This window comes from Gossypium raimondii, chromosome 3 (genome assembly GCF_025698545.1).
Source record: "Gossypium raimondii isolate GPD5lz chromosome 3, ASM2569854v1, whole genome shotgun sequence".
NCBI classification, from domain to species: domain Eukaryota; kingdom Viridiplantae; phylum Streptophyta; class Magnoliopsida; order Malvales; family Malvaceae; genus Gossypium; species Gossypium raimondii.
This window is the reverse complement of record NC_068567.1, coordinates 24,413,791-24,485,879: the sequence shown is the minus strand read 5'-3', so window position 1 is coordinate 24,485,879 and position 72,089 is coordinate 24,413,791. Positions and strand designations below refer to the sequence as shown.

The 72,089-nt window shown below is 31.9% G+C and overlaps 3 protein-coding genes across 6 annotated transcripts in view; all 3 read right to left on the bottom strand.

The window, feature by feature from the left end:
- The window catches only part of LOC105793912 (uncharacterized), a 17,056-nt gene extending 8,507 nt beyond the window's left edge, over positions 1–8,549 (bottom strand). For all 3 annotated transcript variants that reach the window (XR_001133638.2, XR_001133637.2, XM_012622818.2), the window contains exons 1-6: positions 8,147–8,549; positions 7,584–7,728; positions 6,991–7,251; positions 3,487–3,568; positions 2,930–3,126; positions 2,033–2,291 (exon numbers count right to left, since the gene is read on the bottom strand). Coding sequence is in view for 1 of the 3 variants with exons in the window: in XM_012622818.2 (XP_012478272.1) it covers positions 2,034–2,291; positions 2,930–3,126; positions 3,487–3,568; positions 6,991–7,251; positions 7,584–7,728; positions 8,147–8,394 (1,191 nt within the window). In the remaining 2 variants the exon portion in view is untranslated. The remainder of the gene's footprint in view (positions 1–2,032; positions 2,292–2,929; positions 3,127–3,486; positions 3,569–6,990; positions 7,252–7,583; positions 7,729–8,146) is intronic.
- Positions 8,550–35,427: 26,878 nt separating this feature from the next.
- LOC105793911 (uncharacterized) lies at positions 35,428–40,158 on the bottom strand. The gene is made up of 6 exons (XM_012622816.2): positions 39,858–40,158; positions 38,774–38,926; positions 38,401–38,494; positions 38,137–38,219; positions 36,212–36,365; positions 35,428–35,779 (listed from the first exon to the last, which is right to left on the bottom strand). Exons 1-6 carry the CDS (start codon positions 39,990–39,992, stop codon positions 35,544–35,546), a joined length of 855 nt encoding a protein of 284 aa, XP_012478270.1. The 5' UTR covers positions 39,993–40,158; the 3' UTR covers positions 35,428–35,543.
- A 20,493-nt stretch (positions 40,159–60,651) lies between these two features.
- On the bottom strand, positions 60,652–68,124 carry LOC105793910 (uncharacterized). 2 transcript variants are annotated; one of them, XM_052628218.1, is made up of 14 exons: positions 67,956–68,124; positions 67,387–67,658; positions 66,906–67,080; positions 66,546–66,629; positions 65,516–65,757; positions 64,952–65,189; positions 64,494–64,573; positions 64,336–64,420; positions 63,473–63,604; positions 63,275–63,388; positions 63,047–63,094; positions 61,815–61,899; positions 61,285–61,341; positions 60,652–61,185 (listed from the first exon to the last, which is right to left on the bottom strand). In XM_052628218.1, exons 2-14 carry the CDS (start codon positions 67,614–67,616, stop codon positions 61,043–61,045), a joined length of 1,713 nt encoding a protein of 570 aa, XP_052484178.1. In that variant the 5' UTR covers positions 67,617–67,658; positions 67,956–68,124; the 3' UTR covers positions 60,652–61,042. The 2 variants fall into 2 exon arrangements, with proteins under 2 accessions (XP_052484178.1, XP_052484179.1); XM_052628219.1 differs by having other exon boundaries at positions 67,387–67,646; positions 67,956–68,113.
- Between the last annotated feature and the right edge of the window lie 3,965 nt (positions 68,125–72,089).

Here is a 72,089-nt window from a genome sequence, read left to right as displayed (position 1 = left end):
TATTTATATATTCCAATTACTAAAGGAAAAGGTGTTAGAAATGTTGTCAAATATCCCATGTCTAACTTTGTGTCCTATAAAGCCTTGTCTTTGACATTCTCAACCTTTGTTCCGTGTCTTGATACTGTGAAACATCCAAAAATGTGAAAGATGTTTTACAAGTTCCTAAGTGGAATGAGGCTATTTTAGAGGACATGCGTGCTCTTGAAAAAATAGGTACATGGGAAACAGTAAAATTACCTGTAGGGAAGAAAGCTGTGGGCTGTAAATGGGTGTTCACAACCAAATTCAAACCAGATGGATCTTTAGATAGATACAAAGCTAGACTGGTGGCTAAAGGGTACACTCAAACATACGGGATAGATTATCTTGAAACATTTGCTCCAGTAGCCAAATTAAATTATGTTAGAGTTCTTTTATCAATTGCTGCTAATCTTGATTGGTCCTTACAGCAGCTAGATGTGAAGAATGCTTTCCTAAATGGGAAACTTGAAGAAGAAGTTTGCATGGATCCTCCTTCAGGTTTTGAAGAAAAATTTAGAACTCGAGTATGTAAGCTCAGGAAATCTTTGTATGGTCTAAAGTAGTCTCCTCGAGCTTGGTTTGAATGGTTACTCACAAGGTTACTCACAAGTTGTTAAAAAACAAGGTTACTCACAAGGGCAAGTTGATCACACAATGTTCTATCGACACTCACAAAGAGGTAGAATAACAATTATTATAGTTTATGTCGATGATACCACTCTTACAGGAGTTGATGTAGATGAAATAAGGCATCTCAAAGAGCATCTAGCATTGGAGTTTGAGATCAAAGACTTGGGTCCTTTGAAATACTTTCTTGGAATGGAAGTTGCTCGATCAAATAAGGGTCTTGTGGTCTCTTAGAAAAAATATGTAATTGATCTTTTAAAAGAGACTGGGATGAGTGGTTGTCACCCAGCTGACACACCAATTGATCCAAATGTAAAATTGCACTCCCTAATGGAGGAACATGAAGAAGCAGTGTTTCGGATTCTGAGATACTTGAAGAGTTTACCTAAAAAAGGCTTATTCTTCAAGAAATCCGAACAAAGAGGAATTGAAGCTTATACGGATGCAGACTGGGCATGCTTAATAATAGATAGAAGATCTACATCAGGATACTGTACATTTGTTTGGGGAAACCTTGTGACCTGGCAAAGTAAAAAATAAAATGTTGTAACAAGAGGTAGTACAGAAGTTGAGTTTAGATCACTGGCTCAAGGAATTTGTGAAATGATATGGTTAAAAAGAATTATGAAAGAGCTGAGAAAACCAATAACTTCACCAATAAAGTTGTACTGTGATAGGAAAGCTGCCATTAGTATTGCTCACAACCCAGTCCAGCATGACAGAACTAAACATGTTGAGATTGATAGACACTTTATCAAGGAGAAGATTGAAGAAGGCCAAGTGTGCATGCCGTTTGTTCCTTCAAAACAACAGATTGCTGACATACTCATCAAAGGGCTCTCTAAGGCAAGCTTTGATTTTCTTGTAAGCAAGTTGGGCATGATTCATATATATGCACCAACTTGATGGAGAGTGTTAAAATATGTGAAACTCATATATTTTGGGATATATTTTAAAGTTATTTAGGTAGATAAATCTTATAATAAATCATTTGAGATATTCTAAGAATATTTTATTTTATCTTTTAGTAGTTTATTAGAATAAGGGAATTATTTTCCCAATTAGGTTATGACTCTTTTCTCTATTTAAATTTAGTTGCTTAGTTAATAAAATATAGAACAGTTTTATTAAATGCTCTCTTGAAAACTTTCAATTACGACACCTACTCGAATCCAGTGATTAGCCTTGGCTTGCAACGGCACCTCCATTGGATTGACTATATTTAGACCATTTCCAAAACTAATTACAGAACAAAAAGTTCCCTTCAACAGGCTATTTCTCTCTCCCTAGTTAAATTTCAAGCTTAAATTCGATAATCTATGAAGTCTTATTAAAACCATCAAAATAAAACTAGTTGCAAGGATGAAACAAGGGCAGGTACCTCAACTATGGCTACTCTGTCTCGACGAACCATCGCGTTTTCTCAATTTTGTTAAAATGCATGCCATTGTAACTTTGGTACCTAGGGCAGAGTGCGCACGACATAGGTAGATCACACCCCCAAGAAGAAGCAATGCTTTTGCCAAAAACTTCTTTGATGGTCTTCTTAATAACTTTTTCTTTCTGGATTCGTCATTATAGGCTACTGATGTAGGGACTGCTGAAGTAATGTCAGTTCTATAATCTAAATCAGGTGGAACCTATATATGTACACAACAAAGTCATCATAAGTTCTTGAGTTGACCATTTGATTTTTAATTAAAAATATCATGAATTCAATTAAATAAATTATTTTAGTAATAAAAGAAATACATCTATATCATTCGCGTGTGAGTGCCAAACAAGGGTATATTCAAATGTTTTCATGTTTTTTATATATTCAAAAAGTCTTTAGAAGATCATATTCTATATCCATGTCCGGATATATGTTAAAGATTGATGTCACACGCGAATACTTTAAAATAAAAATAAAATTCTAAGCAAGAAAAAACTAGATATAGTCTGAGTCTAGAGGACAAGTCTGTTTGTGTAGACTAATAGAGACTACATTGCTCAAAAATTCAATGGTAGACTCCGATGTGACCAAAAATCAAAATCATCCCCGATATATACATTTTTATCCAACTTCTAAAAGTAAAGCTATGGAGTATGGTCCAGATTAGAAAACCTGTCTCATTTGTTTCCTAGAAACACTAATCTTCAACTCACTTGAAGGAAGCCAAGCTAAAAAGGTTTATGCTTCTAGAGGGCAATAAATCGGTTCCATCTTTAATGAAGTTGAATAAATCCATCTAAATTTCATAAACAGGACTGTTTTGTTTAATATAAAAACGCAGACCTTCTGAATCAGAGTGGCTGCCGAAACAGATGGTGTAGACGGAGGATGGTTGATCGAAGAATAATTGCGTAGTGCATTATCCATCTTACACAAAAAACTCCATGCGCCCTTCGCAAATGCTAGTTTTGCCATTTCCACATTCAGACCAGCATCTTCTTGGTGAAACATTCTGATCTCAGAAGCATCTCTACCAGGTACTGTACACGATAATAACATTAAAGTTTAGTTGTAAATATTCAACAAGAATAAAGATAAATATTTTCAATGCCTTGAGCTCTAGTTTAACGAAGTGGCAGGACTCATTCATGACTCGAAAAAGAGTCCAAAAACAGGAACAGGAACCAACAATTAGTCCTCCTTTGTTTTCTTAGTTTTGAATTAGAGGGACAGAGCCTGGCAGCTCGCAAGAACATATTATTCAACTTCTGAATGCAGTTATGAGAAAAACAGCTTTCTAAGCAATGTCACAGCCGCAATTGAAAACCGCCAACTCTTGTTGTCCCTTTCTAAGGGTTCAGAAAATGGAGATTAATAAAACTAACATACAAGAAACTTGCCTTTCCTGATCTGCCAACCGGATCTAAAATATTCCACGCGAACATACTTCTTCTGTCGTGGTGCTGATGGATGTTCACAGTCCTAGTCAATCATGAGAACAATTAAAAACAACCATGAAGAGATAGCATAGAAATGGACCAATACTAAAAACGGCACAAGTATTTGGGGAGAAAATTCCTCTTCTTTTTTCTTCAACAGGATAAAAACCAGGAACCAGTTTTAGAACCCCAGCTATGCCAGAACTCTACCTTTTAAGGTGGGTGGGTGGGTGGGTGGACCATGCTTCAGGTTCCCATTTGAAGACCAAAACAGCCTTCTCATTTTCTACTATGATTCTTTCTCTTGGAGAAATGATTGCAAAGGATTTGAGAATCTCATAGTAAACCTTCACATTTTCTACTATAATTTTTCAACTTAATACAGGCCTTTCCTGAAAAGATTGCGTAATGAGATAAAAATATTCCATGTACTTGGTGATTCTATAACCATTAGCCACAGGACAACGTTTACCCGAATTCAAGGTGAGTATCCAACACATGTTCAATTATTTTTCTACAATATGTGCAAGAGGCGGATGCTTTAAGAAAATTAGGCAGTGCAAGAAACAGAACAGTGGAGCGTTAGCATGTAGTAATTGAGGATGGACACCGTTATTATTATTATTTGCTCATCCGAACTTCTCATATCAAATAAGTACACCTCTTTCATATTAAAGATACTTCCAATTTTTTCCTTAATCCCTAATATCAGCTTTACAGTTTCCATTTTCACTTTCAAACGTGTAGGAACCGTCACCTACACCGCATATTGGAACTTGGAAGCAGGAAATATGCATATATTAAAATACGCTTAATTTACGATTTATTCCCTTTGAGTATATCTACTTTTGGTACATTTTATAATTACTGTTAAAAAAATCTGTTAGGCCACATGTCTTTTTTATTACCGGTGAAAAAGACGTCACGTGACAATTAGATTTATTTAAAATAAAAAAATTAAATATTAAAAAACACTGTTGACTTTGATCGGTTGTTGATCGACCATTGATCAATATTGACTGTTGTTGACCAAGCGTTGATCGAATATTGACCAATAGTGGTCAGGCATTGACCTGCCACATGGCGTTGTTAGAAAATATCACGTATTTTTTAATATTATATATATTATATTAATTAAAATGAGAAAAATCATATATAATATATTAAAAAGTTAAATTTAGAAAATTGTAAATATATATAATTATAAATTTTAAAACTCAAAATAACAATTAAACAATGAAAAATGTTATAAAATTTAAAAAGTATTTAAATTTCAAGTAATTGCAAAATAACCTTGAAATTTAAATACCATTATAGACTTTATAAAAAGAATTCATTTTAAATTTTTAAAATATTTTTTACAACTTTTATAATTTTAAATTTTTTACATTTTTAATAATATTATAAATTTCAACAAATTTCTTTTTAATTATGGTATTTTTGTAAATTTTGTTTTATAAAGTTTTTATAATTTATATATTTTCTAGATAATATATATTTTCTGATTTTTATATATTTATTTTCATTTTCATATTTTTGTAATGTGTATATACATTGAATAAAAGAAAATATTTTTTTTTAAATAAAGCTCCCACATGGCACTTTGTGATTAACTATCGGATTTTTTTTAACATCTGTCAAAAAATGGACTCAAGAATATAACGGAGGCATATTTTAGGTACCAAATTGAGAAGTGATTTTTACTTTAGGTATCGAATTGAAACAAAAAAAAATAGTATCAAAATGAGAAAATGAGTATACTTTAAGGACCAAATCTTAAACTAAGCCATTAAAATATGAAATCAAAATTCATTTATTGAGTTGTATTCTATTTAGTACATACGAGGCAGGATTCACTTACACGCTCTTTCATATCTTTTCAACAGTTAAATTGACATGAGAAATCTAGTGCTTTCAGTAGATGCAATATAGATGTCGAATTGTCTTGCGACTACACGAGCATGACAAGTATTGATACAAGTTTAAGTAGGACGGGAAATGTTTAGCTTAGTTTAAGGTCTTTATTATTTAAGAGTTTTATATTTAATTATTATAAATATATTGTAAATAAAAATTTTAATTCAAGAGTTTAATTTTCATTTCGAGTTTAAAAGCTAAATTTTAATTGGTTCATTAGGTAGCTTATTCTTTAGTTTATGTATACTCAATCTCGTCAAGACCGGAGATTTGAGTTTAGTAAATTTGATCATGAGTTATTCTTTCAAGGTTAAGTGATTTCTCTTGTTTATTTCTCTCATTATCTATGAATATAGTTACAAGTTAAGGCGTAATAGGGAGATATCGATTATCATTATTGCTAGTAATAAGTTAAATTAAAGGTTTAGAAAAATAAAATCATTAAATTATCATTATTGCTAATTACAAGTTGATTAGATGTGATGAAGGTAACATATCTGTTTTGTTTTTAAATTAATAACATATTTTCTTGTTTCACTTGAATATTTGGGATTTTCTTAAATCCTAGATTCATTTTATTTTCTTTAATAATTTTTGAAGAAAAAATGAAAAAATAGATTTTTTTTTTAGTCCATGTTTATTACTTTTGAAAATATGCATTCATGAAAACATCACCAAGAGACTTAAAAGTTGCAGTCAAAAAGTAGTTAAGACTCATATGTTGCAATCAAACAATAATCAAGATTCAATGATGAATCCTTTTGGTAGAGAATGATACGAGTTCAAATAGAACACTAGATATCTAGTTTAGTTTACCCTTTTATTATTAAGAAATTTATATATATTAGGAGTTTAAAAGTTTTTATATATATATACAATTTTAAAATTATCCAAACTCCTCCCTCAACCCTTAAATAAGAGAATAAAACATTTGACTAAATTTTTAATTGTTTCATTAGCTAATTAAATTTACTTGGACTAGGTTAAACTTTGGCCTATAAACACTTGGCTATGGTAACCATTATATAAAATGGTGATTTGAGTTTAATAAATCTTTCCAAAGGTGAGTTTCATTTTGTTTATTTCCTCATTATCCATAATTTTAGGTACGAGTTATTTAAGGTTGCGGTAAAAAGTCATCCAATTATCATTGTTGCTAGTCAGAAGTCGACTAGAGAGGGCATAGGATAAAACTGTTTCTTATTGTTATTGCTAGTCACAAGTTTATTAGAAGTAGTGTAGGATGAACTATCTTTTTACTTTTATATAAAAAACATGTTTTCTTAGCCAAGATTTTGTGATTTCTTGTATCTTAGGTTCCACATCAAATATGAGGCAGGTTGTTAGATTCTACTGTTCGGATAGATAGCATAGGAAGTATGAGCAAGCACGGTTATGGATCTTAATTTTTTAGGTCAAGAACCATTCTAGTGACTTCTAACATTTTAACCAAACAATCAAGTCAAATGGTATGAAGCAGCAAGAGAGAGATAAGATAATGCAATAATAAATACCAGAGATGAAAGACTAATTTTAAGTGAGAGTCACCTTGATGAAACAGTACAAAGTTGTATCTTTTCCCTCCCACAATCTCCAAGCCAATACATACTCTCTAGGTGTTAAAAGTGGAAATTTTTTTAATGTGCGACCAATTTCAACTCCACTTGTTGTGTACACCTGCAGTTGCACATGATCAAGAATGGTCTTATCCCACTGCTTTCTATAATCATTATCCATATAGAAGTCCCTCAGAAGCTCCGGGGAGCAACTCTCAAAAACGGCTGTGCTCAGGTATTTCAATGGTCTATCCTGCAAACAACGACGCATTCAGTTTCTAATTTACATCTGAGAAAATTCCAAATATAATATGTTGTTTGGTTTAAAACAAAACTGACAAATAATTCAAGCAATAAGTTAAGTACATAAACATTAGGGAAAAATAAAAATAATTCTACGAAAACTAAAGATCATAAATTAATGAAAGCCAAAGTTGGGAAGTTAAAATATACATGGCCCTAGTTCTACATTAAGGAGAGACTATAAATATGACTATGTTAGATTTGCGTATTCAAGATGTAATGAGCATCATTATTTCACATTATTGTCATTTGAGATTAAGCAAACGAAGCATAGAAACGAACCTTCGATTTGCAGCACTTGGCTTTGTAGGATAGAAAGTTGTTTTTCTTGTTGATTACATTCTCCCAATTTTCGTCCTCATTGCGCTTCTCATCCAAATTATCAATTAAAAACTTCAAATCTGAATCAGACACAACCTCTAGGGTTCTACACGATTTCAAACACAAGCCAAGTTCGAAACATATTAAATTAATATAAAGGGGTAAAAAGAGCAAATTAAATGTATTTTTGTGATAAAAAAATGATTATAGAAACTTCCCAAATTAAAATTGGCTGATAAAAAGCCAAACTGAAAACTTTGAGAATGAGCTAACATAGAACATGGCAAACTGGAAACCCCACAAATATAGAAGCAAAAGAAATCATTAAGTAGTGGAAAACCCAAGTAATAAATAACAAAAAAATAGAAAATTCAGAAAATAAAACAGGAAGAAAATAACGTATGGAGAAACTGAAACAAAATGAAGAAACCAACACCAAGGAAAAGAATGTAATTGAGTGAGGAAGAAAACCAGTTTTCATGAAATTAAATGAAACCCAAATTAGATAAAGCATTAAAAAGTACCTTGATTGAGAATCTTGATTGGAAATGGGTGAAGAAGCAGAAGGAAGATGAAGAGTAGATGATAATAAAGAAGAAGGAGGAGATGTCCATATTGTAAGGAATTTAACATAAAACTTCTTGGAAAAATGAAAAATGGATATAAAAAGAAGAGCAATTAGAGTAGCTCTTATGTTAATCAGCCACCACATCTCCATTGAAGAAACATCGCCCATCTTACCACCCTCACATCCCCATAGGTTGACGCCCATATCTCTCAAATATTCATTTACGCTAACATTGTTTTAACTCACATTCTTTTCTGTTTTCCCCTCTCGAAGAAAAAAATATATGAAATTGAAATGTTTGCGGAGAAATTAAGGGTGACGAATGATTTTTGGGATCCCAAGGCCAAACTTAATCACATCTGGCGTGAAAGTTTTGTTTTTTTTTTTAAATAAAATTCAAACAGTTTATATATATAATAAAAATATTTTTACTAAATTAAAAAGTTTATATTTTCTCAGTATTATTATTTGCAGGTGTTTGGATTGATTTTTTTTTCTATTATTCGTGTTCTTAAACAGTTAGGCTTGACAATTATAATGAGTTATCGTCGGGTAGACGAGATCAGAAGATGAAATCGAACCGAGTAAATCGTAAATTATCCTGGTTGAAAAAGTGATGTTGGAGGATAAGCGAATATCAATCAATCAATTAAGTTAATTAGAGTTGGGAGGTAATAATTGTTCGAAGTGATGACTAATCTATTCTAGAACTCCAATCTAAAATTAGTTACAAACCTTGAAGCGAGTTAATATTTTTGATTGGCTTATCAGTTTAATTCATTTGTTTATCTTTTATTATTATTTTATTTATGTTAGTTATTTATTTTTAATCTTCTTAATCTATTTTATGATCCATCGTAATATAGGAATTAGCTATTACTGCTTAGACTTAGTATTGTAAAAAGTATTTTCATTATTTGCTCTATCCTCCCTTGGGTACAATTCTCGGAATACTTCCGGAATTTCGTTGTACAACTATATTACAATTTGACCAGTGCACTTGCGGACATCGACGTTCTCAATTATTATAGTTTTTGTGTTAGATTTATTCTATAAACGATAAATCATTTATAGGCGGTCAAATACGATGTTGTATTATTAAGTTTGAAGGAAGTTGGGAGAAATATTTGTCGTTAGCTGAGTTTGCCTATAATAATAGCTACTAGATGAGTATTAAAATGGCACCGTACAAAGATTTATACGGGCATAAATGTAGAACTTCATTATACTGGTCAAGTTGAGTGAAAGACAGATTGCAAGTACGAATTTGATTAGCGAGACAAAGGATAAAGCCAGGGTTATATGGGACAGTTTGAAAGCTACCTTAGACCATCATAAATCCTATGCTGATTTGAAAAGAAAATATATTGAATTTCAGTCAGGCAAAAAAATTTTCTTCAAAGTTTCACCCTAGAAGAAATTTTTACGTTTCGGCAGAAAAGAAAAAATCGATCTGAAGTTCATTGGGTCATACGAGATTTTAGAATGGGTTGGTCTAGTTGCCTATTGACTAGCTTTACCACCAGAACTTGAGAAGATACATAATTTATTTCACATGTCGATGCTGCATCACTATTATTTTGATCCTTCCCATGTGGTATCTCCTAACGAGGTAGAATTACATCCCGATTTGACATACAGGGAAGAACTAGTTATAATTTTGGCTCGAGAGGTGAAAGAACCGCGAAACAAATGAGTTCCATAGTAAAAGTGTTATGGAATCAACATGGAACAAAATAGGCAACGTGGGAGCCGGAAGAAATCATGAAATAATACTAGCCTAACCTATTCTCAGGTAAAAATTTCAAGGATAAAATTTCCTAAGTGGGGAGAGTTGTAACAATCCACTTTTAGTGGTGTCGAAAATACTATTTTTGGAACCCCATTTTTTGTGATTGAGTCTGTAAATATTATTATTTTAATATTTACAAGGTTAGAATACAATTTAATTAAAGTTTGGTCCTTGAATTTTGTCAATTGGATAGTTAATTAAGGTACAAGGAGTAAATTGTAAAAGTAGTAAAAGTTTATCGCTATAGATTTTTAAATAGTTGAAGGACCAATTAAGAAATTGGGCCAATTTCTATTAGTAAATAGTGGTAGATGATGCCATCTTCCACTTATATTTGCTTAATGATGATTAGTATTAATTTAATTAAGGTTTAAACTAAATTAATTAAGTTTATTCATTTTAAACTAAGTATAAAATGCAGATTAAAAAGAAAATTCAAAACATTTTTCTTACCTTCATCTTCTTCACCATAAAAACAAGGGAAAATAGGGTTTCAAAGCTTCCAAACTTTAATCCTTCAATTGGTAAGTGATTTTAAGCCCATTTCTTATAATTTTATATTTTTGAGATCTCGGGAACTTGATTTAGCTAACCCGTGTACTATTTTACAAGACTATTAAAGTTTTCAAAAGTTGTCATTGTTGATTTCTTGAAGCTTTTGGTACTAAATTTTTAGATTCTAAGCTTAGAAATGAAAAAGGACTAGTTTGTAACGTTTAATTGTTAGTTTTTAAAAATAGGGACAAAAGTGTAAATATTTCAAAACTAACATGAAAATTCTGTAATTATGGCTAGTAGAGAACCTTAGAAGGATTTAATTGAAATCGGTTTGAAATCGAGACTCAAATTTGGAAGTTATAGTAATTTCACTTTTAGGGATTAAATTGAATAAAATACAAAATTTTAGGAAACATTGAAACATGAAATTGATATGTTATATACATTTGATAGGATGCTATAAAATAATTTCAATTGATAAATTCAAATGAATTATCGTATAAAGCGGGATTTGAACCAATCAAAGGATAATCACAGAAAAGAAAAAATTATAGATTAGTCCCTAACACATTGTCTGTTGTTGTTTTTGCCAGGTAAGCTCATATGGAACTTACTATATTAATTTTTGTTGTGTTTGTATTATATCAATTTTCTTGTTGATTGAATTGGTGCGAAAATAGTAACTTTTGATATTGAATGAGCTAAATAAAAAAGGATAAGATATAGAACAATTACGAATAGTTACGAGATAGCAAATAAATATGAATTGTTTATATGATTGGATGGAATGTTTATGTAATGATGATACAAAAATTGAAATAGAGCAAATACAATAAGAATGTCATATGAACTAGTAAATGTTTAAAGTATAAATGGTATATCATTAGTGTCCAAAAAGGAATTGGGTGTTTGATCAGGAATTTAATTATTGATGGCTTGAGATCCAGCATGTGTTGCGGATTCTCTAAAGCTTATGTGAGCAAAATCAAATCATTCTTTATCAATGGCTTAAGATCCAGCACATGTTATGGATTCTCTAAAACTTGTATGAGCAGCATCAAATTACCTCTTTATTGATGGCTCGAGATTCAACACATGTTGTGAAATCTCTGAAGCTTGTGTGAACAGCCCAAATAAAAAAAATGTTAGATAAACGAAAATGAAATGGATAGAAGGATTGATCATGAAATTAGTTTTCATTTTTGTAAAATGAATGAAGGTTTAATGGTAAACGGTATACGTTGGTATGAATGCATATGTAAATAGGTTGAGTCTATGATCATATCATGTTAAGGTACCAACTCCTTTATTATGATGATAGATTGAGTATGATCATATAAGGATGCCATGGATTATCATACTTATGCCTATGTGTTTTTATTATTGAAATAGTGAAATGTTAAGGTAAGCTAAGTTCTTTTAATATGAATTTACAAATCAATCAATGCTTATCGTTGTTTTCTATGTCTATAGTTGTCAGATTTGCAAAATGTGTCAGTCAAATCATCATGAAGCTCTCACTATCTAGCTTATCGCTCGATTAACTTTTGATCATTTTAACTTGGTTATGTGGCATGTACATAGGTGTTAACTTATTAGGGTTTACTTCGGATGATAATAAAATTTGCACTATGAATGATGCTTGGTATTGGCTTGGTAATGGTTAAGTATACAAATGTGTATATGTGTTTGACTTGGTAAAAGGTTATGATTTTGAATGGATTCCAAAAGATATATTTAAATTAGTATGAGGTCATGATGGTATACAATGGTAATATGCGTAGTTGATTTGGTAGGAATTGATCAAGTAGTTGGAAATGATTTGAGTATCAAATTGAGGTACATTAGTTTAGTTTATTGGAAACTAGTTTGATGCTATGTTTTGGTAGATGAATTGGTATGTTTTAGTATGGTTTTGATGCAGGTTTTGAGGTGTATTATACAATATTTGAGTTGTGAAAGTTTGGGCATGAAAATGGACCAAAATGGAAGGTTTTGACATATTTGGCATAAAGGTATTGATACCATAGGTGAAGGTATCGATACTTAGTATTTTCCAATCAATTTTTCAAATATCGAGTTCCAAAATGGTATCGATACCGGATTTAAGAATCGATACTTATATCAGAGTACCGATATTTTACAAAGGTATCGATACCATTGATCTTTGTTTTGTTTTTACAAAAGATTTTCAATCAGTTTTTCAAACATCAAAGTTAAAAATGGTATTGGTACCTTTTCAAAAATATCAATACTTGTATTGGAAACTTTGAAAACTTTACAATCTAGTCCTATCTCATATTCGGTTTAGCAAATGAGATTTCGTAAGCTCGATCAAGTTCCGAAAAACATCGTATAACATATTTATGAAATGTTATGATTATGAATGCTTGTTTTATGGTATAAATCGATTATTAAAAGCTGTAACTATTCTGGTATTGACTGTAGCATTCAAGAACTCAAACCCGACGATCAAGACAGGTGAAAGGTGTTAGAGTACCGATACTTTACAAAGGTATCGATACAATTGATGTAACAACCCATCTTTCAATAGTGTCGAAATGGTGGTTTCGTGACCACAAATTCGACGGGTGAGTTCGTATAATTAGTATTTAAATTATACGAGTCAATAACAATTTTTATATTGAATTTTTATTTAAGAAATTTTAACTAACTAAATTAAAAGTTAGTATAAATGGTTTGATTCAAAAGTTAAGTGGTTATTGAAAACGAGGTATTAGGACCTCGTTTCCGTAATTTAAGGTCATAAATATTTTTATTAAATATTTACAGAGTCGTATTACATGTGAATTGAAGTTTGGTCCGGTAATTTTGATAATTTATTGCTTAATTACGATAAAAGGATTAAACTGTAAAAGAGGTAAAAGTTAATTGTTATAGATTTAAAATAGTAAAGGGACCAAAATGGTAATTTAACACTAGTCAAAAAGTCCAAGCGGTGGTGGATATGATTAATCCACTAACTTTTTGGTTATTTATTCATTTAGTCCTAATTAGCTTAGGGTTAAATTGAAATAAAGTTTAATTAACTAATAAATTAAAACAATAGAAGGACCAATTGTGCAACTAAACCCTCCTTGAATGGTAAATATACCATAGGTGATGATTGTGGAAGGTAATGGGCTTGAAATTGTTAAAATTGAATGGAATTAAAATGGTAAAATGGTAATTTGATAATTAAATATAAAGTAAATAAAATAAAAGCTAAAATAACTATCATCTTTTTAATTTTCTTCTTTCAAAAATCGAATAGCCATGGGAGGAGAGGAGGCAACTTTCGGCCAAGCTTAGGGTTCCTCGTTTGATAGGTAAACATTGCCCGTTTTTAGTAATTTTTGTGTTTCTGAGCTCGTTTTAGCTCAATTTAGCTAACCTAAGGACTAATTTGTAAAATTTTCAAATGTTTTGGATTATTCCATTGATGAGTTATGAACATTTTTATAATTTTATGATACATCATTGAGTTTGGTTGTTAAATAAGACTATTTGGTAAAGTGATTTTTAGTAATTTTAAGGTTAAAGGACTAAAATGTTAAAGTGATTAAATTATAAGGACTTGATGTGAAATAACAGCAAGTATATCCTGAAATGGGGTAGTAAATAGTTTGGCTGCAACTTAAATTTGATTAAAATTGGTTAAATTGCAAGTTTTGAGCTTAGGGAGTAAATTGCATAAAAATAAGGGGTAATTTTGTAAAAATGTTGCTGTAAATTGATAATTGAGTGTTAATTGCATAAAATAAGGGTGTTAATTGCAACATAAAAATAAGGGTGTTAATTGCATAAAATAGTTAATTATGTTGCTGTAAATTGATAATTGAGTGAAATTATTATTTAGATCAAGGACAAGCTGATAACCGAGAAAAAGAAAAAATTACTGAATAGTCTTTGAACTTTCATTATAGATGCAGTTAGTCTGGTAAGTTTATTCGGTTTAATTTTAGTACATTTTAAAGATATTATATGAACCTAATTACATAATTTTGGATTATATTGATGTGTGTATATGAAAATTGAAATAATGAATTGATACAACGTCGATCACTGATTGAGAAACTCTAAACTGTTACTGCAAATCAGTCATGTAAGTTCGCACAATAAAGTAATTGATTTGGTTGTTGTTATGTGAATTATTGAATAAATTAAATATATTGTATTTAAATTTTCTTGTATAGTAAATATTAAATTATGGAACTGAATCAAATTGAAATGAAATTATAATTAAGGGTCATGATTGGAAGTGAGGAAAGAATATAATTGAATTCATGTGACAAAGAAACGCTTAAATGATTATATGATATGATCACTACACCAAACCGGTTATTAGCCGCGTTTATACCAGCATTTAATCAAAAAACGCCACAAAAAATATAGCATTAGCGGTGAACTAAAATAAATGCCGCAAAATGTCATCAATAGCGGCGCTTTCCTAAAAGCGCCGCAAAAGAGCTAAGCGAACGATGCCGTTTTTTGTTTGGATTCAGAGATATTAGTGGCGATTTTAAAAAAACGCCACAGAAGATAGGAATTAACGGCGCTTCTAGAAAGTGCCGCAAATGAGTTCAGTTCAACGATGCCGTTTTCCTGTTAAGCTTTTAAACATTTGTGGCCCTTTCTTAGAAACACCGCAATATGCAAGAATTACCGGCGTTTGGTCATAAACGCCGCAAAAACTGTTAAGAAAATGCTGCCGTTTTCAGTTTAGGTTTTGGGGACTTTAGTGGCGCTTACTGAAAAACGCCGCTATAGTCAAGAATTAGCGGCGCTTTATCATAAGCGCCGCAAAACTGTTAAGAAAACGTTGCCATTTTTCATTTATCTTTTCGAGATGTTAGTGGCAATTTTCAGAAAACGCCGCATTAGCGAAGCTTTAGTGGTGCTTTATCACAAGTGCTGCAAAACTGTTAAGAAAACGATGTCATTTTTAATTTAGGTTTTAGAGACTTTAGTGGCGCTTGTCTAAAAACGCCGCAAAATATAGGAATTAGCGGTGATTTCTGAGAAGTGCCGCAAAGGAGTTAAGCCAAACGACGCCGTTTGTTTGTTGAGCTTTTGCGACATTGGTGGCGCTTTCATAGAAACGCCGCAAAATTGTGTGTTAAAGCGCTGCAAAACTATTAAGCAAACGATGTCGTTTATTATTTAGCATTTAGGGCCTTTAGTGGCGCTCGTTTAAAAACGCCATAAACTGTTAAGGAAACGATGTCGTTTTTATATAGCTTTTAGAGACTTTAATGGCGCTTATTAATAAACGCCGTAATAGTCAGGAATTAGTGGTGTTTTCTCAGAAAGCGCCGCAAAAGAGTTAAGTGAGCCGACGCCATTTTCTTGTTCAGCTTCTCAAAATTGGTGGCGCTTTTATAGAAACGCCGAAATAGTCAACCAATACTGGCACTTTTGTTTAAAACGCCGCAAAAAGTTTTAGTCTTTTGTTTTTGAGCTTTAAAGGCATTATCGGTTTAGAGGTTATGTTTATTGTTTATTTTTTAATGGATGGGGTTTACACTTTATAGTTTATATATATATGCTATGAATTAGGGTTTAGGGTTTATAATTTATATATGTTCTTTAATTTAGGGTTTAAGGGATATGGGTTAGGGGTTTATGGATATGGTTTAAGGATTGGGGTTAAGGGTTAAGGGTTTAGGGGTTAAGGGTTAAGGGCTGGGGTTAGGGGCTTAGGGGTTTATAGTTAATGTTTTATGATTTAATATGTTTAGGGGATATGGGTTAAGGGTTACGAGTTAAGGGTTTATGATTTATAAGTTTTGGATTTAAGGGTTTATAGTTTATATATTTATGTTCTACGATTCAAGGTTTAAGGGATATGGGTTAGAGGCTTATGGATTATGGTTTAAGGGTTGGGGTTAAGGGTTAGGGGTTAGGGGTTTAGGGGTTTCTAGTTAATGTTTTACGATTCAATATGTTTAGGGGATATGGGTTAAGGGTTTAGGCATTATAGTTAATTTGTGGTTTACGATTTAAGGGTTGGGGCCTAGGGTTTAAGGGTCTACGGTTTAATGTTTAGGGTATGTGATCTAGGGTCGTACGTCTACTGTATATGGTTTTGTAGGATATAAGGGTTATGATGGTTTATAGGATTTAGATACTGAAATTTTAAGTATTAAATTTTAATAGAATTATTTAAAATTTAAATTTGCTAAATAATATAATTATATAAATTTTAAGATACCGAAATTAAATTAATTTTTAATAGCAGATAAAATGCCTTCCATCATAATTCAAATTTAAAATCGAACAATATTTCAATTTGTAAAAATTTAACAATTAAAAATAATGGCATATTAATGTATCAAATGTAAATTTTATAAAGTTATTAAGTAATTGAAAAATTTTAAGAGTAGTGGCTTTTGCAGCAAAAACGCCGCAACAATGTTCTAGAAATTATAGAAAACAGCGCCGTTTGGTTAGAGGGAATTTGTTTTTAGTGGCGTTTCTATTGAAAATGCCGTAGAAGGTATGATTAAAAAACGCCGCAAAAATTTATCAAAAATTGAACAAAAGCGGCGTCGTTTTCTTAATTGATATTAAATTTTGAGTGGCGTTTTTCTTAGAATCGCCGCAATATATTAGATTTAGCGGCGTTTTGGCTAAAATCGCCGCAATAGCATATTAGAAATTCCCCTGAACATCGCCGTTTCATTTCGGGGACTTAAAAATTCTTAACAAAGACGACGTCGTTTTGCTTAGGTTAGCAGTTTTCCCCCTTCCTTTCCGCACTTTTGACCCTAATTCTTGAAAAATTCTTTGCCCTCCATCGAAATCCCTAAATCCCCTTCAACTTTTTTCCTAATCCCTAATCCCCTGCATTGGTATTGTTCATTCGATTCATCATTTCATCGGTTACCTTACCCGGATCATTTCATTTGGAGGCTTCGCAACATTTACTCCAAAGACAGCGTCGAGGACATTCAGTTTTTTGGGTAAGGTTTTACCCGTTGCTTCCAGTTACTGTTTTTGCGTCTTTAGGCTTCGGGTTATATAGGTTTATTTGGTTTTATGAAGTTTTTCAGTCGTAGACAGATTGATAACATGCATTGCTGATTTTTTTCGGTTGTGGGAAGAAATATTGGGTTTTTAGGGTTTCGATTATATATGTAACTATGGTGTGAATTATTTGTTTATTTCGCTGGTATTTACCATGAAATCAATTCTGTTAATTCTTTCAATGGTTATATATGGATAGAAAGCCTGAGTTAAAAGAATTTTATCTTGGGAGTTGCTATTTGCAGAAAATATTCTGCAAGCATCCAATTTAATTTCTTTAATTTCCTTGCCGATGGAGTTTTTCGAGCATCCATTTCAGGGGAAATGGAGTATTTCTTGTATTCATTTGCATTATATATTCTTGATGGGTCCATTACTGAAACAAATAGTCAGTTAACATTATTTTTTTTAGGTTTAAATTAGAAAAAAATGTGAATTCTCCCGCATGATTTGGTTAGGTTTGAAGAAATATTCATATGTTAAATTTTAAACCTCTGTAAAATTCCTTTTTCTCTGGAATATTTAATGGCTTCAAATGAAATTTGATTATTTTCTCTGTAAAATTCCTGTAACTGTGCTTCCAGTGTATAAATTATTTTCTTTCTTGTGCTTGTTTTACACATAGATTGATTGGCAATGCCTTGTTTCTTTACCATATTTGTTTAATTTAAGTTTCTAATTTAATTTATATTAAGTTGATTGTTACTTTATCAATTATTATTAAGTTGATTGTTGTGATAATTAAAATTGATACATTGATTTGAATATAAATGTAGTTAAATAATCTTTTGCTTACTTTTGTTGTATTTTTTCCTATTTTTGGTACTAAGTTAGTTTATCAATTTAAGATTTTGATTTAATTTATATTAAGTTGATTGTTACTTTATCAATTCATATTAAGTTGATTGTTGTGATAATTAAGATTGTTACATTGATTTGAATCTAAATAATTACTTAAATAATCTTTTGTTTACTTCTTTCCTGTTTTTTTGGTACTAAGTTAGTTGTGTTTTGTTATTTTTTGCAGAAGTTTATGCAACTTTGAGGAAATTTGAGGTATTTATTCCTATGTTTCACTACATACTTTTCTTACAAAAACACATCCAAATGTTTAAATTTCTGACTTGGATATATTTTAGCTTAATAGATTACTTATTATTTTTTAGTTTTAAAAGGGAGTTTTAATTAAGGTTTTTGGTTTTCAACCTATATGCATCTGTTTACTTATAACTTTGCAGCTACCTGATTACATAATTGCGATGTTTAAATTATGATTTGATATGTGTCGACGAACTGTTTACCCAAGCAAAAACAATCATCAGAGTTTACTAAATTTCGGATTATCCCAATTCTTAAAGGACTTATGTAAATAGTATTTGAATAAATTATGGGCGATTAGTTTATTCGGTTTAATGTGAAAATTTTATTGATTTTGGCAAAGTATGTAACTGAGTTATCAATTTCACTTCTAAATTAATAAACTATCGACGTTAGATGCGATTAACTGATTGAATGTTAATGTTTAATAATCAATTTCATACAATAAATTGATCGATTAATTTATTGAATGTCAATGAATTGCCAATTGTGTTTACACAAATTACATAACTTATTAATATATATTTTTTTAAATTTTAAAATATATATATATTTTAAAATATGATTTATATATTTTAAATATATTTTAAAATTTTAATTTAACTTATTAATGTATATATATATATATTTGAAATTTATAACTTGCATTACTTAAAGAACTTAAATGTTTAATATGTAAAATTTGGAATGGTGAGGTTATGGTGAGTTTATGTATTATAATATTAAGAGAAAATTTATTTTAACTTACATAAAATATATATATTTATTTAATTTATCTTATATTTTTAAAATTGATACAATACATAACTTGCATAACCTACATACATAAAATTGATACATTACATAACTTGCATAACCTACATAAAATTAAGATAACTTACATTCTACGAACTTACATAACATACATAATACATAATTTACATAACTAATATAATACATAGCTTACATAATACTCAACTTACTTAGCTTACATAATAAATAACTTACATAAAATACAACTTACATAGCTTACATTCTACACAATTTACGTAGTTTACATAATAAATAACTTACATAAAATACAACTTACATAAAAAAGTGAACAACTTACATATCATAACTTACATAACTCATTTATACTTATATGTGAAGAACTGAATGTTGTAATTTTTGGCGAAAATCAGACGTCAAGAATTAAGAAATGGTCCGGTCTTGGATGAATTTGTTAAGGGTAAGCAACGGTTATCAAAATGGAGTACAGACGTTTCTAAATTTTGCATTTCAATACACAAGCCAAGAGAACATGATTCTTTGCCCCTGTAAGAATTGTGTCAACATAAACTGGCATTATTGTGAGGTTGTATACGAGCATCTAATTGTTGATGGGTTTGTTCGGGGTTATAAACAATGGTTATTTTATGGAGAATGCCCGCCTAGTACTTCCTCTTCAACGATGGATGTATCTTATCCTGGTACTGCTTACCATTAGTCTGATAGAAGGGATGACATGGAAGGTATGTTGCGGGATGCATTTAATATGCACAATCATGGTGTGCAGTCGTTGCCAGCAGATTTTGTGGCATCTGATGATTATAATATTGGTGGAACTGCTTTTACCGAACCGGGAAGTAGTGTACCTCATGAAGAGCCGAATGGAGAAGCGGTGAAGTTTTACGCTCTACTTAATGACATGAACGAAGAACTGTATGAGGGATCAAAATTTTCAAAAATGTCCTTCTGTGTTCGTCTTTTTCAGTTAAAATGTTTGGGAGGGTGGACCGGGAACTCGTTGACAATGCTGTTAGAGTTTTTGAGAGAAATGTTTCCGTTTGCAAAAATCCCTCAGTCATGCAAAGATATGAAGAAAATGATAAAAGATTTAGGCCTTGGGTACAACAAAATCCATAGTTGCCCAAATGACTGCATGTTGTATTGGGGCGATCGGAAAAACCAACAGTGCTGTCATGTATGCGGCCAATCTCGTTGGATAAATAGAAACACAGAAGATGGGAACGACGATGAAAATGATGCGCAGTTGAGGAAGAAGCCAGTCAAGATTTTACGGTATTTTCCCCTTATACCAAGGCTTCAAAGGCTTTTCATGTCGTCGAAGACAGCAGAGTCTATGATGTGGCACCAAGATGGACGAACTGATGATGGATGTTTAAGCCATCCGGCAGATTCTTTAGCTTGGAAATCATTTGACAATAAATTTCCAAGCTTTGCAAGCGATCCTAGGAGTGTGAGGCTTGGGCTAGCATCTGATGGATTTAATCCTTTCAAGATCATGAGCACTACGTACAGTACTTGGCCAGTAGTGCTTGTTCCTTACAATCTGCCTCCGTGGATTTGCATGAAACAATCTTCCCTTATCTTATCTATGATTATCCCTGGAGAGAAAGGGCCCGGAATGATATCGACATTTATTTACAGCCACTTATTGAAGAGTTAAAACAATATGGGGTGGTGTCGAGACATACGATGTGCTGAGAAAGGAGAACTTTAATTTACGTGCAGCTTTGATGTGGACCATTAATGACTTTCCCGCTTATGCCAATTTATCCGATTAGAGTACCAAGGGTTGTTATGCGTGTTCTTGTTGTGCTGCACAAACATGTTCGCAATGGTTGTACAATGGGAAGAAGTTCTCTTACATGGGCCATCGTCGGTGGTTACCGAAAAATCATAGATTTAGATTTCAGAGTTCTGTGTTTGACGGTACTGAAGAGTTCAGAGAAGCTCATTCGCAGACCAGTGGCTCTGAAATCTTGTTCATGTTGGAAGATATGAATTTCATTTATGGGAAGATGAACCAACCGCCAAACACGCAAAGAAATAGAAGATCAAATGATGAAGCTGATGATGACTCCGATGAAGAGGATGATCCTAATGAGGCGGACTTGTGGAAAAAGAGAAGTATTTTTTTTAAGTTGCCTTATTGGGAGCATCACCTTTTACGACACAATCTTGATGTTATGCACATTGAGAAAAATGTCTGCGAGAACATTGTGGGTACAATTTTGAATGTCGACGGAAAATCAAAAGACAATCTTCAGAGTCGACTTGATTTAGTCCAAATGGGAATCCGACCTAATCTTCATCCCAATCCACTTCTGAATGGGAAATATTGGTTGCCGCCTTCTATTTTTTCAATGTCGAAGACAGAAAAAGAAGTGTTCTGCATGGTGTTGAAGGATATAAAGGTTCCAGATGTGTGTGCATCAAATATATCTCGATGTGTTAGTGTTAAAGATCGAAGATTATATTCGCTAAAATCACATGACTATCACATCTTGATGCAAGATTTACTGCCAGTTGCTCTACGATGTTGTATGTCCAAGAATGTGACGTCTTGTATAATTGAACTATCCAATATAATAAAAGTCATTTGTGGCAAAGTTTTGGATGTTCAAGAACTTCAGAAGGTACAGGATCGAGCCGCTTTGACTTTATGCAACATGGAGAAAATCTTCCCACCTTCCTTCTTCACCATTATGGTTCACTTGATAATCCATCTCCCGCACGAAGCAATTCTTGGCGGACCCGTTTTCTATCGATGGATGTATCCCATAGAAAGGTGTTAATTAAAATTTTTAAAATTTTCCTTCATTCACCTCTATGCCTTTAGTTACAACTTTTGATAATGTTGTATATTGTGTTTAGGTTCCTATCCAAATTAAAGTCTTACTACCACAACAAGCGATATACAGAAGGATCGATTGCTGAAGGCTACTTGGCAGAGGAATGTATGACCTTCTGCTCAAGATATTTGGAAGATGTTGAAACAAGGTTGAACAGACCAAATAGGAATGCTGGACTCTCGGACCATAACTTCGCCGATGCTTATTTGTTCCAAAGTTTTGGATAACCAATCGGCAAAGTTGAAATTGCAAAATTAGATCATTTATCATGGGTACAAGCACATCGATATGTTCTGTTTCACCATGAATCAATGGAACCTTTACGGAAGTAAGTTCTACAAATTTGATAAATATTTATCAAATTAAAAATTGTTTATCTTCTAACAAAGTGAACATTTTTTTAACATAGTGAGTACAAACAAATATTGAGATCTCGTTCGCGCTCCCGAAAAACTTAACATCGAGATATCAATAAGTTGTTTACGAATCTTTTATGAATGGTTAAGCCAAGCGGTATGCGCTTGGAGCTTCCGCACATATAATAATGTTTTCTCATAACATTTTAATTACTCGATTTACTTTCCATTCAATAGGTTTGGAGTGAGAAGAACGTAAACGACGAAGTTAAATGGCTCTCCCAAGGTCCAAATCGAGTGGTTAAAAGATATAGTGCGTTCCTCATCAACGGATTCAGATTTCATACAAAATATCGCGAGAGGTTGAGAAGAACGCAAAATTGTGGAATAGTTGTTAATTCCTCAATTACAAGTTATGCTAGTGCTAGGGACAATAATCCTGTCGAGGGAAATGTGGAATATTTCAGACTTCTTACTGACATAATTGAGTTGGATTACTACGGCAAATGGAAAGTTGTCTTATTTCGAGGTGATTGGGCCGATGTTAATATTGCTCGTAGAATTAAGCAAGATTAATTTGGTTTTACAATGGTGAACTTCACCCGATTGATTCACATAGGACAACAACTGATAGATGAGCCGTATGTATTCTCATCTCAAGTCAAACAAGTTTTTTACTCAAAAGATCCAATTGATGAGGGTTGGTACGTTGTACTCCGTAACATCCCTAGAGACTTATTTGACATGGGCAGTGGAAGTAGAGATAACATCGACGACAAATCAGAAACTTTGCCCTTTCCAGAACAAAACTTAAACGATAATATCCCTAGTACTAGTGCACAATTTCAATGGGTTCGTCAGGATACGGATGAAGATATTTACGAATAATGATGTAGTAAGATTTTACGATTATTTAATTATATGTAATATCATAATTTAATTCTTGGTCTTATTATATATTTCAACTATTTTATATGTGCTGTTATTGTTGTAATTAGTTATTAAGTTTTCAACTATTTTATGTGTATTGCAGATAAAATGCCTAGAAGAAAAATTCTAAGGGGAAGCATTGTTCAAAATGATCCAAACTAGACAGAAACAAATAGTACTGAACAACAGACAGTAATTGGATCTTCGAATGTTCCAATTACAGCTGAGGATCCTACAGAAGTTCAAAGTAATTTTACATTTAATTTACATGTGTGTTGACTTATAATTGATTTATTTTTCAAATTCTTATATTATAATATACCATTTGTAGCTGAAAATGGTGGGACGCTTGAGAGGTCGAGGACGACGCTACTTAGAGAGTTATACTGAGTTAGATCCAATGAGTGTGTCAAAGTTGGACGAAATAGTTTTGGTCAGCCTGTTGGATCAGAAGCTCGACTTTTAGCAGGATACATGGGCATTTTAGCACGAAATGCGAATATGTTGCCTATCAACTACGAGCCATGGCATCAAATGCCCGATAGCAACAAAAACCAAGCCCTCGATAATATTAAGGTAACAAAATGTTAATGTCATCTGTAATGCTTGGGAAATAGTTTCATTTATATTTACTTTATTAACTTGTGTTTTTTGTAGGCGAGGTTTGCTTTAGAGGTCTCGGATGCTTATGTAAAGAAGGCATTGGGAAAAAGATGGAGAGACAATAAAAGTACTTTGAAGAAAATTATTATAAGACAAAAATAACCCTCGATGAGAAATTGCAAAATGTCTCGCCGGGTATGTTGAGGTACCAATGGGAAGATGCAGTTAGATTTTGGCATTCGAAGAAAGGCGAGGTATGATGTACTTCCAAACTGTTTTAATTATTTTGGTTTATAGTATTTACTATTTACATACTAAAAATTTCATAACGTAGGATCGTCAACAAGTTGGAAAAAGCGTGAGTAAAAACAAAATTCACTCACACAAATAAGTCGAGAAGTTTTGCATGTGTAGTGAGGCGAGGTATTTTAATTTTTAATATTGTCAAATATGTATAACTTTCCATTAAATAATATTTTACTACTATATTGTAGGAATCGTCATCCGGTCAAAAGTTAGACGCCTTCAACTTTTGAAATTACACATAGGAAGAAAGATGGATCTCCCATGACTCTCGGTGATGAAATAATGGTACGTTTACTTAATACGATTTGACTTGTTTTAGTTATTTATAGTGTTTATTTTCTAATGGTTTAATTCATTGCTTGTAATGCGACTATTGTTATGTTGCATATGTTTTTAATATATATTATGTTCCTAACTATGTGATTTATTTATTAGGAAAAACTAAAGAATAAAAAGTGAGTCTGAAGCGATTGCTTCTAGTGATAGTTCTGTTCATCCCAAGACATTGATAATCGGATTATTATCGAAGTTTTGGGTCTTGAAAGGTATGGTCGGGTTCGATTTCAATGATCTTTTGTTAGCCCAACCCAATATTTTGGATCCAAATTCATGACAATACATGGCTTTGGGAGTCGGGCTCAAGTCAAGTTCGAGGTTAAAAGACCGGATGACTCGGATGCAAGCGACCACGCTTGAGGTTTAAAGGAAATATGAAGAACTCCAGCTACAACTTAAAGTAGAGGCGGCAGCGAGGGAAGCAGAGGCTGCAGCGAGAGAAGCAGAGGTTCAAAAGAAATATGAAGAACTCCAGCTACAACTTAAAGCTGATGCAGCATCAAGAGAAGCAGAGTAGAGCAGAAAGTACGACGAACTCCAGCAGCAGCTTCAGAGTATGATGAAGATGTTTCAGTCGCAACTTCCGCCGTCATAGTGTATTGCATAAATATTTTTATCATTTTAACTTTTAACATTTTTGCAAAAATAATATGAATTCACTTTTATTTATTGATATTAATATTATTTTATTCGTTTAATTTGAAATATTATATAAATTTATTGCTTTTGGCTGGTTTAGATCTAGTTGCTTTTGATTTGTTGCTACAGGAGGGCTGAAAAAATGAAAATTTTAATATAAAAAAAATCCCAAAAATAGTGGCGTTTTTGTATAAAAGCGTCGGTAAAGATCATGTTCTTTAGCGATGTTTGTAAAAAAAGCGCCGCTAAATATCATGATCTCTAGCGACGTTTTTTACAAAGCGCCGTTAAAGAACATGTTCTTTAGCGGCGCATATTCACAAACGCCGCTAAAGAACATGATTTTCAGCGGCACTTAATAAAAATCGCCACTAAAGATCATGTTCTTTAGCGGCGCTTAAAAAAACGCCGCTAAAGATCATTTTCTTTAGCGGCGCTTAGAAAAAAAACGCCGCTAAAGATCATGTTCTTTAGTGGCGTTTTTGTTTGTAAACGCTGCAAACATTAGCGATGTTTTCGTAAGCTGCCTTTTTTGCGGCGCTTGTGGAAGCGCCGCAAACACCTTTAGTGGCGGTAGAAAGCGCCGCTAAAGACCTGTTTTGGTGTAGTTGATAGTTATTATTTATGGTACGAAGGAATTAAATTGATTGATATATGACAATTAGTAAATTGGACTAAATTGTATTATTAGTTAATTCGATGTTATGCCTGATAAATAAGAACTATATGGATGTGTGCTCGTAATGGTATAATGTAAAGAAAGTAAATTGAAATGGACATAGTATATGACCAGTATGAACCTCGTAAATACTTGGAACACAAAGGACAAGTCATTAGGGGTTATAAGTTTCGGGTGCTGGTCTTGGATGTCCTACTGATGGATAGTCCCTGTACTTGAGCAGTTATTACAAATTGGTTCTGTAAGTTTGATGTTCGTATTATTTATATATGGTTATATTTTATTCTTTATTTATTGGATTTACTCTTTTAGCTTCAGTATTATAAAGTTGAATGTTGATTGTCAGGAATATATAATAGAATTGAGTTGTTATGGCGGTGCATTGTATCGGGCCTTGGGTCTAGCAGGCTTTATGTCGGTGTATTGTATCGAGCCTTGAGCCTAGCAGGCCTCGTGCTAGTGACTTATCGGGCTTTGAGCCCAACAAGCTTTGTGCTAGTGACTTATCAGGCTTTGAGCCTAGCAGGCTTCATGCCGGAGACTTATCGGGCTTTGAGCCTAGCAGGCTTTGTTCCGATGTTTATCAGGCTTGATGCGTAGCAAGCTTTATGCCAGAGTTTATCAGGCTTGATGCCTAGCAGGCTTCGTGCCAGTGTAACGATTCGTATTGGATATTGTTGACTTGAGATCTTACTAAACGACAACTTGGAATATGAATTAAACTAATGTACTGTACAATACTCACTTGTTGTGAACTATGATTGACATGAACTTAGTTATTTAATCGTATAATTTGATATGATATGTTTAAATTTGATATGACATGAACTTAGCAAGCTTCAAGTAAGCTTACTCCTGTTTTGCGTTTGTTTTGAACATTGCATTTTGTATTTGGGGGATCAGATCAACTTGAAGAATCACACTATCTCGAGGACTCTTTATGGTAGATTTTGTAAACATCTTGGCTTATATGGCATGTAATAGGGTAAATGAATATATGAAATGTTTCTAGATATATGTTGGATTGGTATGACTTGGTCTGGGTTTCTATGCAATTGCAAAAAATAAAAATAAAAATGAGATACCGTGATTTTGGTCATTTTTTAGTACACATGGGCTGTCACACGGCTGTGTGTCACACACGGGTAATCCATACAAGCATGTGCCCTGGACTTGTTAAGTGCAGTTTCCATACGGGTTGGCACATGCCTGCGACACAACCGTGTGACCCAACATCAAATTGAACACAGTCTGCTACATGACCGTGTGAAATTATTTCGAAGGTATACAGTCCGTCACACGGTTGGCCACACGACCATGTCTAGAACCACACGGTCTAGGATGTGTTGCACGGCAATGTGACCCCTGTTTTGAAAATTTTCAATTTTCCCTGAACTTTTTGATTTTTTTTCAAATTGGTCCTTAATTGTTCTTAAACTAATTTTAAGGCATTGTAGGCTCGTTTGAATGCCTCGTAGGCTTGTTTTAATGCCCATAAATGTACGTATTACTCCGATTCAAATTATTATGAAATTTTGTTAATTAAATAAGCAACTTGATGCTATCTGTTATTGATTGTTTTAGATTGTATGGTAATACTTCGTAACCCTAATCTAGCGACAAGTACGGGTTATGGTTGTTACAATTGATCTTTGTTTTTTTTTTTTTACAAAAGAAGCGAAACCGCAAATTGGTATCAGTACTAGATTAAGTATCGGTACTTTTTAAATGAAGTATCGATACCATAATTTAGGTATTTGATACTATTGTTTTTTATCTATTTTTCTAAAAACTCAAGGTTGAAAATGGTATCGATACATGTTCAGAAGTATCGATACTTGTATTGGAAACTTTGAAAACTTTACAATTTGGTCCTATTTCATGTTTGGTTTAGAAAATGAGCTTTTGTAAGCTCGATCAAGTTCAGGAAAACATCGTATGACATGTTTATGAAATGTTATGATTATGAATGCTTGTTTTATGATATAAATTGATTATTAAATGTTGTAACTATTTCGTTATCGGCTGTAGAATTTCATAACTCGAACTTGGTGATCAGATTGGGCAGAGGTGTTATAATTTTTATTTGAATTGAAGTCCTAGTATGAAAACTTATTTGTAACACACCAAACCCGATCCCTTAAAAGGATCCAAGTAAGACGAGTCATTATGTAGAAATCATTCTTTTTCAAAACTATTTCTAGCGTAATCTTTGTAAAACTATAGTGTTTGAAATAAGCTTTTAATAAATATATAGAAAATAAAGTATAAGCCTAATGGCATATAAAATTTCAATAAGGTATTTTTATCAACCCAAAATATAATACTTTCAAATCATTCTATAAACTTTAAAGAAACTTCATTAAATCATAAATCCTCAATATGAGTCTTAAGTACAAATCATTCACAAACTACAATCAAACTTCACCCTCATCATCATGCATTATAGAAATAAAAAGATATCTCACAACAACAGATGTCTTCTAGCGTAATCCTTTAAAAAGACTTCCTTCAACAGTAGACTTGAGAAGGAAAAGGGTAACGGGGTAAGTTCAAATGAACTTAGTGAGTTCCATGAGATCTGAAGCAAAATACTAATAGAACAAACCAATCTTTCAGAGAAATCATTCCACAATATAGAGTATGTGCAATGGCGTATACAGAATTCAGATAGACTCAGTACGCCAATGGCGTGTTACTTGGGCAAATACTATACGCCAACATAACATAACTCAGACATTCCATTTTCATGTTAGCCACATACCTAAAGTTCAGAGTCAATTTCATATTAGATGTTTTCGTTTCATTCATATACATTCTTTCCTTATACCTCCCATTTCAGAATCATTCAGTATCATGATTAATTGTGTTATGCTAGTCCGGTTTGTAATATATCTACCTTACCGGAGGCTACACAACATGTTTCATTTAGCTCTATTTTCGTAGATCAGTTCATATTAGATCATTCATTTCAAAAGCATATGGTAGTGGCTTAACATGAAAATGGTCCATACATCTTATCCCAGACATACAGAACTCAGACTAATAACTTTGGACAAACAACCATTGTTCATACACACATATACTGATCATCCTTTACAGAGTAGGAATACTTACCTTACAATACTATAAAGTAAAGATAACCACAACACATGGAAGTAAGAAAGAACTCACTAGAAATATAACAAAGTCCATAAAGTATGTTCTTTGCCTTTGTTACTCGAACCTTTAGTAGCTTCTTGAGCAAAAAATAAGGGTATTCAAACATATCCTATTACTGCTTCATTGAATCTAAACATGCATGTACGAATCATTAACACTTAACCCAGACCCAAGAAGTTTCCTTCCTTACACTCCAGTTTGACACTTATGCATACTTAATCGAAAACACGTAAATAGTATTAAAAAATAACCTAGGGTTCATCAATAATTACCAGAGAGCTATGAAAAACGTATAAGTTGGCTGACTACAATGAACCTAACTTCAAATAGGTTTTCTGGACTTTGGTTTTAAGAAAATGTAAAGAAGATCAAGTAGGAAGATGAAAAAAGAATGTAATACCCAATTTTAGCCCGGGCCCGCAATTAAAATAGACCAAACAAATAAAAAAGAGTCCAATAGCAACAAAAACACAGTGTAAAAATAGAAAAAATAGAAAATAAGTTGTATTTCCGGGCTATAAAAAGAGCCCGATTTTCTGTTTTATAGGGGGATTCCGGTATTCATAAAAAAGGGAGGAAATCAGTGTAAAGGGGGAAAATCAGTGTAAAGAGAAAAAAATCAGTGTAAAGGGAGGAAAAAAGAAATCAAAAAGTTTTAAAGAAGGTGATTTTTTTACTTTTTCTTCTATATTTTTTCGTTACGTTTTCACTTTTCTATTTTTTTTATTAATCTTATATGAAAAAGAAAAGAAGAGTTAGGAGATGAGAAATCTACCTGGCTTTGCCTACTCCATCGCAATCGGAGTCGGGCAGAGTTTCAGATCGCTGAAGCAGTAGAGGGCAGAGAGGGTTTAGTTTTTTTTCCTGATAGTTAATGTAAATAAAAAGTGTTTTGATTTTAGGGTTTTAAGTGGCTTTTATATTGTGCATAAAACGGCACCGTTTAGGGCCTGTTTTAGTGGCTCTAAAACGGTGTCGTATTGGCCGTTTAGCCTCAGTAACCCGCGCGGTGACCCGACCCGGGGAAGGATCCGTGCATTTTGTAACACTTCGAAAAATTGCGCAAACAGTCCCTTTTCTTTCGCAGGGTATTTCAAATCGATTCTTTTATTCCATTTAAATTTGGCCACACTTATTAAGTTTCATTCCAGTTTGATCTGTCTCAAGATGCTGCGTTTTGATGGAAGGGAATATTTCCCATTCGGTCCCCATGTTATCCGCGCGTCATATTTTGGCCCTCATTTTTGTTTTATTCTCATTTTTTTCCTTTTAATTTTGCTTTAAATTCAATTTAGTCCTCATTAGTTTGATTTAATTTGCTTGTATTTTATTTATTTAAGTATTGATTATTATGCTATTTTTTTTAAAAATTTTAAATCTGATATTATTTGAATGTTTATACTTATTATCATTAAATTAATCATTAATATTATCTAAGTTTATTGTATATTATTATTTTAGATTTATCATGTTTTATTATTTGTAATTTATCAATATTATTATTTTAAATTCATCGTTAAGATTATTTTAAATTTATCATGTATATTTATTTCAAATTTATCATTAATATTTTTAAATTTATTATATACTATTATTTTGGATTTATCATGTATGATTATTTTAGAATTATCATCAAAATTTTAAATTTTATATGTATTATTATTTCAAATTTATTATATATTATTTATTGTAAATTATCCAATTCATTTCAAATTGTAGATATTATTTGTATTAAATTGTACATTCATGTATATTATTTGTTTTAATTCTGTTTTGTTTTAAACTTCATCCATATACATACTATTTTTTGAATTATACATATTACTTATTTTTTAATTATTTTATTATTTTTCTATATAATGTATATTCTAATTTTTCTTCACACTTCATTTGCTTAAATATTTTTGTATATTGTGTTTTATTAGTCGTTTTAAAAATTTATTAAATGATTTATTTCAATTCATTTCATGTATTCATTTTATCTTAAATTGATTTGCATAATAGATTTTTTAGCCTATTACTTACTTCATGTTGTTTTATTTATGTACCCTTTCTTTGGAATTAAGTTTGTTTTATATATTATTTATGTACCCTTTCTTTGAAATTAAATTTGTTTTATATATTATTTCGAGTTCGATAATTATTATGTGTGTTTGGGGTTTGTACGCGCATATTGTTTAGTATTCTGCCCATGTATATTATTCCATGTTCATACATTTGCTTTTCAGTTCCAAACATTACATCACAATTAAAATTTCTGATTTATTTGCCAAAATTTGATTATTTCATTTCTTTTCATTTCAAATAAATCAAATTTATATCATTGCTAATATTGCATTAAACCTTCGCTTTGATCCAATTTCGTAAAAAAGGGAAAATGAAGTTTGCAATATGTCGTCTTTGGAACAATGAGAAATCGTGCTCTAACTTATGGGGTTTCGATTTTCTCATCGAACTAAAACGACTAAACTTTTTAGTTTTCAAATGCACAAAGTTTCAATAAAGATTTTTAAAAGGTTAGCTTATGCTCGGGAATCCAAACGTTGCATCTTAACTTACAGGATACGGCATCTTGTTGCCTCGGGATGAGAAACCCTTTCACATTCGTTCAAATCTATCCAAGCATTGTTTTAAAATATGGCATTAATAAAAGGGGAATCGTTTCCAATCTTTTCAAATTTTTAGTTTTCAAATGCACAAAGCATTACTAAAACGACTAAACTTTTTAGTTTTCAAATGCACAAAGTTTCAATAAAGATTTTTAAAAGGTTAGCTTATGCTCGGGAATCCAAACGTTGCATCTTAACTTACAGGATACGACATCTTGTTGCCTCGGGATGAGAAACCCTTTCACATTCGTTCAAATCTATCCAAGCATTGTTTTAAAATATGGCATTAATAAAAGGGGAATCGTTTCCAATCTTTTCAAAGTTTTGACGTTTGACTTTAAGACATTAATAAATCAATTGGGTATCAATTTTGGGCATTACGAGGGTGCTAACCCTTCCTCATGCGTAACCGACTCCCGAACCTATTTTTTCAAAATTCGTAGACCTAAGATCGTTTTCAAGGTGATTCGATCACACATCAATAAAAGATCGGTGGCGACTCTATTTTTTCATTTTAAAAGTCAACCCTGTTTTTTCAAAATAAAAATGGTTTCGACAAAGAAAATGAAAACATTTTTGGTGAAGGCACTGCTATCCTTATATACCTAAGCACAAAGACAAGATTTAGTGGAAAATCAGATAATTTCACTAACACTCTTGATTCTCGTGATTAAGTGCGCTTATAAAAATTAAGGTTTTTCATCTACAGTGGCTTAGTTCCATTCTAACTAAGTATTAGTTTAACTAACTAAATTTCCTTATTTAATAATAAACAAATCCATTCAACTATAAACCAAGCAATTCGCCAAAGCATCTGGGTGGCATACACTTAAAGAAAGAGTCCATCAAACTTTCGATCTTCGCCAATACAAAGAGCCTGCCAAGTGGCGCAACAAAGAATTCTATACTTAATTAAAACAAACAATTCACTTACTTATCTCAACACTTAATTCGCCTAAACACTCTAAATAGTAATCAGACAGCGAGACTTCGTCGGGCAGACTGTTACATTATAAAAGTAAATGAAAGTAATGCATGCCTAAAGTCTAGTATATTTATTGGTTCCAAAGATAAAAATCCTCACAAAATAATAGGAGAAAGCATTTAAGATGATCATTTAGTGGTGGTGGGGGCTTTTAAAGAGACCCACAACATAACTAATTATAAAACTCAAGAAGAGATTCAAGTACATGGAATTGAAAGTGAAAATGAAGAAAATAAAAAGATCTCAATGAGTTATGTCAATGTAAGAAAATATGAAACCAAAATGAAGAAATTGTCGACAACGTTCTTACTTGAAATGTTGCTATTGAAATAGCAAAAGAAAATAAGGATCCTGAGCATAAATCTATTGAAGAATGTAAAAACATAAAAGATTGGATGGATTGGAAAGACGTAATTCAAGCATAATTGAATTCACTTGCTAAACGTGAGGCTTTTGGACCTGTAATCCAAACACCTAGAGATGTAAAGCCGATAGGAAATGGGTATTTGTGCAAAAATGAAGTCTTAAGATATAAAACACAACTTGTATACAAAGATGTTTGCAAATGTCCAACATTGATTATTAAGAGGCATTCTCTCTCATGGTGAATACAATCAAATTTAAACATCTTATTAGTCCGACAGTATGTAATGCGTCTAATGGATGTTGTTACATCCTATTTGTATGACTCACTTCATAGTAAAATTTATATGAAAATTCATGAAGGATTTAAAATCCCAGAAAGATATAGAGTTCCCCGAGAAAATTGCCTGATCAAGCTAAAAAAATAATTATATGGATTAAAATAATATGGACGTATGTGGTATAATCATCTTAGTATTTGTTGAAAACATGTTATAAAAAGGATTTAATTTGTCCATATGTTTTATAAGAAAAATGTTTGGATCAAATTTTATAATAATTGTTGCTTATGTTGATGATTTAAATATTATTGATATTCTCAAAAGCTTCAAAATACATTAAATTGTTTTTTTTAATGAGATAAAAGATCATGGAAAAACAAAGTTCTGTCTCAGCTTGTAGATCGAACATTTAAAGTATGAAATTCATGTTCATCAGACAACTTATACAGAAAAAAAATCTTAAAGAAATTTTACATGAATAAAACACATTCATTGAGTACCCCAAAGATCATAAGACCACTAAGGTTTTGTTAAGTAGAGTGGAAAGAAAATTGGAAGGATGAAAAATTGAAGAGATAGAAAACCATATTGATGGAAAATATAGTTTTTCTTTCCATAGGTGTGCTTGGTAAAAGAAAAGGAAAAATGAAAAGAAAATTAGGGTGCGAGAAAATATTCTCTATTCTCATTTTCATTTTGAAAAATAATTTTCATTTTCTATTTTGAAAATTAAAAAATATTTAGTAAATGAAAATAAATTTTTTTCAATAATAAAAATAATGAAAATGTGTTTGATATATAATTTTAAAAGAGAAATGAAATAATAATTAAATAATTAAACTAAAGTATAATTTATTAAAATGTGTCACAATAGTAAAATAAAATAAAAATTTTAAAAGTTATAAAATAAAAATTGCTTTTAAAATTCTCAAACAAGGGTAAAATAATACATAAAATGAAACTTAACAAAAATCCCTTATCTAATGAAAGCAATGAAAACATGCTTTTTATTCTCTAATTTTAACATATTTTATTTTCAAAATTATTTTCAAAAGTTTTAATCAAACATGTTTTCTTCACTATTTTCTTTTCCATAGTCATTATTTTTAAATTTATCCGTTGCTTGGCGAGTAAAAATAAAAGAGAGAAAATAAAATATTTAAAAATGCATAATTTTGAACTACTATACTGTCTATCTTATTTTCACTCCTATCATTATTTCAATTTTAAAATATTGATTTTTATACATTAAGATAAAAAATGGTCATCTCGCCTATTTTCTTTTCTTTCACTTTTCTTCTCCACCAAGCACACTCAAAATTTATTTTCTTTCCATTTTTTCACTCCCTCCCATTTTTCTATTTTTCCACACAACCAAGCACACTCTAAATATGAGTAAAGACCCATTTGTCTTCGCGAAAACAATCTCTTAGAATGAAATACTATATCCAAGTGTCATAAGGACATTAAACAATACACGACTCGATATAACATTCGATGTGAATTTGTTAGTAAGATTTAAATCTTCTCCAACATAGACATTAGAAGAAAATTAAACATATATTTGGATATCTTAAAGGAACCGTTGGAATAAAATTATTTTATTCAAGTGAATCAATATATTAATTAATTGAGATTAGTTGTTACTTCTTCAAATCATGCAAAAATAATTGTAATACATAAGACAAGCCGAGAGTGTATTTGCGAGAAAATATGTAAATTATCTTATATAAACATAATGCAATTAAACGGTGATTACTATGTAAAAATTCAACAAATTCATTAAATGATAATTTGCTGAACACAAGATTTGAAAGTATTCAATGTATCGATTATGTGATATTGTCATTAAAGGGCACGTACTTTTTCCTCTATCAATGTTTTGTCTCATAAATTTTCTAGTAAAAATATCTGGTGAGGCAACTTGATAATGGAACTTTAACACCCATGATACCCGTAAAAAAATCTATTCTGAAATTAACTTCACGTACATATTTTGATCCTTTGTTTTTTATTTTTGGCTATATTCAAATAAAAACTTTATAATCTCAAAATGAAATTCGTAAATCACCAAGGAATTTCCCGACCATCCCACGCAAAAAACTTACCATTATCCCGTTGTTTTGCGTTGTTAATAATGTTTAAGAGCTTTTGCACGGAGAACTCTTTGGTGAAAAGCTTTTCCGCGGGAACATTTCTTTGGAATGGCCTCGATAGATCGGTATCCACCGTGCCTGGGTGCAAAAGAATGCATGCAATTGGGTCTTTCTTCCTTGCAAATTCAACCGAAATAGTTTTCGTCACTGCATGCGATCAAGTCAAATAACAAATGACATAATACACAAGTTCAATAAAACTATATGTCTAAAAGTGTATCATTGTAGATATGTGACAAAAGGAGTTCACAACCTATATTGCTTGGATTCTTCACTTGAAGTACTCACGTTCGGCATTCATGTCTAACACATGGATATGGGGATATAAACTCCAAAAATCCTCCAAGTACATGTAAAACCTTAGAAAAGTCTAATCATGCCATGTCTGACACGTACTCGTACTCAAGTCCAAGTAACATAGTTCACACCTCTATCACTTCATAGTGTGAAAACAGACGAGGAGATAAAGTGTATACAACTGAAAACAATAGATAATGAAAACATTTTTCCCCATAGTTTATCTATATTTTCGTTGTTGAAAACTATGATCCTACAGACTTAAAGGGAAGAAAATCATACATTGATTAAGTGCAGCCTTTGAAGAGCGATAACTATGCCATCCCCCTAGACGATTGTCACCAATGGAACCGACTCTGGCACTTATGTTTGCCACAACTGCAACATCCCTGTCAATGCCAAGCAGTCCTCCAACTTTCAGAAGAGGCCACATATGCTGTAAGCAATACCACAAACAAGGATATCTAATATATTGTTAGCCAACTCCCATCAGGACCAAAAGACAATGAGGAACTCCAATTCAAGCATAATATTCAAAAAGAGGATTCCAATAATGTGTAGCCATTGCAACATAATGCATATTGCATTTGAAAACACTTCTGCAAGGGCTCACTTAAATAAAATATTTTAACAAAAATGGTGATGCATAGACTCTCCTCATCATAGCGGCAAACAATCTATTATTGGGGAGAAAAGATTGAAGAATGGGCACAGAAAGATGCGAAGATATTATCTTCTTGGTGGAATACTATGAAATCACAAAGGGTACCATACAAGATGCTCAAGATGGATGTAGAGGTACCATACAAGCACACACTACTGAATGGGAAATCCAAACCAGGATATGTGTTGAGACTTACATGGTAGACTTCAACATAGCTAATGCGAGGACAGGTACTGATTTTAATTTACTCCACCTAGTTCCTTTTCTAATGTTGGTGACCAGAAGACAATGATTTTATCAGCATATGAGAATTCCAACAACCAGAGTCTACCAAAATTTGTAGTCTCCTGCCTATTTATATTAGAACATTAAGTAGCACAAATGACTAAGACAGCCATTAACCTAAACACTTAATGCAATCTTAATACCTTGTACATCCTTAAATGGTCAATATAGATCAATAGATCACGTAGCACTTCTAAAAGAATTTGACAGAAATGAGAAAACTGGTTATAGAAACAAACTTATTACACCAAAAGCCTTTTGACATGCACAATTGAGAAACATATCAATATTTTGCTCAGAGGGGCTCCTTCATCTATCTATAAAACCCATCTTTCTCTCTAAATTCTTTGAATCTCCAAACTTCAACTTCCCCTTTCTATTTCTAACACAACTATTCTCCATGTAAAGGAAAAAAGAAACAGAATCTTATAGATGTTCCAAACTTGAAGCCTTAAATTGTTGTGACTGCAACACCTTCGTCTACTAAATAACAAATAGAAGAAATAAAATAACCAAAACATCTTAAATCCTTTAATCCACAAAACAAAGAACTCAATTAATAAAAATCTAGCATAAACTGGTTTGATGGGTGATACGATACTTAAGTTACACATTCCTATCATGCAGGTATCACCAAATATCAAGAACATATACCTTTTCGATGGATCAACCCAAGCTGGAAAAAAAACGAAAATTTGAATACATGGTTCTAATTATATGAGATTTTTGAGAAAGAAACCACAACAAAAGAGATGAGACTCCGTCTTTTAGTTTTGCTTATGTTATAGCCAAGACCGTTCCATTTGCCTACAATAAGCTAAGGTGACTGCTAGATCAGAATTACTGTCTAGTTTTTCTTTCTTTTTTCCTTTTTTTATTGAAAAATGGTGACATTTTAGACAAGATGCAAAGTTCATATCAGTTGTTACAAACTGAAGCTAGAGTTAAGAATAAATTAGTGATTAGTTCTTTTTTTTGGCCAAACATTAGAGACAGCAGATAAATGTTACCCCTCAAAATATGTTTAACAAAATGACGACCATGACAATTCTGCCAAATGAAAAATCTAGCATTTTTATCATTATCAATAACAATGCTAACAGAATGTACTTTGACTGCAAATAGCTTCCTTAATCAAAAGAAGTCTGGGGCTATTATAGAACATTCAGGGTCATTTGAAAGTTAAAAGTTGAAAGAAAAGTCTTCCAGAATTTTTATTTTATATTTTTTAAAGAAACTTAAATCAAAGTCAGCATACCTTGATAACTAAAATAGGACCCACAGCATTAACCTCATAAGCAAGCATCATGGATGACTTCTGTACTTTGCCCAGTGTAGTTTCTGCACCGAAATCAAGGGAGTTCAGTCATCTGCCTATGCAGCAAATTGAAACATGAAAGGAAGAAGAACAGGGGAAGAGAGTGTAGGGGCAGAGCTCAAGTTCCTCTTTTAGTACAGATGCAAGACATTGATGATGTTAAAGCCTCAAAAACTTTCTTAAAGTAATGGCAGAAAGTTAAACCTGGTTGCAGAACACTGGGTATTGAAAGAATGCCTGATGCATTAATGAGAAGGTTAAGAGAGCCATATCTTTCTGTTATGGACCTTGCTGACTCCTGAAGCGCGATGTGTCAATGTTCAGTCTCATTTTTGACATATTTGATACTATGCTACACGGACTCCTCATTTTTCCTAAAGTAGCCGTATCGAACACTGTGTTCGACACGTATTCAAACATGCGTACAGGGATGCTCCAAATTTATGGAAAAACCAAGAAAAAAAAATTAAACATACCCGTATAGAAACATACTTGTATCCAACGCTAAGTCCGGGTAACATAGATTTGATTTGTAAGACAACAAATAAAATGGAAGAAACAGAATAAGATAATGAACCTCTATAGTCCTTTCAACAGTCACATCCAATGGTAATACATTAAGGCGTTCAGCAAACTGATTTTTTAATTCAAGAAGCGCTGTTGCCTTAGTAGGATTACGACACGTGGCAATAACATGCCCTTTTCCATTCTTTTCCAGCATTTGTTTAACCTGAACCGACAAGTGCACGTTTCAAAATCAATTTGCCTCTTCGAATTAAAATATATGCAAATTAAGCAATAACGAAAACTAGTCCCTTCTCTTCATAACCAATTATTCTACTGCAGCTGCTTAAAAGTTCCAAGCAAATCATGCAAGTCCTTAACACCATATCATTATCCTTCTGTGGCAGTAAGTAAAACTACGAGTTACATAGCCATTCAACAAGAAAAGAAAAAAGAAATGGTGTCACTGGGACATGAAGCTGAGCCTGGTAATTGGGTCACTAGGACATGCCTAAAGTAAATAGAATGATAAGGTTATGTTTGACAATGATGATTTAAGTATTTAAGTAATCCGTGTACTATGATCAATAGTCCAATTTAGTCCTTACACTATAGAACTGAGTAACTTAATCCTTGTATGGTTGATATTGATATAAACAAGTAAAATTGGTTAATAGAAATTGTGTAAATGCTGCCATATACTTTTGAAATCTGAGAGCATATGTTGTTTAATAGTAGAAAATATTTTGCTGCTACAAGTCTGCATAATCAAATTTCAAAAGTCCATTTCAGCATTTTATTTGTTCGCACTAATATTAAAAAGAGAAGGATATAATTACTAGTTGTAAATATAAAGACTAAACTGCACTTTTAACTATAATACGGTGACAGCCTAGATACTTTAACAAACAATGACGCTTGATAAGAAGTTAGACTAATGAGTTTCAATTGAAATTTTGCTACAAAGGGAACAATTTAGTTATTAAAAAAAAATCCTGTACATGCAATTGCATTTTTTTACCAAAACCCACTATTAAATAATATAACGTAACATGGGGGAGAGAATCAAAATAAACAACGAAGAGAATGTACAAGAATTAGATAAACAAAAAGAAGGAGGAATTCTTATTAATCCTGAAATGAGAATCAGGGCTTACAAATTCGAGACCAATTCCTCGAGAAGCTCCTTGAACCATTGAAACCCCACCTTCCCATTTCTGAGCAGAAGCAAATGATTGGAGTCTCATGGGAATCGCCATTAATTGTGGGTGGGTGTGAAGGAAAAACCTCATCGTCTTTTCGTTAACTAACAACCCAAAGTCCCAAGGCAAGCAAAGGAGAGGGATATTGCAATTTCAAGTTTCATTTAACAATCATAAAACTCTCATCTGAATGGTTTTCCCAGAGTCTAGTGTCGGCCGGGTGAGTCGGTGGGTGCTACGCTTTCCACGTTAGATCCCCCCCAAAAAAAAAAAAAAACTGTTTATCCATTGGTTTTTTTTTCAATATTTTGAAAAAAAAATTAAAATTAATTAAATAAATTTTAAAATTTTTATTCTATCAATCAATTTATTATAACATCGAAATTAATTACTTTAAAATTAATTTAATTTTAAAATTTTAAAATTTTTATTATACGTTTTCAACAAATTAATTTAGATAACTCATATTTAATAATTTTTACGAAAGTTAATTTTTTATTATATAATATTAAATTATTCGTGTGAGCTAAAATAAAAAAATCATTACAATTAATTCAATTAATTGTTTGTTCTTTTTAAGTAAAGAAGTGATGTTAAAATAAAACTGAAAAATATTTTGAAAATTTTTAAAATTTTTGAAAAAGAAAAAATTAAAATAAACACATAAAAAATATAAAAACAAGAAAAATAAGACATATAATATTATGTGCACCCCCCACACTTAGACTACACATTGTCCCCAATGTGTCTCAAGAAAAAGATAGGAAGTTACTGGACTTCCTAGAATGGAGCATTAGACTAGCTCGGGGGTCCATTACCTCGTTGAAGCTTGAATTGTTGTGTAGCCTTTCAAGGTAATTCCCTACACATAAGATAAACAAATAAAATACGAAAAATAAAATAACAAGAAACAAATCCAAAAGAGTGTTTAATAGTTTACATGCTGCATAGAAAATCAAAATAAATGTTAAAGCATGTAACTAATATCGAGCGTCTTCGGGATCCTCACTCAGTCTCGCAATTCCTTTACCTTTTCCCCTCACGGTTGGCTTTGCGAAAGGCATTTCAGGTCGGCTACTTGGCTCGCGAATGACGGGTCCCCCCGTGGGTCACTGCACAGACGCAAAAGCTCCTTCGAACTTGCCGCAATAGGATGCGAAATTGCCATCCTCCATGGCCTCGTCATCCTCTTCTTCTTCTTCAACTGTGTCTTCTTGCTCCTCCCAAACTGTACTCCCCTCCAATGAATCGTTTGATCGTCCGGACCATTCTAAGCTTTGTGCCTCTTGGCTTGTCATGAAAGTGTCTATAAATGGTTTCATGGGCTCCAAGATTCTTATGTTATAGCGCACATCTCTTCCCAGCCTACGTTCCCACTACGTAGGCTCATCATTGGTATTCTTTTTGGCGTTTTTCTTTTTCATCGTTTGAGGTACTTCCATTTTATGTTTGCGTCGCTGGTTCTATTCCTATATTTGCTTCATGTGCAATTCCTAGAACTGGTGAGCAGGGTATCTCCAATAATACTCGTAGTTGGATAATGGAATTTTTCAGTGGTTCCCATCACCACTCCAGCTTGACGGCACAAGTTAATGATCAGATGAGGAAAATAAATTTCGACCTTTATGCCCGATATGCATTTTTTGATCTTTGGAAACACGAAAATATACACACTTTTCCATGCCCCTTTTTAACTCAAATTCATGCAGTTTCGATAAAATTCATGTCGAAAAATATATAATTATTATAAAATAATTATTTTTACTTAAATTATTAACATGTTGAATTTTAATTAATTTTATAATTAATTTTGATTAATTTTGATTATTTTCGATAGATTTGCACAAAGGATGAAAAACGACCTGACAAACACTGCTAGAAGCACAAAACTGAGTAGCAATTTTGAAGCATCAAGACGAAATAATTTTTCAGCATAAGAAAATCCAAATTATGTACATTAATTCATAATATAATTAATTTCAATCTTAATCTAATTTAATTTCAGTTAAATAAATTATTATTAATTAATTATGAAAGGGGTCCAATTGAGCTAAATCGAGAAAATCGAACAAACCGAGCACTGGGCAGACCAAAACCATCCCACATGCTGACCCAATCAGCTTGCTTGGCTGATTATTTTGCTTGCAAAATGGCCCTTGAATACTTCTTCAAATTGCATTCAAACCCCTCCACTATTTGTGTCTTTCTAGATTTGCCCATACCTTAATATAGCAAGTTTGAAAACTTCAAACTTGCCACATGTGTGTCCGACCATGGGGGGACTCTATGGCTGCTCATTTTTCCTAATTTTGGAAGCCATCTCAACCTATAAATACTCCATTGGCTGCTCACTTCAAACACATCTCAAACCCATTCATTTCTTCACTTCTCTCTCATTTTTCTCTCTTCATTCCCTTCCATTGTTCTTCATTTTCTTCCCCTATTCCTTTGTCGATTTCACCTCTTGAAAAAGAGTCATTCATCCACCATTTTGAGCAGCATTAAAGTGTTCATAGAAGCCTCGGTTCAACAAGAACAAGCGGAGAAGGAGGAGCGGAGCAAATTAGTCAAGCATCGGAGATATATCAGATTTGATTCTTGTTCCCTATCCTTTTAATTTTTTTGTTGTTATGATGAACATGTCTATGAATATTTTTTATGTTGATATGTTTAATTTAATTAATATGGCTTAAATTTAATTTGTGTTAGGTTGATTGCAGTTTGTCTACTTAATTTATTAAAATTGTGTTTGTGTTGTTATAGGCCTCGGTAAGATGTTTGATTAAGTAAAATCATGACTAAGTTATTCTTGCATTACAATTGTAAGGTAACTACTGAATTAATTATTTAAAAGGATTGAAATTGTAATTAATTTACAAGATACTTAATCAGTGCATGTTTAATCATCTAAGGTAGCTGAGGTTCAATTAGCAACGGTATCCAACGATACATTAGCCTTGCATAACTTGCAAGATTATTGTGATTAAACTGTTTCAAGGTAGAAATACATTGTTACCTCACGTAATCTTTTATGTGTTTATGAGATTGAATTAATTGTTTTAATTGGCATAGAGATATGTACAAGAGATTATTTTAATTTCATAAGTATTTATGTGCATGAACACATTTGCTTATTAAAATTTGTTTAATCGGTTGAATTGACATAGAGATATAGTCAAGAGATAAATGAAATTTGGTAGGTAAGTATGTTCATAAGTTAGCAAATTACCGGGTTGCCATGAATTTATTCGTAACAACATAAACATGAGTTTAATAATTCTAAGTTATGAAATGTAATTAATCTAGCACAATTATGTCATCTTGATTAAAATCATCTTTTGAAATCGTGCATTGGATTTTTATTTTATTTTATTTATTTCACTTAGTTAAAATCTTAGTTTTTCACCTCCTTAAATAAAAATATTTTTCTTCACCAAAGTGTTTCTCATTGCATTCATAAATAATTCTTTTCACAGTCCCTATGGGTACGATAACTCGACATTTACTTGTTACTTTATTACTTGTTGCGATTGTGTACACTTGCACATTTTCGTCGTTCCAATCTTCTTGTTGATTCACCTCCCAAGGCTAACTCTCTTTCACTGCAAAATACAGTACAACAAAGCAGCTTGAAAAAAATTAACGATATTTGTGTTAAGTAGTGGTCAGATACGAGTACATATAAATTGCATCCACATCTTAGCGATGAGGAACATGATAGCTTGGTTAAAAGATAGGGGGTAATTATTATACCATTCTCGTTTCCATTCCCCCTCCCCTCGGTTAAAAATGCTAATACAGTGTCCATATAAACATTTTCAAAATTAGCAGGATTCATAGTGGATAAACCGTTACTCTCATAGTGAGGGACACCAATAGCCTTTGGTGATATGTCAATTTTATTATGCCTAACATACACCTAGGTAAGTATTATGGTTTTTGCATGTTAACTTCTGTAATGATAAGTTTTTTAGAGGGTGAACAGAAAAATGGTAAAGTAAGGATTTTATTAGGTATGAGATGACGATAAAGATAATATGAATAAGTTTTAATGGTATTCTTATGCCTTGCAAGTAGTGGATTGCTGAGGCTTTTGGATGGATGTTGACATGTGGAAATCAAGTTGTTGTTCACAAGTCTCAGGTGAGTCCCTAAGCTGACTCTTGCTTGTATGTTGTTCATGTGAGTGCTTCTATGAATGGTGATTGAACTATGTAATCAAACTAGAAAAGTATTGTATGGTGATGATGCTATTGCATGTGTGTTCGATGGATTTTGCATGTATGGAATGTAAGAAACCTGAGGAGTTAAGTAAGTGGTTTGAATCCTGAAGTTAAAGTATGATTGTATTGGGTATGTCTGGAAAATGTGATGAGATATGAAACAATTGGGTGTTTGTATGTATCGAGTGTTAAGTATTGAATGATGCCAATATATGAAGAGTCTGTCAAGTAAGTCTGTGTCTGTCCACCATGGTGGAGTCTAAAAAAGGTCTATTGGGACTTTAAACATGATTTTTGAAAGGAAAAGTCCATAGCCATGTCACCACATTGTTTAAGACCATAACTGGGCTATGACATCATATGGAAAGAATTAAAGGAAGGTTATTACCGAATGGGGTTCTCTGCGTGTTTCAAGATGATAAGCGAAAAACCTCACGAAATGTGAGTCTAGGCGAATCTCTATCGTAAACACGTCAGAAAAAGGGAAGCCTTTGTGGCGAACTATAAAAAGGGAAGCCTTTGTGGCGATTTATGACAAGGGAAGTCTTTGTGGCGAATTATAAAAAAGAAAGCCTTTGCGGCGATCTATGAAAAGGGAAGCCTTTGTGGTGATATATGAAAAGAGAAGCCTTTGTGGTGAACAATAAGAGGGAAGCCTTTGTATCGATCTATGAAAAGGGAAGCCTTTGTGGCGATCTATGAAAAAAGAAACCTTTGTGGCGAACTATAAAAAGGGAAGCCTTTATGGCAATCTATGAAAAGGGAAGCCTTTATGGCGATTTATGAAATGAAAGCCTTTATGGCGGTCTATGTTACAGAGCATTACTGATCAATCGGAATACATTTATCATAATAACATTAAATAAATTAATCTCATTCAAAACATATCAAACAAAATCATTTGGTCCCTAAATCGAGCCTTCGAGTCCCTAAAAATAGCTTAGAAGCAATTTGGGACTAATTTGAAACAAATAAGAATTTTAAGAAAAAGATGCAAAAATTGGAAAACAAGGGTTACACGGTCGTGTGACATAGCCCAGGCCGTGTAACATTCGAGCAAAGGGACGCACGGTCCTGTCCCAACCTATGTCATCACCTGTGTAACTCAATGAGTAGGGTCAAAAGGTCGTGTCACAAGTCTCTCTATGATACAAATGAAACAAAAGAAAGTAACTATGTAAGCAACGAGTGCTTAGTAAGCTCGTATAAAATTAAACATAACTTATAATTTCATTAGCATAATTTATAGCATAATCATAATATCAACCAAAACCATAAGCTTAGCATAAGCCTATACAAACATCATCAACTCACAAGTTAGTATACATATCCATGATACAAATGAATTCAACCATAACATAAGTAGATTTCCATATATATACATCATTAATTCATCAACTTTTTCATAAGATCATGATTCATTCCATTTGTATACTTACCATTTCATTTAATTTTCCTTACCCATTGAACCATCTAGAACTACATTGGATACTAGGTACTGATCACATATAGTGTGCCTTTCATATAACAGTAACATTTCCTTTACATCAATGCTCACACGAGCTGTGAAAAGGGTCTGCTCACACAAGTTGTGGGTCAGAATGTAAGCTACACGATGTTTTTCACGTGAGCTGTGGAGAATCCGCATCAAATACAGGACCTCAGCCATTGGTAGGACATTCAAGACCAGCACTTGAAACATGAAATCCCTAATGACATGTCATTTGTATCCTAAGAATTCTTAAGGTTCAAATGGGACTCGTTATCCGTCAATTCATTATAGCATTGATACATTTACATTCAAATTCATTTATATTACAACAATATAGGAAATAGTCGATTTAGCTAACATTAAAATGATCATAGTTCATACGAACTTACCTCGATAATAAAGTCATAAATGTGGAATTCGAACTAGTTCGAAGCTTTAGCTTTTCCTTGATTAAGTTCGATTGTGGTTTATCTTGATCTAAATAATAATTTCATTCAATTAAGTACTTCTAGAATTAATTTAATCCATAATTCATATTTATGCAAAATAACAAAGTTGCCTCTAACATTTTAACTTTTCATAATTTAGTCCTTAATCCCGTAACTTGAAATTTAACCATTTTAAACTAAATCCAACTTAACCAATGTTACAAGGGACCTTGAAACAACCCATAATCACAAAAAATTCACAACAAAACCCATGGTTTTATACTTTTAACAATTTAATCCCTATTTGTAATTTCATCAAAAATCACTTAACAAAACATGTTTATTTTTCAACCAAGACTAATAATCTATCAAATAACATCAAAACACATTAAAAATCCATGGAAAGCCCCTAAACCTTTAAAATTTTACAAATTAACCCTCGGGCTAGCTAGATTAAGCTAAAACAAACTCAAAAACATAAAAATCATGAAAAATGGGGCTTGAATTCACTTACATACATAGGAGAGTATCAACCAAATCTTAAAACCCTAAAAATGGCTATTCCCTCTTCAATTTTTAGTGGTGAAGACAACTAAAGAAGATGGTATCTTTTTTGTGTTATTTTAGTTTAGGTTTTATTTATTCAGTTACAATTTTGACCTTTAAAAACTATCAAAATTTTAATAAAGCCTTGTCTATGCACATCCACTAACATTTTAAATGGTATATTTACCATTAAAGTCCATTAAATTTCATTTCCATAGCCATTTAGCCCATTTAACTAATAGAATTCATCTTTTACACCTTTTATGATTTAGTCCTTTTTACTTAATTAACCATTTAAACATCAAAATTTCTTAATGAAACTTTGGTACGACCTTAATATGATTCTGTAGACATTAAATAATTAATAAAATGATTCACTCATTAGAATCATGGTCCCGAAACCACTATTTTTAACACCACTGAAAATGGGCTGTTATAAATGGTACTCATAACGAACTCAGAAAGGAAACATTTGGCGTGTAAGGATGAGACTTTCAGTGGCAAACTTTGTATCAAATGGTTTTGGTGCGGCCATCACGATTCGCAGGTGCAATTAGATATATAGAGGAAGAAGGGGACTTTCAAGGAGGATTCGAATTGAATAATTGAAAAAGTTATCTACCGCTTGTATACATGATCAATCATGGATTGTCAAAGGAACAACAACTTAGAGTATGTATTCAAGAATAACAGTGGTTGTCTGTATGGACCTGTAGAAAGGAAATGTGCAAGGAATCATGAAAGTTCATATCAAGAAATGTGAGTGATGTATTGAAGATGAGAAGGGTAGAACATGATCTTAGAATAGGATATGACAACTATGGTATCAGGAATGGAACTCTAGAAAAGTATTCGCCAAGAGACAAGCTGAAAGATAAGCATAAAAGATGGCTATTCAAATTTCCAGATGCGATGTGCAAACATGAACTGGGGAATTGGTGTTTACCTCACTAAGTTCTTATGATCTTACCTCTGCGTATTATGTTGTAGGTAAGCTGAGATAGGTCTATACCAGGAGGGACGATGCCAGAACTACGCCAAGGGTGTGGTGTATTAAGCTATGTGCATATAGAACAAGTTGGTATCATTAATGTAATCAATAGTTTTGCAAAAAGTTCTTATGTATTGGAATGTTGTAAATAAGTTATGAGATTAGTTAGAATTTCCTTGTAATTAATTTACTCAGTACTACAACTATTATTATTTGATGTATTATCACCTGTATGTTAGTTCATGCAATATGTAAGTAGTTAAATGTGAAATGGCTATAGAAATATGAATTGGTGGAATTAAGTAATAATTATACCATATAGATAGATAGTGGACAATTATGAACATATTTTAGCTAATTATTAAGGTTATTTTAAAGGGTAATTTAGAAAATAAGTAAATAAACAAAAATCAAATAAGAAAAAATATCTTCTTCATTTTCACTTACCAAAATCGAAAACCACCATTTTTATCAAGCTTGAAGGTTTGGTCAACCCTTGTTCTTGCATGTAAGTGATTTTTTATTCCGTTTTTAGTGATTTTTATGTTTTTGAGATCGTTTTAGTTTAATCTAGCTAACTCGGGGGTTAATTCGTAAAACTATTAAACATTTTAAAATATGCCATTGTTGAGCTTGTGAAGTTTTTAAAGTTTGATGATAGTTTGATAAGCTTGATAGCTAAATAGGACTATTTCGTAAAGTAATTTTTAGTGATTTTAATGTTTAAGGACTAAATTATTAAAGTAATAAAATCTCATGAAACTATTGTGAAATTGTGAAATATATGGGTTGTACAGGGACTAAAAGAAATTCAACTAGCTTGGTGTAAGCTTAAATGTGTTCAATTTGAATGTTTCGGGTTTAGGGACTAAATTACAAATTGATAATAAAAGGGCCAATATACATAAGTTTGATTACTTAAGTGGTTTGAAATGATTAATTGAATGTAAATTATTATTTACGTACAAATCAATCGGGCATAAATCGTGGAAAAGCGAAGTTAAGGGAATAGTCGTCAGCATCGCATTTTTAATCATTTTTGAGTAGGTAAGTTCGTATGTTCATTAAATTGGTTAATTGTTGTTATTGATGATATGATAACTAATATTTACATTATGAATGGCAATTAGGAAATATGATTAAATTGCAGTATCAGTTAAATTACAGTTTATGTTTGAAAAATGAGATCTATATAGATGTATGTCTGAAATGGTGTAATTGTATAAGTTAAATGGTTTGGACATGGAATGCGACCCGTTTGAACTTCGTGAAGACTTAGTATACAATTGACATGTCATTAGGGTTAGTTACCGTTTTGGGTGCTGGTCATGGATGTCCTACCGATGGTTGAGGTACTGCATTTGTGTAGATTCTATAACTACCCATTTTTAGTGGTGTCGAAAAATGTAGTTTTGGGACCACGATTCTGAAAAGTGAGTCAGCGTTTAAATATTTATTTAACATTAACGAGTATTTATTAGGGTCGTATTAAAATTTGGTTAAGAAATTTTAATATTTAGTTAGTTAATTAATTAAAAAGGACTAAATTATAAAAGGTTGCAAAAGTGGGTTTTATTAGTTAAATGGGTTAAATGGATATGAAAATGTAAATTAATGTACTTAGATGGTAAATATACCATATGTATAGTTAGTGGACAATTTTGGATAAGGTTAGGATGCAATTTAAGTTAATTAACTAAGGGTAAATTTTTAATTAAATAAATAAATGTATAAACAAATAAACAAAGCCTATCATCTGCATTCATTTTACTTTGTTTCAACCAAAAACTCCATGAAAGGAGAAGGTTGAAGTTTCAGCTAGGGTTGTTAAATTGCATCGTATGATATTTTGGCTCGTTTTTAGTAATTTTTATGTTTTTGAGTTCGTATTAGCTTAATATAGCTAGCCCGGGGATAAATTCATAAAATTTTTAAAAGTTTAGGGTCTTTCCATGAATGGATTGGATGTGTTTTGAACTTGGTTGATAGATTATTAAGGTTGGTTGCTTAATAAGGATATTTTGAATAGTAATTTTAACTAGTTTTGAGTATAAAGACTTAATAGTTATAATTTTGAAAGTAGAATGGTTTATTTGCTAATATTCAAATTTTTAGGGGTTGTAGAGGGGCCATAAGGAATTAGACAGTATTGTTTTAGGCTATTGTGGAAATTTTGTAAGTTTTTACATAAGGGCTAAATTGAATAAAAGGTAAAAGTTTAGGGGAAAAATGTAAAATGTCATTAAGCGACTAATTGCATTATTTTAAGTAATTTAAGATGACAAATTTAGTTAATTGAATTAATTTATTATATTTAGATCAAGAAACTGACCAGTCCGTTGATAAATAGGGGAAGGGAAAAGCTGTTGAATAATCGTCATCGTGTATCGTTAGCTACCGTAGTCTGTAAGTTTGTATTACTATTTCTATGTTTATAATGGTTTTTTTATCTATTACGTGTTTTATTATAATTAGATTTAATGTTGTTATTATCTACCGTATGATTAGAAAATAAATAATAAATATATACAGTGACTATGCAATTGCCTAGCAGGCTTTAAGCCGATGTTTATTTGTAGGATTTGAGTCGGTGTTTATTAGTAGGCTTTGAGCCGGTGATTTATCTAGCAGGCTGTGAGTCGGTGTTTAATTATCAGGCCTTGAGTCAGTGTTCATTTAACAGGTACTATGTACTGATGATAATGACCGTACCGATGGCTGGAGATCCTGCATGTGTTGCGGATTCTCTGAAGCTTGTGTGAGCAGCATCGTAAGTCGGTTAAAGTTCTAAAGTTATTTTGAATGGTTGTTATCCTTTTTGATTACCTAAAATGAGATGTCATTAGAAATGATATCTTGATTTATGATTGTTTATCATGTGGTATAGTTATGATAAGGATTTTTACATGTCTAAGTGTTCGGAAAGTTGAATCGATGGTATATTGGCAAGATTTGTTAGTTTCATGCTTTGTACATTTTACAATCAAGTAAAAGAAAGGTATGTGATGTTTGTTTTACGATCTTACTAAGTTTTATGAAAGCTTACTTTGTTTGGTTGTATGTCTTTGTAGGTTGTCGGACTTTTGTTGTTAATTGGAAGTCATTGGAGATCACACTATCTAGCATCTTAATCAATAGTTATTCGTTAGTTTTGGCCTGGTTATGAATGGCATGTATATAGGATTTTTTTTCTATTAAGGTTGGAAATGTTTAGGTATTTTGGTTGTATATGCCTTTATCTATGAAGTTAATATATGCATTGTGAATTTGCCCCTTTTTGGTAACATGTGGAAATGGTTATATTGAAATGGTATTTAGGATTTTTCATTATGCGTGAATGGATGTAATCAATGAACTTTGTGTGCTATGATTGATGATGTTGGTTTAATTTTTGACTTGAGGTGTCAATGAGGGCACACTTGTTTGACACTTAGGTTGGATTTTTTGGCATGTGTCAAGCTTGTGTAATTGTGTTTTGAGTAGGTTTAATTGTTTGTAAACGGGTTGCTTGATGTCCAAGTAAGCACGTTTTGGTAAACTTGCATTTGAAGGAAAAATTAGGGGCATGCAGCCTAAGACACGAGCTGCCACACGGCCCTGTGTTTCACACGGTCTCTTTACATAGATGTGTGTTTCAAGTTAGTAAGTAATACGGTTTGGCACACGGTCAGCGACACGGCCGTATGACCTAACATCGACTTGAACAAGGTTTAGCACATGGCTAGTGACACGGATCTGTGACCCTATTTCAAATACTCACACGATCTGGGACAGGACCGTATGTCCCATACTTCGAATGCTCACACGGCCTAGCCATATGGTCATGTGACACCTGTTTTCAAAAATTTTCAAATTTTCCAAATTTTTTTGATTTGTTTCAAAATGATCCTCGAACGTTCGCATACTATTTTTAGGGCTCTATAGGCTCGGTTTAAGGCCCAAAAGTGTATTTCTATCTTGGTTAAAAGGATTTATTGAATGTTATAGTTTAATTTGCAAATTGTTTCTATTTGAAGTTAAATGTTTTGAATTGTTTTGTAATATTCTGTAACTCTAATCCAACAACGAAGATTGGTTAGGTATGTTACATTTAGTGGTATTAGAGCTACGATTTAGTCGATTCTAAAACTGAATGTAACATGTATTGAGTCTAGAAATACATGCCATTTCATAACCTGTGATGACTCATAATTAGTTTGACTTATTTTCTGATAGACTAAAGATGTCAACTGGTTCTGATTGAACAAAATATGACAATGCACAAAGTATGCACAAAATATGACGATTCTGACAAGTGAATTATTATTTTAATGTTTATTTAATGTCTATAGGATTATATTAAAGTTGTATTAAAATTTTGTTAAGAAATTTTGATGTTTAAATAGTTAATTAAGTAAAAAGGACTAAATCATAAAAGGTGTAAAAGTTGAATTCTACTAGTTAAAAGGGCTAAATGGATATGAAAAAGAATGTTAATGGATTTGAATGGTAAATATACCAATTAAAGAGTTAGTGGATGTTTATGGATAGGTTTTAATGAAATTTTAATAGTTTTAAAAGGTTAATTTGGTAATTTGATAATTAAGTTAAAATGTTAAGTAATTAAAATATGAAAAGCTATCATCTTTCTCATTTTCTTCAAGCCATAGTCGTTTCCACCATTAGAGAAGAAAGCTAGGTTCGACCAAGCTCCTTTTAGTGCATGTAAGTGAATTCAAGCCCTGTTTTTATTTATTTTTATGTTTTTGAGTCCGTTTTAGCTTAATCTAGCTAGACCGAAGGTTAATTTGCAAACATTTTAAAGGTTGAGGGACTTTCTATGGTTGTTTTTGAATGTGTTTTGATGTTAATTGATAGATTATTAATCTTTGTTGTAAAATAAACATGTTTTTTTGAGTGATGATTTTTGGAAATAGGAATTAAATTGTTAAAAGTATAAATCCATGGGTTTTGTTGTGAATTGTTGGTAATTATGGGTTGTTTCAAGGTCCCTTGTAACATTGGTTAAGTTGGATTTATGCTAAAATGAGTTATATTTAAGTTATGAGCTTAATGACTAAATTGTGAAAACTTTAAGTATTATGGGTAATTTTTTATAACTATGAACTATGGATTAAATTGAATACTAGAAGTACTTAATTGATTGAAATTATTTATTTAGATCAAGATTGTAATATCTCGTAAGTTAGGGGTGTCGAGAAACATACTTCTAGGACCTCGCTTTCGCGAATTGGGCTCAAAAATATTATTATTATTATTATAATATTTTTGGGAGTTACTTTAAAAGTGAATTGAGTGTTAATTATATAATTTTAATTAAAAGGGACTAAACTAAATAAAGGATAAAAGTAGGAATTACTATTAATTTTTAATAGAACTAGTTTAAGGGACTTATTAAGTAAATAAGCCATATTATATATATGTATAAGATAGTGGACGTTTTAATCTATTTTGTTAGTATTTTATATATATATATATATATATATATATATATAATATGTTAGAAAAGAAATTATGTTAAAGAATAAAATAATAATGTTAGATAAAAGATATAGTTAGTGGAGGAAGAAAAACAAATGGATTAGTCAAAATCTTTTCTTCTTTTTGAAAACTAAAAGGATAAGGGGAGAAGGGTTGTTCGGCCATGGAGCTATAATGCATGTGTAAATTTGTAAGTGAGATTTGATTATTTTTGCATGAAATTTATGTTTTTGATGTTATAATGTTATGAGTTAGTTTACCCATATTAAAATTTTGAGAGTGAATGGAAATGATGAAAGTTACCATGGATGAGAAATTTAAAAGTTTGGTGTTATTTTATTGAATATTAAATGCCTTTGAGGTGATGATTAGAGTATAAGTTTTGTAGGCTAATTTGGTCATATTATGTGGTGATTTTATTGATAATAATTTCTAGGAACTTAAATGTTGTAAATTCAAAACAACATGGTTAAATTGTTAATTTTGTGAAGTATAGGACTGTTTTAGTGGATTGTTCTTATGCTAGAAAATTTGGGATTTATTTACTAATTTTATTAAGTATATAAAATATTTTGTAATATGAAATTGGTTAGTATTAATTAGCAATGAGTTAAATACTATAAATAAATTTAGTGTGGTATGATTTTATTAAATTTAAGATTTGTGGGGATTGTTAATAAATTAAATGTATATGTAGTGAATTATTGAAATTAGAAGGAAATATGATCAATCAAATTTTTGATGTTAATAGTTAAGTTGAGTAAATGACAATTGTTGTTAAATAAAAGTATGCATTATGATATAAGATTTGATTGATTTTAGTAGAAACAAGAATGGTATTAATTGAGCTAAATTGTTAAAAATAGATCAAGTGAAGAATAGATCGACTATCAACTGTAGGAAGGAAAAGATCACTGAGTAGACATCCGTCATATTTTGGTAATTTCGTAGTCCCCGAACTCAAACTTTATAAAATGTATTAATTAATTTAGTTATTATTTGATGTCTTATATTACATCCCTAATAAATTTGTTAATCCAAGTGAATGGTAGTTTAAGGAATATGACGTTAAGGAATAAATTAATGTTTGATTAGTGGATATTTGGAATGGAAGAGTTATTAAACTATGAGTTGTGATATTGAGTTGGGAAAAATAATATTATGGATTTGCAAATGAGTAATTGACATAGTTAATTTATTCGACTAGTGCTGGACACAAATATCGTTGGTTTATCCAACTAGAGCTGGGCTCACAATCTTTGCCAGATTGTCTGACTAGTGCTGGGCACACAATCGTCGGTTTATCCGATTAGCACTGGGCGTAAATACCGTTGGTTCATCCAACTAGAGCTAGGCTCACATTTAATATCGTCGAAATATTTGACTAGCGTTGGGCGCAGACATTGTTGGTTTATCCAACTAGAGCTGGGTTCGTATTCAAAATCGTCGGCTAACCCGATTAGTGTTGGGCGCAAACTCCTCTACGGTTTATCCGCTAGGCATCAGGTGAAATGAAGCTAATAAATCATACGACAAGATTACTTGAATTATCAAAAGAGTTGATTATAGATATCATTGATGAAGAATGGAAATTTTATTTGGTTGAGTAATAAGTTCATATTATTTGATTGTTCTTGTGGTTGTCTATATAAATGAAATCTATTGATTGTGAATTGGTTTCAATGTTTGCAGGCTAGATAAATTTGTAGACTCAGACTCGACATCTTACAAGAATACCATACTCAATGTTGTTGATGTTTCTTTTTTAAATTTTGGCATGTACCTAGGATGTGTCTATGTCCTAGAAGTTGATTATTTTGTATATGTGTTTATAAGATTGTGAATATATATATGCTATGTTGTATGTTTTGGTGATGATTGGTTTGGTCTATATGCTTAATTCTTATGATAATGTTCATTGAAGGATGTTATTTTGGAAATGATGAATATAGGTTATGTTTTTACTACATTTAATTATTTGATTGCTTAAATTTTATTTGAGTTACCTATGAAAGGTATATTGGTTGTGGATGGATGTTTTAAATGTGTTGTCAATGAGGGCACATTGGTTTGGTATTAGGATGTTTGTTTAGGTATGTGTTGAACATGTTGTATTGAGTTTTGATGTGTTTAAGTGTACTTAAGAGGATTGAATGGTTATGCTTGTTTTGGTTTTGGGAAAGCTTGTTTCTAGGTGAATTTTTGTCCACATGGCCTGAGACATGGGTGTGTGTCTCAGCCGTGTGTGACACACGGCTTGGCAACATGGCCATGTGTCCCCTGTAGGTTCCTTTGTATGCAAGTCAGGCAGTTATACGGCCTAGCACAGGGGCGTGTAAAGCCATTTCGAGAGTTACACGGCCTGGGACAAGAAATAGAAATGTAATATTAAACTCCTAAATGGAACCAATGAGCATTTGACTATAAGATGAAAAAACTTATGTGTAACTATTATAAGTGAACTCTAATAGAAAAAATGGACATATGTTTGATTAAAACTCATTTGAGCATTCCATAGGTTTCATTTATATGAACTTCATAATGTGATTGGTTAATAAACCCATTAATATATAAGTTGAGTTTTATATTATGTTAACAAGAAATGAATTTGTTAGTTACACTAAAATGTGACATGAGTAAACTCTATAATAATCACTTAGAATATCTGCTAATACCAAAGAATAAAGAAAATATTAAGAGTAAATTAGATCTCATAAGCTTTTTGAATCAAAATGTCAAAATCCTTTGACTAGAAAAGTAGAGTTTAGAAACTCAACACAAAATATAATACAAAAATAAAATAACTTTAAAAGTGGTGAGCTAATTCTAAGCCTAAATCTATATATTTATAAGTCAAAATTCTCGTAAGGGAGCAATCAAAAGAGACCCCAATGAATTGGAGCAATTTTTCTTAGTTTTTGTGATTTGCATTACAAACTTCTAAGCTACTTTTAGGCATCTTCCTATTGGCTTTTTGGGGTCCAAGTTGTAAAATAAACCTAGCTAGATCGTTCAATTACATTCAAAATGATATATTATGGTCCCAAATCAGAGTTTTGTAGCTTAAGTTATGACCAAAATTTTGAAGTAGTGAAAGTTTAAAATTCAATTTGTAAAAACTTACAAAAATAGTCTTTAAGCCCAATTTTCTCCAATGAGACAAAATAAAATAATTTAGGGCTTAAATAGCACAATTCAAAGAGAAAATTATCATAAATAAATTGAAATCAATGCACTTATCATGATTTCCCTTATATATAGAGCTTAGGAGTTGTCAAAATCATAAGAAAATATATCAGGACACTTTGTTGATTTTTAGTGAAAATTTTATTTGGGTTATTTTTCAAAACTCAAATACATTTTAATTTTTTGTGAGTATTTGTTCTTGAAATTTGGGAGATTGTAATTGCATACTCATTAGCAATTGTATTCAAATTTGATAGATTGAATTTTTTTATTTTGGATTTTCCCCTTATAGAGACGGTAAACTTTTCTCATTGGAAAGTCTCAGTTTTCATCTTGTGTTTAGTCCTTTGTATCCCAAGATTTGAAAATAATGGGGATCGTTTGATTAAAAGTCGAAAGGAATTGGTTGCTAGATTCAGGATTCAACATATACTAACTTTGATCAAATTTATTATTATAGATAACACAATTAATATCCAATTTAATAGAAATATATTTTAAAATTTCATTGTGCAACAAACTATTTATCTAATAGATAATTCACATAAGCGCAAATACCTTGAGGACCAACGCAACCAATGAGGTTGTTGGAGAATAAATAAAATATAACACGGTCCTAGACTTAATGAAGCAAATGGTGATCGGTCAAGAAAAGTGAAGACTTTTGTAGGGATTGAGGATGCAGATTGGTCAAGAAAGACTATCAAAATCTCGAGGGGAAAAAAAGAAGATAGATAGAGAAGAGAGGTATAAAATATACTAAATGAATCTTTTAGTGATTTTGATATTTAAGCCATATGAGAATTTTATGCAAAAACATATAAGCAACAAAGGATTTATAAACTCAACCAACTATTAAAAATTGTGATGATCAACGAATTACTTAATTTTGAAACCATAATTTAGAATTTAGCGTTGAAGATTTATGCATATATATTTTTAAACCAATATTTTAGTGTTGGGTTGCGAAGACTGAAATTCTTTCATTGAACATTAAGGATGTAAATAACAAAACTAAATTAGACTTTTGATAAGTGTTTCTTTCTTTTGTTGATCATAGAGAATAGTAAAAGATACAAAATTTGGGTTCATCAACATTTCAATCCAAACATAAAATGTTATTAAAAAGTCAATAAATTATATATTATTTTGATGAAATTTTAAAGTTGAAAAGTAAGTTATTTTGTTATGGTATATTAGTAATATATTGATATAAAAAATTTCTTTAATATTATATTTAGTAATTAATAGAGATTAAAAATTAGAGGTGTTCATGGGTTGGATCGGGTACAATTGGTAGGCCTGGCCCGTAAATTGGCCTAATTTTTTTTCAAACCCAGCCCTTATATATGCTAAATTCGAGTCTAGTCCGGCTTGACCCTTTTAAAAAAATTATTATTAAAATTTTTATATAAAATTTCACTACAACATCAACAAGATAAATATTAAAATAGTTTACTATAACATAAAAATTAATTCAAATTTAAATTTTAAATTAAAACAATTAAAACTCTATAAAAGGATATTTTAAAGTAAAAATTTTCCTCTTCTTTAAAACAAGTCAGTGACAGTTTTAAAATTTCCTCCGTTAATATTTGCCAATATTTTTCAACTTTATTTTTTCATTATCTCATTACAATTTCACTATTGTTATGAATATTTTATTTTATTTTATAACAACTATCTTATTTTTTCATCGTTAATATTTCTATTTTTTTTATACTTCGTTACTGCTTAAAACCTTTATAATTGCACTCTATTAACGATGAAAGAAATATAAACAGTAATGTTTATTTAGGATTAAAAAATGGGAGATAAATGATATAAAGTTGAAGTGAGCAGATAGTAACAATGGAAGGAATGACAATACGAGGGACTGGGTCTGCTAGTAATAGTAATAGGGGTAAAAAATTTAGGTTAATAAAATCAGGTCGGGTCGGGCTAAAAAACCTTGCTTGGAACTCAACTTATTTTTTTACGGGCTTTATTCTTAAATCAAAATCTATTTTTCGGACTTATATTTTTATCTAAACCTTTCCATATTTCGGGCAAACCTTCAAACTTGACTAAGTGATCCGACCTATGAACAGATCTATTAAAAACTTAATTATTTTGGTTTATACATCGAGAGAAAATTGTCTAAAAGATATGGGATTGAAATCTCAATATTTGGAACTCCTTGCAAGTTAAGGTTTTCTTTATTAAAAAAAAATATGTATATATTAATATGTGAATTATGGCTAATAACACAAAGAAACAGTGATTAAATCTGTTATTGACGCCCTAAAGATCAAGATTCAAACCTCGTTAATATCCTCCACAATTTGTAGTATGTACCATAAAAATGTGTAAGATATGAATTATCATAATAATATTTGTAATTAAATTAATGAGTTTTGTATTAACTTTTTTCATTTTATTATTAATACGAAATTATGTATTTTATAATGAATTCTCATATGTTACTATTTATAACTAATTATTTTTATTGATTAATAAATTAGGGATAAATCTTGTATATCATAAGCATAAATTAAATAAGTATACCTTTTACAATGTAGATAACTATATTAGCTTCATTAAAATAACTCTCAAAAGGTTATATGTGCTAAATTCTTTTTCCAGCCAATTATAATATGGCATATCATTTTCATTCTTTTTCCTTATTCTCATTCCTTTATTCTCTCTTTAATTCTCCCCTCCCATACCATACCTAAGAGTTTATTCTGCAAGGGCTCACAACAATGGTTTTTAAGGATTTTGAAGCTCACAATACTGGTGTGAGTAAAAGGTTTGATGTTGGAGACTCTTTTGAGTAAACGCTTTTGGTTTTTAATTATATCAAAGTTTCATGTTTCAGACCTATGCTCTACTTCAAGCTTACAACCATCCCATCACCCTCCAACTCGAGATTTGCATCTTTTACTAATCCTCTTCAACTCTTCCACTTGAATATATGAACATCTTCCTCGCCATCTTACAAAATTTCCTACAATTAAAATAACGTAAACAGGTCACTGAAAACCAGCTGTGAAAATATATAAATATGTCAATAGCATATGTGCTTCCAAGTTACATCCAAGGATCATTGACCACCACGATAGAGCTATTCTACAACGCTTTAATCATGGTTTCCCCATTGAAATCATATATAAAGGTCAGCTCAAACAGTCCACATGTTCATTGAAATTTTGATGAATAATGAAAGCAAAAATGGAGTCAAAGTAAAAACTGCTGCCCCATCGATTATGTCGTTGAAGAATAAATATGGAGACTAATGTTTCCACGTCTCAGTTCTGGTCTCGAGTAGTTCAGCTATCTTAATCTACAGCTTTTGCCGCTTCTTTATCATTTCAGTGTATCAGAAAAATCATATGCAAATAAATGAATAAAAGCTTTTTGTTAACTTAATGAGCGGGCATCTGAGTTCCAGCGACCTTCACCATGAATGCAGCCTTCATCAGTCCATGGATCTCTCGTTACATCCGTATCTTGTGAAGTTGTTTCAGATATGAATCCGCTCTCAGAAGGATCCTTCTGTGAGCTGAAAAAACCCTTTAAACTACTGAATCCGCTCTCAGAAGGATCTGAAAAAACCCTTTAAAGTACTTTACTTTATTTAAAGTAATTTATTTAGTTAAATAAACCCCTAACTTATCATTTTTACCTAAAGAGTAATCAAATACGTTGTGTGTTAAAAAAATATTATTTTATTTTTAGAATAAATTATTTTCATTAAATTCACAACATTTTTGAATCATAGATTATGAGCTTACTTATAAACTATAAAAATATTAGCCTAATTAAAATGTTTTATTTTCCTCTAATATTTTCCAAGTAACTTGGGATTGACGAAAATAACACATGTTAACATTTGAAGTTATTTGGACAACTGTATTTTAAGTATCACTTCTGAACCAACTTGAGAAAAAAAAAGTGTAGTTTAAATTAGTTTAAACCATTAAATTATTATCTTGTATGTAACTATGCCAAATTTTTTATTAAAATTTTGATCAATTAATTACATGAACTGATAGCATTTTCACTTCCAAAAATAAAAACAAGATTATTTTAATATGAAGTGATTCGAAAATTGATAAATTATATAAGCTATTTTATCAAATATTGTTAATATTGTATATATATATTTTAAAATTTTATATGGTTGTGTTGGATATTTAATATATATATTAATTATGTTGAGTTAAAATTAATTGCACAATATATAAGCATCTAAATAAATTCAATTTTATACTAGTGTAAGTATCTCTAAATCATATATATAACTATCAATCAGATGAAACATCATCACACAAAATTTTGCATGTTCCAGATTATTATCACATATTTCACCAGGAATCAACTACAATTAATATTAAGATCTAGAAGAACCAACCCGAGAAAAGAGAATTTATGAGATTATATTTGTATAATTTGTTTCTACAGCTACTGGCGTGACGGGAAAATAATGCACAAACCTGTACTACACTTATCAGTTCAACTTCTGCCTTCATCTTTCTTCAACAGGAAAATATAAACATGGTAATGATTCGAATCCGAAGGCACAGCTTGAAAAGATTCAAAAGAAGAAAGTAAACTCCTTATATATATGATGTACCATGAATGGCCATATATGCTATTTCGAAACATGCTTAAACGAAGAGGAATCTTTCTAATGTATACGAGTCATCTTTCTAAAGCATATGATGACTCATTGCCGATTTGCAATGTTGGGAAAGATTTTCACTACCAATTTGCATAAGAACGATTTACCTACATATTGCATCATTCAACTATCTGTGCAAAGGTTTCCGAGGATACTGTGTGGCTCTAATAGATTGATGTTCAGACACCGGGCTTTCAGGTTCCTCTAATTGAGTTGGCAAGAGGTTGAGAAAGCTCCCCTTTGTTGGGGGATCAGGAGGTCCAGGAGTGTCTACAAAGAAGGTAATACGCAAAGGAAGGAAAGCATTCAAGAAACAACTCCAAATGAGAAACAACAAAAAGTAGTTAACAGTAAAAGCGAAAACATTACCGAACAATGATTTCACAGAAGGTCTCTTAGGTGCATTGCTTTTCTTCTTCACCTCAGCTGCAAGCATACACATTTAGCTGTCAGTGGTTTCGAAGGGGGAATGCTAAAACATGGCACTTAAAAAAAAGCGTTTGATTCAAGGAGGGGCAATCAGTTTTAATGACACGAAAATAATGTAATAATATTTCCTTTGTTGCATCTTGTTGCTATTATCACTTAGAATCATCATCGTACTACAATAATTATATTTTGGTTTGTTTTGCCTACTTTCAATGCATCTTGCAATAAGAACAAGATACAGTACGCACTTCGCTCTTTTCAGATAATGAATACTAGTGGATTTATGACATCGTGATCTTCTAATATATAAAACAAATAATAATAATAAAAAGACATACCGCACAGAACAATTGCATTTATATTAGACCTATTAACAAATAAATATTAACAATTCTGAATCCTTAGCTTATTATAGTTCTGAATCATATCAAACAGTGGAAACAAAATAGTCTATTTTTGCTGATACAAACCAATGCCTGGAAGATGATGCTCCTTGACAATCTCAACATTCTTGTACGTATAACCTACAAAATTTGCATCCTTCGAAGAAAGCATCTGCAGTTTTCAGGAACGGAAAGCAAAAATGCATCAACTGTTACAGATATTTAAAAATAACAATAATAATAAAACTGGTTGACAAGGTGAGCTGTACACAGTCCATTTGCACATAAACAGAAATATTAGGTACAAATGCAAGTTAAATAAAGCAACGCAAGTTTATCATAGTTCTTATTGGAATGAGTCTTGACAAAAATGATTATTAAGATATTGAGATAAAACCATAGCATATAATATTTGGTATTCACTTGAAAAGAGTATTTGATGGTAGGCAGATCACTTATGCTACATTTGGTTACTAGTGTAATAACATGAGGAAAAACTTATTTAACACACATCTTAAAATAGTTAGATGCGAAATAAAAATAATTAGAACAAATTTAAACTTGAAAGTAGAAGAATGAGTAAAATCTCTTGTAAAAATTAAGACCCTTCAAAATAAGCAAAAATTTTTCCTCCTCTTTGCTAAATATAAGTCATATGAGCGGCTAAGTATTACCAATAGAATTTAGTTTATTGCTAACTCATATACTAAAATATGGTGAAAAAATAATACTCTAACCTAACGTAGCTTTAGTATTTTAGATTAAAAAACATGGACAAGATTACTGAATCCTAAGGGATAACACTACAGGATAGATGCCCATCAATAAATATTTTTTCAACATTTCCCCTTCTTTTTTTCGTTTAAGTTGCATCAGACAATGGCATTGGCATCTTTCAAAATTCAACGCCAAACATAAGACACTATAATACCAACCACTTTTCACTCTTTTATCGTATCCTATCCTACATGGACTATCATATATACATCAACAATGAAAAATGGTGAGAAATTATATGCAAAGGAGTGAATTTCTTAATGCAAAACAATTTCAAGAAATTAAAAACAAGGGTATGAAAATATATTGACCATAAAGAGCCTAAATTTTGGTCATATGCTTATCACCTATCAGCAGCATTCATTCTACTAAACATCATTTTAGTAAAGAACTACTCATAGTCAAACTTGAAAAGCAATGGCATAGTCTTATATTTGCTGCTTTGGCATTGTGAAAAATACCAAAATATGTAAACTGAAATGAAAATGAAGTCTGGTGTAAAACTAGTCAACAGGGAGATTGGTGCAAAAAAATTATGTTACCTTTCTCCAGGGACCCGATCTGGTCGAAGATTGTACTTGAGCCCCCAACTATACATGCAAAAATAAATGAACATATGGTTGTAAAAATGGCCAGAAAAGAGGGAAGTAATGCACCATGAAAAGAATATAAAGGCATGCTTCAAACAGACAACCATCAGCTTCAATGAAGTTGGCACATGTGCAAAATCACACAAGGTTTTTGTTAGCAATTAAACCTTTACCACTAACCTCTTCAAACTTTTCAAAGTTTTGTGTGTCCAGGTCACTGTTAACCTCTGGCATAAACGCAGCTTCTATTTGATATAATCTGTCCCATTCAATGTCTTTGAACCAAGGGTGTGCCTGATACGATGAACTCAATAGTTGGCAATATGTATCATCTTTGCTCACAACAATGAAAGAGGGAACAACAATCAATATTCTAACCTTTATTTCATAAGCCCCTTTGGTTCCAAGCCTCTGCTCAACATTGCAAAGGAGTTTACGGATGAGATCTTTAGCTTCAGCAGATAACTTGGCTTCTTCAGGGAATTTCAAATGGGTTCTCCAATTTACAATCTGCATTAGTGATATTAGTTTGCTCATCATTGTAAATAAAGCAGTACATCATCTGCGATTTAATTCCATAGAAGCATATGATTCTCAGTGCATTATCTCAAACTGCTAAGAAAATTTGAATGAAATGATATAAATCTATTGATTTTTTCCAAATGAATAAGCCAAGGCTAGGCCTCCCTTTAAGGTAGTTGACATTTAAGGATCTGATACCTTTCTTTCCATAGACTTCCTCATATGTCATGGATAAATTAAATGAATATAATTAATGACTGAGCTATGTTTAGAGAAACGATTCAAGCCAGAACATGAATATTATAATTCCCTTTCAGATGCATGATTCTATTTATTAGATCTTATGGTTCGTATATCAGAATGCACAACCATTTTCGTAATCATTCCTTTCCAGGTGATCAATTTTAAGAGCATCTTTGTGTCATCAAGGTTATAAAGAATATAAGCTTAGAACAAATAATTAGTAAAATCCACAACACAGCAAAGTTATTTCAACTGAAGCATTCACCAAACCCCAGTCATTTCAATTATTTGCTAACTTCAGGATCATCCAGCTTGGTTAACAAACAGTAATTTTACTTGCCCACCTTGTTCAGCATCAAATAGATAGGTAACCGCTGAAACTTAAAGAATTTCGCATTTCCATTTGTACTAAAACTTTACAATATGCATATCTAAGCATACATAATTAAAATCACAAAGTCGACAATTTCACTTACCTTTCTACATGTTGATAATGGTTCTTCAGAATAGAAAGGCGGGTATCCTACAAGCATCTCAAACATAATTGCCCCAAGTGACCACCTAAGGGAGAATCTTTCAGAATACATACACAGAGAATATTAAATGAATAGAAGAGGTAAGACAACTGACTAACCAGTCACACTCCATCCCATATCCTCTCTTCAACAACACTTCAGGGGCAATATAGTCAGGGGTGCCAACTGTTGAATAAGCCTATATAGAATATTGCAAAACCATTAAAAAAAGAAAGTTGAACATGGTCAAGGTGCCTTAACAGCACAGGGTTCATTCTTTGGATCTAGAGGGCGAGTTTCAATTCACTTGAATGACCAGCACACTTTTTAGTGGTTAGAGGGCCTCCCAAACAGATGTCAGATTGAAGAATGTTTTAAGATTTTCCTTTGCCAACAAAAGCACATTTTGCTAGCTTAAGATGCCAAAAACAGTTTGCTAAAGCATGAAATACAAGTCCTGTAGCTCTACTTTTCAATCAAAATAAAGGAAAACAATACAAACAGCATCCAATCTTAGCAATTAACCAAAGCTTCTTTACAACCTATAGACACCACTTGTGGAAGTAAAAAAGCATACCAATGTTCGCCTATTCTTTTGCCAATGTAACAACTGCTCTTGTTGCGTCCGCCTAGGTGTTGTGGGAACATTAGAATGTTTACCACTCTCCGTTGAGGGTTTTAAGTTTCTCCCCCCTCCATGGTCATCCTCCCTAAGGTCAGGAAAGCTACTACTATCAAGAGGCTTACACAATCCAAAGTCCGAGAGTTTCATATGGCCGTTACGGTCAAGCAATAGATTATCAGGCTTGATGTCCCTACAAAGAAAAGACAAAAACGTAAAGATGTTAAACTATTATCTTTCCTTCTTTTCCTTTCTCTGGCTCCAAGGGTGTAGAGAGAGAAATGAATAACACTCTTCCCTGAAAACATATATAACAGGTTTGGGTATTCGTATGGTAAAACAGTAAAATGCAAAATTATGTCCAAAGAGCAGTAAGCTACTCTTTTTTCCCATATGCTATAATAAACTATAAGAAGTCAATAGAATGGTGAAAACCAATGAACCATGGGAGAATTTTAGATTGTTCAGCACGCAGGTGAAAATTATCCCATGAGAACATGATCAAGAAAGATAGAAAACCTGTGGATATAGTTGTGCTTGTGGATGGATTCAATTGCAAGAACAGTCTGGCCAACATAGAACCTCGCCTCATCCTCAGTTAAGGTATCCTTCCGCATCAGTAATGTCATCATGTCACCCCCGGGAAGATATTCCATTACAAGATACAAATATTCATCATCTTGAAATGAGCAATAGAGCTTGACAATGCATTCACTGTCAACTTCAGCAAGGAGATTCCTTTCTGCTTTAACATGCTCGACCTAGAAGGGGAGAAGAAGCACAAATGTGAAAAATAATAATGAAGGAGAATGCCTTCATGCTTCAAAGCAGTAGTTAACTAAATCTCCAATCAGTTCTATATTACTTCTCTTCCCAACCTAACCTGTCTCTAACAACTTTAACGTAAATGTGTAATATGTTACAAGATCAGAATGAAGGTTGAATAAACCAGGCAGAGAATTGTTTTAATTTGGGTGAAATTTTTTAATAGGTTCCAGGGCACATTGATCCTTGGAAAGGTAGAATAAAATAGAAATTCATCTAACAAAATAACTGACTGAGTTATTTCTTACTAGCTATGCAACCAGTTTCATTTTAACAGCGTGATTGGAAATATGAAGGGAAAAAGAATAGGCTAGGAAGTTGAATAAAGAGAATATTATACATCATAGGAAATAGTTTTCCCAAATATTATACATCATAGGAAATAGTTTTCCCAAATCTTGTTTAGAAAATGATAGCAAAAATCATTAGCAGTAATTTTGTGCAATTACCACTGTATCATTATTTATAAAACATTACTAAAATAGAACCAATAAGAGTAAAGGGAAGAGCACAAGCTGAAATCATTGAAATAATAATCTGGTCTTATACCCCCAATTTGAAAAAAAAAAGTGAATTTGAGAGAGGACCTGGCAGTTTTTTACTTCTCCCTCCGCTAGTAGACAACTCAAAACAGAGTAAAGTAAAACCCTTACTCCATTTACATGACTTCTCTGTTTCTAAGGAAGAGTAATGAATCAGGAAAAACATTACAAACAAGCAGTACCTGGCCTCTGCGAAGCATCTCTGATTTCTGAAGCTTTTTCATGGCATACACATTGCTAGTAGCTTTTTCTTTACAAAGCCTTACCTGCATGATGACAGCAGAAGCAGAAATGAAAAAAATAATTTAATGCAGTATCATGTAAATTTCCATTAACCTTGAAAGATGAAAATGGTGGTACACTGATGCTAGGGGTAAACAATATTTTACTTCCATGTGGAGATTCATATTGGAGAAATTCAAATATTACATGCATCACATTGCAAATCATATATAAATGACTATCTAGCAAAAGAAAAAAAGTATCACTGATAATAAAAGTAAAATTAAAATACGAAACGATCAAAATAAGTAGAGAAAGACCTCCCCAAATGCACCCCTCCCTATAATGGTCAAAAGTTCGAAGTCATCAACACCCATCTTGTGTCTTTGAAGTCGCATGTATTCAGTTTCTTTTTTCTCTAAAAACTTAAGCATATTCATTTGCTCTTCTGCAGTAACGTCAGCATCAGCAAGTTTCCTCTCTAACATCCAACGTCTATATTCCATAGAGATGATTGTTAGGAAAATAGTCCAACCGAAATTATAGAACACCAAGAGAAACAGTAATGAAAAAGAAATCCCATACCAGAGAAACTACCATTTATATACATATGATCTGGAATTCCCCAGCATAATTCATTTGTTTCTAAACATAAAATATCTAAGCAAGGCGCCTAGCATAGATAGTGGAGCACAACATATCTTTTACAAAAGTAATTCAAGTACTGACACGAGTTACAATATGCAAGGCAATCCTGTCATACAAGATGTGCTACTTTACTGCTAGTATTTAGCAAATTACCTCTCCTTTCTGTCTTGCAAATTCTTCATCTGTGCTTTGTAGTGGTTCTCAATATACTGTTTGGCAGCAGCAGCCTTCTGTTTGGTGGCAGTTGAAGGCGCCTCAGCCCCATCGATGGGAGGCTTATGTGCATACTTCGCATTTTCCAAATCTTTCTTTTTCTTTGGTGAATTTTCTACTTTCTCATTTTTATGTTGGAATTTCTTAAACCAACTCCTTGCAGAATCCATTATCAACAAGCCCGAATCACAACACGAACTCTATTAAAAAACCTACAAAATAAATATATAAATAATTTCTAATAACTTCTATAAAAAAAGCCAATAAAAATAGTTTACAATCGAATTATTTGTCTTCTTTGACTTGTACAAGCATTTTTCGGTTAGAGAATACAGGTTACCCATTAAATTTAAAGGGGAAGAAAGAAATGTTTTTCAGATTCATAAAATGACATATTGATTACTCTATTGCACTCCTCTGTAAAGCCTTTCTTATCATAGATATCTCAAAAATTAAAACAAAAATCCGATAATGAAAAACCAAATTTTCAATTAAATCGGAAAATTTACCTCAGGAAAATAAGAGAATAATTTCCTTTCAACCCTGAAGCCTAATCATCAAAACAGAATCCACTGTTTCACTTCAACTGAGAAAAAAAAACACTAAAAAGAGGAATGTAAAAACTAAAAATTTCAGTGAAGAAAGAATGCGTACTAAAAATCTAATTGAATAATTTCATTTAATTGGGATGTACTGATATTACAATAGTATTTCATTAAATTGGATGTACTGATATTACAATAGTATCCATCTATATCGAGCGTTAATAACTGAATTATGAGGGTATTATTGCCAAAAGATAATTTAATTGTAGCTTAAAGATCGTGCAGGTTACGATGACGTTGTCGAGGAAGTTGCTGTTGGTTTAAGGGCGGACGAAGAACCGGTGATAATGCTGGTACTGAAAGCAACGAGTGACAAATAGTAAGAAGTTAAACCGGCACGTGGCAGTTGAAGACATGCCTGAGCCGGCCGGCTAATGTGAAAGCACGATTAAATGATCTGCCACGTTGGATTGGCATGAAAGGCGCGCAAATTGGAGTTAACGCGTTTTCGAGTGCCTGCCAAAACGTATTGGAGAGATCAAGGAGTAACCAGGGTTCCGTTTCAAGGGTTAGAAACCGTGTTCAACTTGACGATGGTTTAATGAATTGTTTTATACGTAATAATATTAAGGGGTAATGGTAAAAAATCCCCTGTACTTTAATAAAATTTTCAATGTAGTACCTGTAACTTTGACTTTGTTTTAAAGTGGTACATGTATTTTTATTTTAGTTATCAATCCAGTACTCCGATCTAACGGTGTTAACTTTTGACTCTAATTGACATGTGGATCAATCAAAGAGTGCCATGTGTATAACATCCTCAAAAACTTATTGGTCTTAACGAGTCAATTTTTTTCAAATAAATAAAATGTGAATTATTTGTAACGCCCCACACCCGTTCCTGACTATTGGTATGGATGAGAGATGCTACCGAAGCATGTACATGTAAGAAATCTAGAATTTATTTAATAATTAAATGTTTAAAACATTTTTTATAAAATAATTAAAATATGTTTTAGATAAATTGAAAGTTCTAAAAATAATTTAAAATAATTTAGGATTTATTTGGAGTTGACCAGAACCCAAAACGAGTTTCGAAAGGTCAAAACGACTTAAAATGGTGCAGTGTTAAAACAAGCGTGACATTGTGACAAGAAACTTATGATGTTGCATCGTGATTGACTGAGTTAATGAGGTTGCAACGAGGAGACATGCGAAGTCGCAACATTGGGCTATGTAGTCGCAAAATTGCATCTTCATAATTATGACGTGACTCATTAAATTCACCCAAACACATTTTAAATGTTTTGCAAAGTCCATCTATTCATGCTATGTGTATAACCTACTGAAAGAACTCTCAATTGTATATAAGAATTATTACAAAACACTTTCAAATCGTAACTAATGATCTTGAAAGTAAAGTATTCATGCATATCATTGATTAACCAAAAGAAGGATAGGTTAGGGAAATAACATGTTGACTCTCAAGCTCAAATTTGAATAACATTCAACATAAAGACCAAGTAATATGAAATTAACATATTTACTTATATAGACACCACAACTAAAAATATGTCACTTTCATACTATTGTAGGCCTCGATGATAGTGTGATGTCCCAAATAGAGCTAGGAATCAAGTCCCATAGAATAAAAAATTAACGCACAAAATAATAGTGTGTAAGCAAATAATCCTTAGTAAGTTCAAATGGAATTCACTATACTTACTTTGTTGAAAGTGAGCATACCAAATGCCATCAGAACATCAATACTTATTACAACATTCTCAATTACATCACATAAGGAAAGTTAAGCATAAGAATTTATAATCATGTTAACCAACATAATTAGAATAACACATATAAAATGGTTAATAGATATTCTTATCATTTCATGGAATGTCGTGAAATATTTGAATGATGTGCAAATATACACAATCGTCAACAAGTAATAAAGAAGTAAGTAAAAATATCATCTCCACATGGACTGTAAAGACAAATATTGTGAAAATAAAAACTTAGCAAATTGGCGATGAAAATAATTAGGAGTAGATTGAATTAACTAATTAACTTAACTAAAATTAACTAAGTATGCAAAAACTAATGGAAATGTAAACACAGAATAAAAAGCAACAATTCACAAGTTTAATTACTATGACATGAAAGAGCTAGATTAATTACCTTTACTCACTTAGAATTATTAAAAGGCATAATTACAAAAACAAAAAAAAAGCCCTAAACCTTTGGGGCTTTTGGATATATGCCCCTAACCTTTTTTTTTCTGATTTCGGCCCTCAATGTAATTGATTTTTTAGACATCAACCCAGTTGAAACGGTAACGGTCAGCTGACCGTTAGTTAACAGTCAGTCAAAAAAATTGGTCTATGTGGCATTTCAGTTGACTGATGATGTGATAGACATTTAAATAATAACGCTGATGTGGCAAAAAAATTAAACAAATTTAATGAACATAAAACAAAAAAGCCCTAAATTCCCCAAATAATCTCAAACCTAAAAATTCGAAACTTTTTTTCACAAGTTCTAAAATCCCCAACTCGTTAAATTCCCCAAATGGTAAAATTCCCAAATCCATAACATTCGAAATCTTTATTAAATCCCTAAAATCTTGAAATCCCTAAATCATTAGCATTCCGAAATATTCTTGAAATCTGTAAAACTTTTACGAACCAAATCGTTGAATCCTTAAAAATTTTAAGAACGAAAAAGCTTCAACAATTGTGAGCAGTTTCTGAAACCCAAAATCGAAAGGTAGGTGCTTTCTTATTTGGTTTGTTGGGAAAATAAATTCCATTTTTGGTTTAGTTTGTTGATTATTTGTGATTTATTATTGTAATTTCAATGCCACAATGTAGGGTTAGTTTTGTCGATTTGTGATGTGACAGTGGTCCCAATGTTGTTGATAAAGTTGTTGTTAAACTTGTAGATGGTTATTTTTGATTTATTATTGCAATTTCAGTGCCACAATGTAAGGTTTGTTTTGTCAATTTGTGATGCGACAATGGTCTCGATGTTGTTGATAAAGCTGTTGTTAAAATTGTAGATGGTTATTTGTGATTTATTATTGCAATTTTAGTGCCACAATGTAGGTTTTGTTTTGTCGATTTGTGATGTGACAGTGGTCCCGATGCTGTTGATTTTTGTTACCCAATCAAAAGATGTTAAAATTGTAGACATATGCTACTATTTTGTATTGTATTCAAAGAAGTGTTCTCGATGTAGGTAGTGAGTTTTTTTAATTTTTTTTGCTTAGAAAATTATTTGTTTATACTTTGTAGATGTCATTAGATGAGGAATATTATATTATTTTGCATGTGGGTGGGCACTTTGTAAAGGACCTATATGTTAGATATGTAGGTGGGGAAGTGATTAGGCTTAAAAAGGATCCAAACACAATATCTTATTTTGAAAATTGGGTTAGGGTTTAACACTATCATGTTAATATATTTTCATGATCCTGGTACAGTAAGGTTACAAAATAATCTAAGGGTGATTTATGATGACACTTCCACCATAACTATGTTAGAATTTTGGGTCAAGTTTAAGGAGATTGACCTATATGTTGAACATGAGGTTGATAACCCTATAATTGTAGATGAAGTGTTTCTGTTGACTACTGGGGAGGGTGATGTTGAAGGGGTAGAAGTTGATGGGGAAGGTGATGATGATGGGGTAGAATCTGATGGTGAAAGTGATCTAGAAAGGGTAAAATCTGTTGGGGAGAGAGATGTAAGAGGGGTATAAGATGATTGGAAGAGTGTGTCTACTACTGGTATTTAGGTAGATGAGTATGGTGGTGTTGAAAGTGGTGGACAAATTAGTTTAGGGTTTACTTTGGAGAGGATAATGATAGTGAAGTTACTGCTGATGAATATGCTAGTGATTTTGCAACATCAGATAGAGTGGATAATGTTGCTGCTGCATGTAGTGGAGTAGAAGAGGATTGGAATAAGAATGAGGTATGGGACTTAAATGAACCTGGAAGCTTGGTTGGGTCTGATGAAGATGAAGAACATGAAAATGGTGAGAGAATGAGGAGTAAGTTTCCCTTATACAATGATAAGTTAAAATTTAGTTGGGGAA

Excerpts from the sequence above, each read along its gene's own strand:
- LOC105793911 (XM_012622816.2), bottom strand. The coding sequence starts at position 39,992 with ATGAGGTTTTTCCTTCACACCCACCCACAATTAATGGCGATTCCCATG. Across the intron at positions 38,220-38,400 it reads ACCCAGTGTTCTGCAACCAG|AAACTACACTGGGCAAAGTA; the intron begins GTTTAACTTTCT and ends ATTTCGGTGCAG. Across the intron at positions 35,780-36,211 it reads AAAGGCTGCACTTAATCAAT|TGACGAAAACTATTTCGGTT; the intron begins GTATGATTTTCT and ends GATCGCATGCAG.
- LOC105793910 (XM_052628218.1), bottom strand. The coding sequence starts at position 67,616 with ATGGATTCTGCAAGGAGTTGGTTTAAGAAATTCCAACATAAAAATGAG. Across the intron at positions 61,900-63,046 it reads GATCGGGTCCCTGGAGAAAG|ATGCTTTCTTCGAAGGATGC; the intron begins GTAACATAATTT and ends TGAAAACTGCAG. Across the intron at positions 61,342-61,814 it reads GCATCATCTTCCAGGCATTG|CTGAGGTGAAGAAGAAAAGC; the intron begins GTTTGTATCAGC and ends GTATGCTTGCAG.